This window comes from Sminthopsis crassicaudata, chromosome 3 (assembly GCF_048593235.1).
Source record: "Sminthopsis crassicaudata isolate SCR6 chromosome 3, ASM4859323v1, whole genome shotgun sequence".
NCBI lineage: Eukaryota > Metazoa > Chordata > Mammalia > Dasyuromorphia > Dasyuridae > Sminthopsis > Sminthopsis crassicaudata.
In genome coordinates, this window is record NC_133619.1 from 346,287,129 (window position 1) to 346,359,217 (window position 72,089).

At 35.2% G+C, this 72,089-nt stretch overlaps 1 long non-coding RNA gene across 1 annotated transcript; it reads right to left on the bottom strand.

Annotated features, from left to right (window-relative positions):
* Window positions 1-7,983: 7,983 nt before the first annotated feature.
* On the bottom strand, window positions 7,984-33,590 carry LOC141559552 (uncharacterized). The gene is made up of 2 exons (XR_012487479.1): window positions 33,551-33,590; window positions 7,984-8,179 (listed from the first exon to the last, which is right to left on the bottom strand). It is a non-coding gene; the product is annotated as an uncharacterized LOC141559552 (long non-coding RNA).
* Window positions 33,591-72,089: the final 38,499 nt, after the last annotated feature.

The window sequence follows — 72,089 nt, forward strand, 5'->3', positions numbered from 1 at the left end:
CCACTGCGCTGTTAACTCAAGCCTTGATTGACACCACCTCTGATTGGATGGCAGGATGCTAAATTCCTCTCAATGCCTTCCTTTATAGAGAGCAGAAACTCAATTCAACTCATTCTATTTTGGATCTGCTGCCCTGTTTGATTTCAACTTCACAGAATAAAAGGCCCCTGCCTCAAGTATCCCGTAGTGTCCCCCTACCCACTCTTTCCTGCCTTCTTTTTGCATGTCATCTTCCCCCTTTAGATTGTAAGCTTCTTTCTTTTTACTAATTGTATTCCTATAGCTTCACACAATGCCTGGCACATAGTAGGCATTTTAAACATATTTCTTAGATTAAATTTAATTAGAAATAATAAAGTCAGATTTTGATACCAGGTTTTCCGACTTCAAATCCAGAGCTCTTTCAATTGGTCCACAAGGCCTTGCTGTATTTATACCTCTCTATGTCACATAAACCCTGAATGTTAACTACTTTCTTAAGAGCTAAGTCTTGATAAAAAGAGTAGAAAGAACAGGAATGTACTAGTCATGTAAGCAGTAAGGGTGGGGGGGGTCACTTATTGAGGAGGGAACTACTAAAGGAAACAAATGGGAAGCTAGGGACAACTGAGACAAATGCGAATAAAATTACAGTTTTGCTTATATTTCTATTTCTATGTGCTAGAAACAAGTGGTATGTTCTTACAGGATACTACACAGAACTCAGTTCCTTCTCTTTAAGAAGTTTCTATTTTAAAGAAAAGATGGATGCTATATACTAAGAAAAACACTGAACAATCTAGAATTGCAAGAAAAGCCAGCAGTAAGAGTAAACTATTCAAAACATGGAAATGCTTGGAGTTATGGGAGAATCACAAAATCTTAGAGTCAAAAAAGGGCATAGAGATCCAACATAGAGATTCCAACAGGAATTCCCTTAAAACAATGCCAGAAAGCAATTTTTCAGCTTTCAGTTGAAAGTCTTTGACAATGGGGAATGCATTGCCTGGCAAACCAATTCATCATAAGGGACCTTCATCTTTGTACTTTCATAACTTCCTCAACACTGTATAGGGTGACTTCCTAATTTTTTCTTGAAATATATACTTGAAAAATATAATTGTGTAAGATGACATAATACAGACAATAAATGTAAAGATGCCTCAGCAAAGAGAGAGAGATCATTCATCAAGAAGGTCTTCAAGAAAAAAAAAAAAGATGAGATTTCACCTGGATCTTGAAGATGAATAATTTTCCCCATTAAGTATAATTTTGTTTTTTTCTTTGTACGCTGAGTATTTAAATGGGAACATAATAAGTTCTTACTGAGTGATTATTGATTGATTGATGGCAATTTGACTCAGTGTAACAGGCAAAGAAAATTTCATAAACAAAGACATGTAGGTGGGAATCAATATGGCAAGTAGTGGGAGATACAGAAAAGAGACCAATTTGATTCGAGAGGAAAAATAAGATGTGGGATTAGTAGAAGATAAGATTGATCAGGAGAAGTAAAACAATTATATAGCAATTTTTTTAATGTTATGCTTTTGAGTTTCTATTCTTAGTAGTGGTAGCAGGGAAGCATGGGAAGGTTCTTGAGTTGGCAGCTGAAATAATTGAATTGAGGTTAAATGTCAGTTACTGGATGAAATGAGACCTAAATATGAATTCTTCAAATTTTTATGACTCTTTCATAAATTTGCAAACTTTTAAAAAATTTTAACAATATTTTATTCTTCCCAATTACACATAAAATAAATTTTATAATCCTTTTTTTTTAAACTTCTGAGTTCCAAATTCCATTTTTTTGACCCATTTCCCCCTCCCCTTATTGAGACTGGTAGGCAATCTGATATTGGCTATACATATGTCCAATCATATAAAACATTTATGTTAGTAATTTTGTGCTAGAAGACTTGGAAGGAAGGAAAGAAGGAAGGAAGGAAGGAAGGAAGGAAGGAAGGAAGGAAGGAAGGAAGGAAGGAAGGAAGGAAGGAAGGAAGGAAGGAAGAGATTGAAAAAGAGATGGGGAAGAGAGAAGAAGAGAAGAGAAAAGGGAGAAAGAGAGAGAGAGAGAGAGAGAGAGAGGAGAGAGAGAGAGAGAGAGAGAGAGAGAGAGAGAGAGAGAGAGAGAGAGAGAGAGAAGATTTGATAGAAAAATAGTATTTTTCAGTCTGTATTAAGAAAATATTATTTCAGCAGAACCAGGAGATTATTATATACTCCACAACAATACTGTATAGGATGTATTCTGATGAAGTGGATATCTTTGACAAAGAGAAGATCTAATTCAGTTCCAGTTGATCAATGATGGACAGAATCAGCTACACTCAGAGAAGGAACACTGGGAAATGAGTGTAATCTGTTTGCGTTTTTGTTTTTCTTCCCAGATTATTTTTACCTTCTGAATCCAATTCTTCCTGTGCAACAAAAGAACTGTACAGTTCTGCACACATAGATTTAACATGTTTAATATGTTTGAGACTATCTGCCATCTAGGGGAGGGGGTGGAGGGAGGAAAGGGGAAAGTTGGAACAGAAGTGAGTGCAAGGGACAATGTTGTAAAAACTACCCATGCATATGTTCTGTCAATAAAAAGCTATAATTTAAAAAAAAAGAAAATATAATTTCTTTCTCTGAAGGTAGATAACATTTTTTTGAGCCTTTTGGTATTGTCTTGGATCATTGTATTGCTAAGAATAGCCAAGTAATTCATAGTTTTTTATAATACCATGTTATCATCACTGAGTACAATATTGTTCTAGTTAAGCTCACTTTGTATGAGTTTATGTGTGTCTTTCCAGGTTTTTCTGAAATCATCCTTGTCACTTTTTATTTCATTACAATCATACCACAACTTATTCAACCAGTCCCCAGTTGCTCGGCATCCCCTAAATTTTCAATTCTTAACTACCACAAAAAATGTTGCTCTAAATATTTTTGTACAAATAGATCCTTTTCCATTTTTTGATCTTTTTGGCACACACACCTAATTGTATCATTGCTGGATAAAAGGTATGCAGAATTTGATAGCATTGTTCCAAATTGTTCTCCAGAATGGTTGGATTTGTTCATAACTCCACCAACAATGTAGTAATGTTCCACAAACTTTATTATTTTAGATTTCTCAGTTACATTGTCTAATAGCTGGTTTGAAAACTTTGCAAAATAGATTATTCTGAGCCATATTTGGAATGACTGGGGAAAGATCTGATGCCTTTGCAGCATAATACAACTATACTCCCATTTTTTTCTGATGCAAAGGTTGTGATAAATCTGTTATTTTATAAAGCTCAGGCTAAAGAAACTCTGTCTCTAGAGGCCTGGACACAAATCGCCACATCTGAAGAGTCCCTATTCAAATCAGCAGATACTTATTAATGTGCCTACCAGTCTGCATGTCACTTCAGCTAGAGGGCTGGCCTTACAGTCAGAAAAATCAAATCTAGCCTCTGAGTTATATTAGGTGACCTTAGGTAAGCTATAAAACTTTCCTGTTTCCCTGTATATTTATATAATATAAATATAATATATAATAATAGTAGGTTATTCTCCAAGATTTAAATAAATATATAGATATATCTATAGATATGGAGAGATAATTAGCATCTATCTGTATGATTAGATTACAGATCCATATTTCTTTGCTCACTCCCTGTCCTCAAAAAAATATAAAGCATATGCTAGGTATTAGAGATTCAAAAATTATTTCTTGCACTCCAAGAATGTTAATTCTACTGAGAAGAGGCAACATTTTCACAAATAACACAATTTGATAAGAGACAAAAAGTTGTCAGAGAATTTATACCAAATGATACTGGAGTTGAGATAAGGATTCCAAGAGGCAAAGATGACAAGGTGACATCCTTGCAGTGGTAATAGTGATGATGGCAGTGTAACCAGGCTTTGTCCATACCCAGATTACCCAAGATAAGAGTGATTGTTTCCAAGGGAAGACATTTTACATTTCCCTGCTAGGTGGATGGGAGTAGCTTCTTCTAAACAGTTATACAGCTAGATAGAGTAGGTTGCATCTTTAAACACTACCAGACTGCATAGTTTCACTGGCATCTTGGTATCATCTGCAGTGATGGTGGTGAAAATCCAGTTCACTCTTTGGACTGATCTGACAACAAGGGGAAGGACTACTTTCCGTCCCCTTCCCCATTTAGACCCTGTAGTCTTGGGTTACTAAACTAGACCTTTATAGACAGTTCAACAGAGAAGCTCTGAGAAGTCAAAGGACCTGAAATCAGGTCCAAGGAGATGGGACTGTGACATATAGAAAATGAATTAGACTGTGAACCTAATCCTCTCCATTCTTTTCAGAAACCTGAGGAAAGCAGAATGTCCAAATGTTTTCTTTATCTCTCCTTTCATGACCTGTGGCTAATTTTGGTCATAAAGGGCAGAAGTCACATTATATATAAATAACAGTGTCAAACAAAGAACAATCTTCTCATCTGAATTCATGGCCATTGATGAATCTGAAGGTTGCTGTTATAAGGAAGCAGGTGGCTTATGGTCCCCAAGGAAGTAGCACCAGTTATTCTAAATAGATCAAGATCCAACACTGTGACTTATCTAAATAAAGTGTGGAAGACACGAGGGGCAGCCTTGGTCAGTTTTAAATATAGTATGTTTGTGTATGCAGCCTGCTCTGTAATATTAACTTTTCCTTGGCTCAGAGGGCTCAAATGAGATTTCAATAGGGACAGTTTTTCCATTTTTCATTTTGCTTCTCAGATTTTGACATTTGCCCATGGACCCAGATAAACAATTGCTATTTTTAGTAATAAAGTACCTGGAACTAGCAGTAGTGAAATGTGTTTCTAGGAGTATACAGCACTTCTCTCCCAAGCTCAACAAACACAGCAGAGTGGGGTAGCTAAGGTGCTGGATCTAGGTCAGAAAAAACCTGGGTTCAAGCCTGTTTCTGTAATTAAATAGATGTGAGACAACGAATAAGTCACTCAATCTCTACTAAGGATTTCTATCAAAAGAGGGAATTTTCATATCAGATCAATATCAGGTCCTGGAGTATTAATACATCAATGCCTTCTGTATTATTAATAACTAAGATGTGAAGGCAAACTGGGCGTGGACTTGCTGCCAATGTTAAACATCTTGCCACTTGTTACTTTTGACTATTAAAGACAAATATCAGATGATGAGTAGTAATTGGTTCAGAAATTCCTTGTGGGCAATGGGTCATTCACAAACTATAATAATGTCATTGTAGAATAACCCTAGCTATATGCTCTATTTTGTTTGTTGGCAACAACCCTATGATCAACAAAACAAAAACAAAACAGAAAAAGCTATTCAAATTTGGTCTAGAGAACAGACGAACTACTAGAAGACTTTATTCTTTTATAGAATTTCTGTTGTTTTTTTTTATTCATTTTTCCAAATTATCCTCTCCCTCCCTCCACTCCCTCCCCCCGATGGCAGGTAATCCCATACATTTTACATGTGTTACAATATAACCTAGATACAATATATGTGTGTAAATACCTTTTTCTTGTTGCACATTAAGTATTAGCTTCCGAAGGTATAAGTAATCTGGGTAGATAGACAGTAGTGCTAACAATTTACATTCGCTTCCCAGTGTTCCTTCTCTGGGTGTAGTTATTTCTGTCCTTCATTGATCAACTGGAAGTGAGTTGGATCTTCTTGAATTTCTGGGTTTTTGATTTTCAAATCTTTCTTCTTATTTAATTCTATGGTAGATCTGAAATTTCATTGGTTAGGGCCTTCCATAGGTATAAACTTCTAGTCATCCTTGCCTTGTCATTTTGTGAGATTTTTTTTTGCCTGTGGCCTTCTGTGATACCTTCATAAAAGATTTGCTCTACATGTTGGAAGGCTTTTTCTGAAACCTTAAATATTGCATAGGTACTAGTATCATATCTGGGCAATCCCTAAATTATCACTTGTATTATAAGAAGGGAATTAGCATTGTAATATAATAATATACCTAATATGTGCCAAGTACTATCCTAAGCACTCTACAAATATTATCTCATTTGTAGATCAAAGCATTTTTGAGAACTATAAAATGCTATGCAATTTATATTATTATTATTTTGGGATGATCCCAGGCTTAACCCTTCTTTTCATCTCTGTTTGTATTAATGATCTGAATCATACAGATTAAAATATATCCTTTTTACTTTTAAACTTGTTGGTTCATGTGTCTTTCTAAATAGAAATGGAAGCTGCTTGAGAATAGGGCTCTATCTATATAAAGTCCTGAGCTGTAAATATAGCACAAGTCTGGGTTCTTGTCAGATATTTAATAAATGTTTGGTGAATATATGAAAAAGGCAGGATTAATTTAATAATGATAACTCAATAAACTTTATTAAGCACCTACTATATACTAGATGCTGAATTAAGTGCTTGGGAATACAAATTAAAAAAAAGACAGTCCCGTTACTCAAGAAGTTTATAATCTAATAACCACAGCAGCAACAGTAGTAGTAGCAGTAACCATACGATTTAACATTTATAAAGTTCTTGAAGGCTTACAAATATATCACATAAATATTTTCTCATTTATCCTTACACAAATCCTCAGAGATGGCTATTATCATTCCTATTTTATAGAGAAGAAAGTGAGAGAAACAGAGCTTAAATGACTTGTCCCCAGGTTCCCACATATAGGAGGTATCTGAAGTCAGATTCTAAACTCAGGTGTTCTAGGTCCCAGCTCCAGATCTTTATTCCTGTAGTTATCCCTTTATGAATGAATATGTGGACTTGGATTTGAGAGATTTTTGGCAATTGATGCAAAATCCTGCCTTTTCAGATAAAACTTTAGTAGCTGTTGAGAGAATACAGGAAGATAAGAGTTAATGGTATTGTCTAGAATCCCCAGTTATCTTAAGGCATTCAGTGTGCTCCCTGCTCCCTCCAAGCAATCCTTTCCTGAAACATAACTTAGAAGTTAAAAACTCACCCTGAAGACATGTTATATTAGAGTCTGTCCTTCCATTTTTCATAACTGCTCTCTTCACTTGCCCATCATGGATGGCATGATCATGGGAACGTTGAGATGCCATCTTTCACCCATAATGTGACCTCCCTTACGCAGAGTCCAGTGCATAACTGGAGCTCTAGTTAGCTGTTCTCCACTTTTCTCCATAGACTTTCTAAAGTCATCATCACACATCAGTCACTCTCCAATTGCACTACTTGTGAACTCTCCAAGGTCTTAATGCTTTCTTTCCAGGAATGCTGGCTTTCAGTCTATATTAGCACAAGCATGATTCTTAATTCAGCTTCTAATCATGTCAAAGCAGACTTGAAGTCAGGAATAGCTGAGTGCATAATCTTGCTTCAGACATTTTCTAGCTGTACAGTCCTGGATAAGTCATTGAAATTCTCGATTTCTTTATTTGTAAAATGGGAATCATAATAGTACCTAACTCACAGGGACTAAGGTGAGGATCAAGTGAGATAGTATATGTAAAGGGATTTGTAAACCTTAATGCAGCAGAGAAATATTAACCATTATTATTATTATTAGCCATTCACTGAAAAGAATACCACAGTGAAGCTTTGTCTCAACACTCTTAATAGGACTATTAATTTCTGGGGCACAGGCATTTTTATAACACCTTCACCCCCATTTCTAAGCAAGCCTGCCCTCAGACTTCATCTTCCCAATGAGAGATTCATATAGGGGTTTGTATAGTCTCCTTTTGTGACTGATTAGTCAATGGAGTAGGAAGATCACTAGAGCAGAAAAGCAGAACTCTTTGTTCTTTCTTCCTCAACTTAGGAGCCAAGAATTTGGCACCTCCAAAGCCCGTAGAAGGTGCCTTCTCGGCCCCCACTCCCTCTCAGGGAGAATCAATCTACCCCCTTTAACTCCTTCAGGAAGTGCAGCTGCTTCCTTTTTTCTTGAATGTGTTCCACAGATCATTCCTCATAGCTTCTCTCTCAGCAGGAGAAATTGCTACAGTTTCATGGGCATAAATATTTAACGTGGACTTAGCAGCTGAATGAGCTCTTTTATTGTGCCTCGGGTCCCTCCAAGAGACTGAGGAATCATTTGGTTCACTCTTTCATTTGTTACTTTGATAGACCTGTGATCTCAGCGTTGTGGGTAATCCCTCCATGGCCAGAGCAAAATCGCAAAATGTTACAGGAGGAATGCATCCCAGAGGCCACATAGTCTCCCCGGTACCTGAAAAAGACATCCCACAATGAACAAAGTCATCCATTCTCTGCTCGAAGGTTTCCAGTGAGGGAGAACTCACTGTCTCCCCAACCAGCCCCTTCCACTTTGAGACAGCTTCAATTCTAGAAAGTTTTTCCACATGGGAAGCCCAAATTTGTCCTTTTACCTAGTGATCTTGGTTCTCCACTCTGGGAGTCAGATAGAACAAGTCTTCTGAGTGACTGTCCTTCAAATACTTGAGCACAGCTATCATGTCTCATCTAATTCTTTCCTCCAACCTAAATATCCTAAGTTCCTTTGGTCACTTCATATGGTACACATATGAGATCCTTCACCATGCTAATGACCTTATTCCATGCTATTCAATTTATCAAAGTCCTTGTGGCAACCAGAAGTAAATATAATATCTCAGATGGGATCTGGTGAAAGCAGAGGATAGTAGGATGATCACGCATCTTTCTTAGAAAGTATTTCTTATTTTCTTGCCTACCATATATAGATACATAGTGAATTTGTAATCCCATAAAATCTCTAGGGTTTTTTTTGTTCATTTGAAAAGTGATCTAAAAACACCTCCTCCATCTTGTACTTGTGAAGATGGTTTTTTTTTTTTTAACAGAATTTTAAGACCCTATAAAATTTCATCTGATTACATTTGATCTACAGAAAAAAGTTAACCATCATCCTTTTTAGTCCTAATGTTAGATTTTCTCCTAACTTTGTATCATCTACATGTTTGATAAGCATGCCATTTATGCTTTTAGTAAGTCAGCTGAGAGTAGGCAGCACTGGAGTCTCTGGAGACCCCCTTCTATGTGGATGTGTCTTTAATGATGACCCTTTGGCCATTTCAGAATATGCTTAACTCTACAGCACTCTTCCTCATATCTCTTAAACTTCAAGAATAGCATGGGACATTTTATCAAATGCTTTGCCAAAAATCTAGAAAAACTATAAACCTTTTCTCATTTAGCCTACTAACTCTGATTCGGCTAAAGTGTATATCATATTCTGGACATTAAGTATTTTTCATCCATTTGGTTAATCATGTAAATAGTTAGATGGTCTTTTTTTCACTAGTCATGGATCTGATTAAGGAATTCCTGTAGTATCATCTATGAAGCAGCTGATCTATAGTATCTGACCATTACATATAAAATCTATTTTCTATTTGAGCTTTGCCCAGAATGTTCTCCATGAAGGTGATGAATGTCTTTGGCAAGCATATATCTTCCTGCCTCTCTTGCTATTGATAATCAGAGAATCCTTTAATAAAACGATCTCTATTGTTGCATCTAAGAAAGATTCCTTGTATCGACAACTTCTTTGAACAAGTCAAGTTAGAGATGTAACTATAAACTGTAAACACTAGATTTTTTTCTCATTTGTATCTTTTAATTTTACTTTGATTATCATCTTTATACTAACTCATTGGAATATACTACCTCTAATTCTAAACTCCCATTCCTAACTCCCATTTTATTAACTAGTCACTTGCTCTCTGGTAAGATACAGTTCAATTTTTTTCTTTTTTTTGTGATATTGTCTAGTGTTTATGGTATTTTGAGGAGAATTGAGAGAATTAGGAAAGGAGGTAGTTTCATTTTTCACATGCTGATAATAATAATAATGCTAAATATTCTTCTTTAATAAAACAGTCTTGATTTATAGATATAATGCTTATTTCTAACCTTTAATTCTTTCACCTCTATTTGCCAACTATATTTTTCATTCTCTTCTCCTGTGTCCATTTTTGCTCATTATATTATATTTTCATATGACTTGATTTATAGAATCTTTCCAAATTCTTTGTAGAATTTCTCTTTTTCTTCAACTTCAGCATCTGATATTAGTATATGAGTTTCAATCAACTTCAGAATATTTTGGGTTTTTTTTTTTTGTTTGGTTTTTTTGTTTGCTTTGTTTTGCTTATACTTACTTTGAATACTATAAGATTAGTCAAGTATTCCTTGAAACTATTTTTCTCTTTTAAGGCACAAGCCCCAGATTTTAATCAATCAATAAGAATTATTAAATGCATACTATGTGCCAGGCATTGTTCTGGGCATGGGAGATATAAAACTGAAGAATGAAATAATCACTATTCCCAAGGAACTTGCATTCTAAATCCTCTCAATCCACCTCACAGCAACCTCTTGTCTGCTTTCATTTGTAGAAAAAGTTCTATGTTGTATATAGTTCTTTTCCTCTTGGAGAATGCCATGTTTTCATCATCATAATAAGTCTCACATTTCTTGTAATAAATATCAGATGAATTCTTTTAGATGCCTCTCTGTCCCTGCCACCATCACTGAAGACACGAGAAAAGAGGCTTACTCATCTCAAATTAAAATAGAATGAAGGACATTTTGTATTTTCCTTTGTTTTATGGAGGCATCTCAGTGGTGTAGTAGAGTATCAGGTAGAGATTAAGGAAGATCTAAATTCAAATTATACCTCTATTAGCTTTGTGCTCCTGAGCAAATTAATGAATTTCTTACCTTCAATTGTTTCATTGGTAAAATGAGAATAATATGATGACATCTACCTTACAGGCCTGTGGTAGGGATAAAGTTCTATATATGTATACATACAGACATGGGCAGTTCAGCATATATATAAAGAGAGAGAGACAGAGAGTCAGAGAGAGAGACAGAGACAGAGAGACAGAGAGAGAGACAGAGACAGAAAGAGACAGAGACAGAGACAGAGAGAGAGAGACAGAGACAGAGAGAGAGAGAGAGAGAGAGAGAGAGAGAGAGAGAGACAGAGACAGAGAGAGACCGAGAGAGAGAGAGAGAGAGAGAGACAGAGACAGAGAGAGACCGAGAGAGAGACAGAGACAGAGAGAGACAGAGACAGAGAGAGACAGAGACCGAGAGAGAGAGAGACAGAGAGAGACCGAGAGAGAGACAGAGACAGAGAGAGAGAGACAGAGAGAGAGAGAGACAGAGAGAGACCGAGAGAGAGAGAGACAGAGAGAGACCGAGAGAGAGAGACAGAGAAAGACAGAGAGAGAGAGACAGAGAGAGACCGAGAGAGAGAGAGAGACAGAGAGAGAAAGAGAGACAGAGAGAGACCGAGAGAGAGAGACAGAGAGAGAGAGACAGAGAGAGACAGAGAGAGAGAGAGAGAGAGAGAGAGAGAGAGAGAGAGAGACAGAGAGAGAGAGACAGAGAGAGAGAGACAGAGAGAGACAGAGAGACAGAGAGAGACCGAGAGAGACAGAGACAGAGTGAGAGAGAGAGAGAGAGACAGAGAGAGACAGAGAGAGACAGAGAGAGAGAGACAGAGAGAGAGAGAGAGAGAGACCGAGAGACAGAGACAGAGAGAGACAGAGTGAGAGAAACAGAGACAGAGAGAGTGTGTGTGCTGGGCCTACAGTCAAGAAGAACTCACTTAAGACCTGACTTTGGACACTTACATTTTGTGAGACCATTATCAAGTCACTTGACCTTGTTAAGGGAAGTAAATATGAATTAAGCCTGAAAAGGTCGGATGGAGTCAGTTTAATCATATGTTGATAACTAGAAGGAAGATTTGTAGATCACCTCATTCAACCCCTTATGGACTTCACAAGACTTGTAAAAACTAGGTAAGCCTTGGGGTAGGTGGGGGAAAGGGTGGGCTTGTATTTCTTCACATTAAACATGAGTCACTTAGGTGACCTTTGAATAAGGGAAGATAGACAGAAATAAAGGAAACGTGCATGATATCTTACCAGAGTAGGAAATTATGTGCAGAAAACTCCTAGAAAGGACTGCTGACTCAGTGGAGGGGAGGGGAAAGATGGAGAGAGTCACAGAGATTATTTTAAGGCACAGGCCCCAGAATACCAGATAATTTTGTGCTTGGCACCAACCTGCTGGGCAGCCTGGGTAACAACTCCAGAACAACCACTATCAGAATAAACAATACAAAGTCACCTCCTCTCTCATGCATCTTCCAGATGGCTTCCCTTCAGCATACCTGTTAAAAATAATCTCCTTCCAAGAAAAGCAGTTAACATGCTCCACTAATTGCCTTTTTGGAGTCAAATAAAACCATCCCATTTGCATCAATGAGCTGCATGAAAATCAGCAGCCAACACCTGTTGCATTGGACCTGTGTGGTCCCCTCGTACGCATAAACTATTCCTTGCAAAATTAGTGTTATTCTTTAGAGAGGCAACTATTATATTTGGTTGTTGCATTTTATTTTTTCATGTTTAACAACACGAACCATCAAGAGAGCCAGTCAGGTCTACTGGAAAGATGTGGACACGGCATCACACAGCTCTGTCTCGGAAACCTAGCTGTGGTACCCTGAGCAATTCAGAACCTGGGTTTCTTATCTGTAAAATTAGGATGATAAGAGGGCATGTAGTAGAAAGAAAACAGGACTTAAAATTGGAAGAGCTCAGTTTGTGCTGTAGCTTTGCTAGTAATGATGACTTGGTCAAATCATGTCCTATTTCTGGGCCTCATCTATAAAATGGGAAGGTAGGACTCAATGATATTTAAGAAACCATCCAGTTCTGGCACTCATGAGTTCTCTTAGTACTGGCACTAACTGCTAAGATCATAGCTGATTATTAGGATCTTAACTGAAAAAGTTTTAAGATCCTTTCTAGAGAGAGTTGTTCCTTAAAAGAGTCCTCTTAAAAATAGCAATACTTTCAAAACTCAAAGGAAAGGAGCTAGAATAATGTAATTAATAGATATTTTGGAATTTTCTCAAAATTATACCATATAGATGCTTGCCTATTTTGCCTGTGGATACAGTCTGAACTACCTCATTATGCCTAATGTCCAGTAGCTCTCTCCATATTTTTAAGAGTTCTCATGGAAGAGATGTTAGATTTATTCTCTATATCATTAAGTGGAAGAACTAGACCAAAGTATAAAACTCACAGGGAAATAATATTAAGCATTAATATTTACTAATATTTTGAATTAATTTTTATAAAGCTTTTTATTTTCAAAACACACATATAATCTTCAACATCAATCCTTCAAAATCTTGTGTTCCAAATTTTTTCCCTCATTTTCCCCCACCCTCTCCCCTAGATGGCAATCAATTCACTATATGTTAAATCCTATGCAATTTTTCTCTTTATATTTCCACAAGTATCATGCCGCACAAGAAAAATCAGAACAAAAAGGAAAAAAAAAGAGAAAATATGAAAAACAAGCAAATAACACAAAAAGCTAAAATACCATGTTGTGACCCACACTCAGTTTTCACAATCCTCTCTCTGGGTGCAGATGGCTCTCTCTATCATAAGATCATTGGAAGTGGCTTGAATCACCTCACTATTGAAAAGAGCCACATCCGTCAGAATTGATCATCATATAATCTTATTGTTGCAATGTACAATGTTCTCTTTGTTCTACTCATTTCACTCAGCATCAGTTCATGTAAGTCTCTCAGCCTCTCTGAAATCATCCTGCTGGTCATTTCTTACAGAACAATAATATTTATATACCACAACTTATTCAGCCATTCTCCAACTGATGAGTATCCACTCAGTTTCTACTTCCTTGTTATTATAAAAAGGGCTGCTACAGACATTTTTCCCCTTTTTAATGATCTCTTAGGCACAAAGACCCAGTAGTAACACTGCTGGATCAAAGATATACACAGTTTGATGGCCCTTTGGACATAGTTCCAGATTGCTCTCCAGAATGGTTGGATCAGTTCACAACTCCAACAACAATGTATCAGTGTCCCAGTTTTCCCACATCCCTTCCAGCATTCTTCATTATCTTTTCCTGTCATCTTAGCCAATCTGACAGGTATGTAGTGGTATCTCAGAGTTGTCTTAATTTGCATTTCTCTGATTAATAATAGTTTAGAGCATTTTTTCATGACTAGAAATGGTTTTAATTTCTTCATCTGAAAATTGTCTTTTTCCTTTGACTATTTGTCAGTTAGAGAACGGCTTGTATTCTTATAAATTTGAATCAATTCTCTCTATAAAAACTAATTTTTATTGTAAAAAAAATCAAAAGTTTAAGTTTAAAAAGTTTATAACTAAAATTATCCTAACTGTGGTAGAACTGCCCTCTTCACACTAGATGGCACAGTAGTCAGAGTACTGTACTTAGAATCATCAAGACCTGTATGCCTTAGTTTTCACATCTGTAAAATGGTGATATTAACAGCTCCTACCTCCCAGGATTGTTCTAAGGATAAAAATAAGACACATTTGTGAAGTGTTTTTCAAAGCTTAAATCACTATATAGTAACAGCCAGCTATTAATATTATCATTTGTTTTGGGAAGTAGTCAAAAATAATTTGACTAACTCTGCTTCCCTATGTATTAGATTGAGAACTACTGGTTAAAGGAGTCTTTAGACCTGTAGGAAATATGGGCTGTAGATAGGGAGGAAAAAGAGCTGTGAAAGGAAATAACAACAAATGTCATCTCTGAGGAGCTAAGGAGAACTGTACATGTAAACATGAGACACCAATGAGATGTGGTGATTGATTATTTATGGGGAAACTTCCACAACCATGAGTTGCAGGAGGAACAATGTAGGGGAAATGAAAGATCAGTGTAGAGATGGGAAAGAGGGAGAAGGCAGATAGGGGAATGTTGGATTAGGAGAACAAATTTAGGTGGTTTACCACTAGAATCTTGTTCAGAAGAGTAATTACAGGCTCTTGGAAAGAGAGTTGCTCATTAGTGGGTATTATAATTTTCTATAGGCTCTGACACAAATATTATTTGTTTACTCATTCATATTTTGAGCCTTTGGGGTGCTTATAGGAAAGTTTTTGATTACATTCTGACCATATCTCTGTGCCTCTGGACCCTCACTTCAGACTCATGAATATGTTTATAGAGACACCTTGGAGCAACAAGACTAGTGGAGAGGCAGAACATGGATGTGTTGCTCCACCCCCATCCCCAATATATCTCTTGCTTCATCACTGATTTTTGAGATTTGCTTTTCTAAGAATCACCTAAGTTTTCCTCTCTGGTACAGCATGAATCATTGAGCCAGTCAAAGATTTGTAAGCTATCAGGCCTATGAGCATTTTTGTCTCTGTTACCAAGGAATACATTGCTAAGGAAGCAGGCAATTATCCTTCAAAGGCAATAGGCAATGTTTGACCATTTCTTTGAGCGGAGCTGGAAAGGAATTAGTCATGAGAAAAACAAGTTACCCATTAGAGCATTTTATTTGCTTCTCATAAAATTTCTTTAATTTCTCCAGCCAACCTAAGACTGCAACTTACTCCTGTAGTAGGCAAATTTCAAATTATTAATTAAGATAAAATTAGTAATGATATTTTATCAGTAGTTATTTGGCCTGGGTTATTATGTATAGGTTACCTTAGAAATTAAAGGTTCAGGGGAGGATACCAGATAGTATGAACCTGATTCATTTCCTTTCCTTATGTCAAATTATTTATCTCCCAGCTGTCTGGATGCTTCTCTTCTACACTTTGCCCCAAACTGAAGGTGTTGCACAGCAAAAAGGTAAAGCTGGTGAAAGGTAGGAGGGGAACATTTCTCTTACTCTAGGATGGGAATCTGATTAAGGCAACAAACTCTTACAATTACGAAACTCAAACAATTAAGGTAAACATAGGTATGACAATGAATAAAGGAAGCAAATGACAGAAATTGAATCAGATATTTTTTAAGTTTCCTTCTAGATAGAAAATTCTATAACTTCTGATTCTCTAGCATCATTGTCCCTTCTTGGTCCTGGCTCTTCAGACCAGACTTATCCAACAGTCTCTTACTCAGGAACACCTTGGAAAACAAGGCTGGTGTAGAAGAAGGAGACATGATTAAGTCTCTCTCCTGTCCTTTGCCTCATGGTTTCCACTGTGGAAACATTTGTAATTTATCTGTGGAGATAAGACAAATATTTAGGAAATAGCTACAGAAAAATAAGTTTGAGGAAGTTATATGAGGATTCTGATTAGGGTTGCAAGTTTGAATTAACATCAAGAGCTGAGATTGTCTAGATTGTATGGGACTTGAATAGACAAGAAGGAGGTATACTTGTTTTGATGGAGAGGAGAATGACGTAAGTTTCTGAGCAGGAGCATGACATGAACAGAGGCTTTTTTGTGGTCATTTGGCACGATAGATGCAGGCTTAGAATATTAGAGGTAGACGCAACCTTAGAGATAATTTAGTCCAGATCCTTTTTTTAAAAAGTAGGTTAGCAAATCAAGGCACTGCAAAGTACTTTTGCCAAAAGTTATGTGTCCCTCAGAGCCTGTTACCTTATATGTGATCTCCTAAGCTTGCTGCAGATTCAAAGCACAATTTGGGTCGATATTTATTATTAACTACTATTCACATATATCTTCCAATATTTTTATTAGGGCCCAAACCAGAGGAAAAATTAACTTAAATCAATTACATTTAATTAAACAGAATAGCCATTGTTATTTGTCCTTTGTTTTCTAAGACATAAGGAATGAATGGCATTAAGGAATGATGTTTTGACTTGTTCATGAATTGGATTTAAGTGAAGAAATAATTGCACAGAGTCATCAGCTTCACTCTCTCTTCCACAGTTATGGAAGTCTATGGCAAGACAAAAATCAAAACTACTGGCCTGGGATGCAATGAATTACTTTGGCATCTTTGATGTTTGATCAAGCTCCAAGCACTTCACAGCATCTGTTTCAGCTGCCTTCATGACTTCCCCAACAAATTATTCTCATCTACTCATTCCACTAGGGTCTTTCCATGATAGGGGTAGACATCCTCCTAATTCACTGACAGGTTTGAGCCTTGCCAGTTACTCAAAATCTAGTTCATCCCATCTATGGAGATAGTTTTATTGAATAAGATATGGCTGCTGTGTCTGCCCCAGTTCCTTGGAGTTGAGAGGTGAGAGTTGGGTAACAGGTGAATACTAAGCGTGGATGAGCAGCCCTAAAAAGGGCTCAAGAAAAAGTCTTTCTAGTATCTAAATACATAGACAGTACATTGTCCCAAAGCTTCAGAAAACACAGGAAGGAAGCGAACATAAACAGCCAGTTAAAGACATGCTCACAGAGCTACATCTCAGCTGAAGCAGTTCTCTGCCTCTGAAAAATTTACTGTCCTTAAAGAGTTTCTGACATCATCTACTGGATTTTTTTCCCCCAGTGACCTGGCCTCTGCTGGTCCTCTCTGAAATTTCTATTGCCAATTATTAGTTCTTTACTGAATTGCAGTTGCCAAAAATGCTGCTTAATACTTATTTTATGTGAACAACTAATTCTCAGCCCATTCTCCTCCAGCATATTTTAGCTCTTTTGTGATTTAGACTTGCAGCTGCTGCACCCAGGCAGCACATCAAAAAATTAGTCAGATGAAACTGTTTTTTGAACTCCTTTTGATTCCTCTAGCAGCAGACATAGTCTAGTCTTTGAGTTGGCATGGTATATTTTTTAGTGAGAGTCAAGAAGGTAGCATGCAATAGGCAACTTTTGTTCTCTGCTTCTAGGGATTTTAAAAATGCTTTTTTTTCTCCACATATACAATTATTAATGCAAAAGTGGGCTTATAATCAAGGATCTTAATCTTCATATCAACTATAGGAACATTCATGAAGTCTCACATTCCAGGGAGAAAAATAGAGATTATTCAAAATTAATAGCAATAGTATAGTATCTTTTCATTTCAGCAATACCTTTAGAGATAGTAAATCAAGCCTTTGCCTTTTGCTCTGGGTTTTAGGTTTGGTAAAGAGAGAGAGAGAGAGAGAGAGAGAGAGAGAGAGAGAGAGAGAGAGAGAGAGAGAGAGAGAGAGAGAGAGAGAGAAAGAGAGAGAGAGAGAGACAGGGAGAGAGAGAGAGAGAGAGAGAGAGAGAGAGAGAGAGGAGAGAGAGAGAGAGAGAGAGAGAGAGAGAGAGAGAGAGAGAAAGAGAGATTTCTTCATTCAGAAATCAGGTAATTATGATCATACCTTATAGGTAAGGCAGAAACAGTCAAATATTGCTCAAGAACATCAGAATGAAAAAAGAGACATTTCCTATCAACCTAAGTGGGGGTCATGCATTCAGGGTCACATGACACAGTAAATAGATAGTTTGAGGTTATATCTGATATGCCGGAGTCACAGCATTCCAGTCCTCATGTCAGAGAAATCCATTATCTGGTCTGAATCAATACTTATCTACCTTGTGTGCAACATTCCTTTTCTTTAATGTGGAGTGCCTGTAAGACAAAGGAGCATTTAAAAGTCGTCTTTTTGTAGGGAAATTTTAGGGGAGAGAGAGATGCCAGTGATGATCTGTGTGACATATATTTGTTTGTCAAAGGAAAGACACTTACGGACACTGATACTTCTCAGGACTTGTCACCAAAATGACTGAAATAGTTTCAGGGAAAAATATATGTCGGGTTTTAAATGTCTAAGTAGAATGAAGACAGAAAGTAGGACATGGTTGCCTGACTATATATGATTCACTTTTCTTTGGTGCTAAAAAGTTTCGTATTTTTGGATTGGAGATTAGAAAATTCTCTGCAAATATTTGTGTCAAACATTGGAAAAATGGGGGGCATCAAAAAATCAGTCTAAGACATCTTTCTTGTCAAAACTCTGACTTAATTTCTGAGGAAATGAAATCTATGTGGAAAAAGAAAAAAAGAAACTTAGAACCACCTATGTGACAAAATGGTACCTAATATCAAAATGGGGATCATGCAACTGCTATTGTAGTACCAACAAGGCCAGGCTTTTACTCCCAAGCCTATTGTCTTTCTATTATACAATGCTGCCTCTTCATGTGAAGAAATGCAAGGATGAGGGGAATATTGATGTCCAATTTAATCATATCCATAAATGTTCATTCATATTATCATTGTTTCTAAATCATCATGAGCTAGAGATGCGTAGCAAGTTAAGAAATATCACTATACTATAGAACAAAGATTGGGAACGATATCAAGGGAATCTCTGAAAATCATTTAAATAGAAAGAAAAGGCAGAGATGAAGCCCTCACTTTCTGCCTCTGATTTTCCAGCTAGTGCTTATCATTTAGAACAATGATGGTTCTCCTATTATATTATGAATATTAAGCATACATTTTTTATCTCCCATTCAAGGCCAACCATCATTTGACTAAGTTTCACCTATCTAGTTAGCTTCATCTCCTTCTTATAGTCAAAAATTCTTTTGTCAAGATAATGATAATCTTTTTTATTTTTTCTCCACCATTGCTAGACTGTCTCCCGAGGACTTTATATTCATTCCTGCTTCATCATCTTTGTCATTTTCTTTATTAGTTCACATGTTACCCATCATTAATGTCCAGCTCAAATTCTAACTCCTTGGAGAAACTTTTCCCACATCTCCAGACCACAGTGCTTTCTCTCTTCTATGAATTTCTAAAGTTTTTAGAATTTATTCCCTCTCATTTGACACCATTAGGAACACAGGATTCAGAGATAAAATATTAAAGATACACAATCCAAAATAGGTGAGAAACTGAGGTCCAGAGAAGGGACATTAATGACTACCAAGCAGCAAAACTGGGATTTGAACCTATGTATTCTCATTCTAAATTCAATGTTGTTTTTTCTCTACACTATGCTTATTATGTGTAAGTTTTATGTCAGAAGTTCTCTACTGATATCCAAGATTTGGGTACACTTTGGGAGATTTCTCCCATTTCTAGCTTATTCCTTTCACCTAGATGCAATAGAAACTTCAATATCTGACACCTCCCTAAGGACTATTTCTAGAGACAGCCACTGGCATTTCCCTTATATGTGCAAAGGCTCACTAGGGTATTTTACTTATAAGTTAATAGAAACAGATATGACTGCTATCTAACCCCAGGGAAAGTGACAGTAACTCACAATGTTCATCCCTTCCCTCAGAGACCTGTGCCTATATGTCTCCTAAGTGTTGCTGCTCTACCTACCAAGAGTTAGGGGGAGGTTCTATCTAGGAGTAGTTACAGATTCCTCTTTTATACTGAGGTTTTTCTTTACAGTGCTTATTTCTACTTTCATCTACCATTACCCTCATCAGGGACCAGAGGTTGCTGTTCTCTCATGCTAGCCACCATAGCTTAGTTACGGTTTATTTTGGCCCCATCTATTATTTTACAACTCCTAGAAAGTGATCATTTTATTGCTGTCCCCATTGAGCATCTACAATTCTATTACACTTTTCTCCAACAGATGGCACTTGTTCACTTTTCCAGGGGACCAGAGCTTTTTACTTGTTTTTAACAACTGGTTCATATGGGAAAAGCTTTGTTAGAAGCTAGTTAAAAATAAGAAAACAAAGCAACACATCCCAAATACTCTTTAGCTTTCTTTTGCACAAAAGCCTTCACTTTGCTTTAGGCCTTACACATTAGAATTTGCTGAGATGCTCTAGGTACCCCACTGGTTATAAGGAACACGTTAAAATGGAATAACAAAAAATAATTATATAAGATGATTTCAAAGCTTATATATATATGTAAATAAATCACTGCTGGCTGATGGAAAGATAAAGAGTAGTAACTTTTCTTACTATGTAACTGAGATGGAATGAAGGAATTGGTCATAGGAAATAGGTTGAGGAACTGTGAAGTTAAGTTTTTTATAGAACATCAAATTGTAAGTTAAAATCCCTAGTATGAGGATAGGAGTGGTGATGTAGAGACAAATTATGTTTCAGGCTCTATTTTCCTTGAAGAAGGAAGAGGATATCCCAAAGAGTCAATAGATACCATTATCTGAACTGGGTGATAGATGTGAATAGCTTGAATCTCAGAGGAGGAGAGATTGCTGAGTAATGGTAGTAGAGGTAGTCAGGAAGTGGTAAAAAGGAATAAAGAATATTCTCTTACGTAAATCAGAAGGTATGGGGGGGGGAATATAGCCAGTATGATGGAGATGCTAGCTTGGAATCAGGTAAACTCATTTTCATGAATTCAAATCTTACCTCAGAAACTTACTAGCTATGTGACTCAGGGCAAGTCACTTAACCATTTAACCCTATTTGACTCAGTTCCTCATCTGTAAAATGAACTGGAGAATGAAATGGCAAACCACTCCAATATCTCTGCCAAAAAAAACCCCAAAATGGGGTCAAGAGATTCCAACTCTCTGGGATCCCATTTGGGATTTTCTTGGCAAAGATATTGCATTGGTTTGGTATTTCTTTCTTCAGTTCTTTTTACAGATGAAGAACTGAGACAAAAGGGCTTAAGTGACTTGCCCAGAGTCACACAGCTAGTAAGTGTCTAAGGCCAGATTTGAACTCAGGAAGATCTGTTTTTGTGATTTCAAGCTATATAAAGAAGCCCCTTCTCACTTCAAGTCCAATATTCTTTCTGTGGCTTAGTATGAAGACATGATACATACAAATAATTAAATTACAGTTATAAAAAGGGCAAGTAATCCATTCATTTTTATTTATAGTCAAAGAATTGCTATATAAAGAAGTGCATATATATATATATGTACCTCTCTTTCCCATCACTGACTTCTATGAATTATCATATAACTCTAAAATAAATCCGATAACAAGTATGCTGTTCTATGCATTGTCTGAATAATGCCCATATGAATCTACTAAAGAGCCCTATCCTGCTTCAAAATCTTTCCTATGAGCCTTTCTCATGCCTGAAATTCTGTCATGCAGGATTCAATTCTTTTGTATTGTTTCCAGTAGTCCTTTGTAAAATTAAAATACCCTTAGAGCAATAACCCATTAATATTTCAGCAGAGATTTGTTCAAAATTGTTTTCTTAGTTCTGAAATCTTTCTACAGTTTTCAGAGGATATGTTATTGCTTAAGGAGATTGGGACTAGTTGAGACAACACAGTAAGATTCTTGGAGAAGGGGGTGGGGTGGGCAACAATTGGGCACTCCATATAAGAGCAAAGAAGACACAACAATATTACTGTTACTTCGGGCAAATTACTGTATCCTCAGTATCTTAGTGATTTTATCTTTGAAATAACATGCTTGTACTAGATACTGTAGAAAGTTCCTTTAAGTTTTGATATTTTTGTGACGTTATGATTCTACTGGGGGAAGAAGGGACAAAGAAAGGGAAGTTAGAGATGATGAAAATAATTGTTTTTCTGAGGATGAGTCCTATTTGGTATTGTGTAAATGCCTGATTCTTATGTCAAGTCCAAAATACTTTACTTGAAAATCTATTACAAATAAAGAGTAGTATCATAAACAGATTAGGAGAGCAAGGAAGAAAGTCCCTTTCCGATCTGTGGAGAGGGTCAGGTGAGAATTCATGACCAAAGATATAGATATAATTGAAAGTAAAATAAACATTTTTGTATTGTATAACATTTTTTAAATGGCAAGATTTGGCAACTATTTGGGGAAAGGGGGGTGATAGAGAAGAATGAACTGGATGATCAGAAAAATGGCACTAATATTAATGAAAAAAAAAAAAGTTGGGAAGAGATATCAGGAGCCAAGATGGAGGATTAAGCAGCAAATTGCTGTAACTCTCTCATATTCACATCCAATCAATCACAAAATAACACCCTCAAACAAATCTCAGAGCAACAGAACCAGCAAAAGGATGGGGTGAAACAATCTTTTAGTCTCCAAAACTTGGAATATTGGTAAGAAATCTGTCTCAGGTAAAATGGGAATTCTGTCTAGGCCAGGAAGCACCCCAGCAAACCATGAGTAATTTCTACCTCAGCAAACCAGCAGGACATCCTGAGCCCCAGTGCAGTGGAATAGGCGAATGTCATCATTAGGACTCCCCCTGTGACTCAGCATTTCCAAAGGAGGGAGCAGACTCCAGGTCCAAGAACAGTATGGGCAAATAGGCAACCCCCCAGTGGCCAAACCCCCACATACTTCAGCATAGCTCTGGACAAACAGGTACATGCTAACCCAGGCAGTCACCAGTGTAGGTTCCCTCTATGTGCTTCATCATAACCTTGGCCAATCAGGCAATCTCCAGAGACCTGACTGGCACATGCTTCAGTGAAGCCCCAGTGGGATGCAGAAATATCCTACTGGTCTCAGCATACATATGCAGAAGTGAGCATTAGGACCCAGGTTCAGGACCTCGTAAGCAGCCAGCCAGACCTCTAAAGCCTCCAGAAGTGCCAGCTATCTCCCACCCACCTTCACAGTGCAGCACCTGACATAGATTTCAGAGCAACATCAGTGCAACACCAAGTCCACAGTCAGGACTTACAGTCCCTGGTACAAGAAACCTGAGAGTGCTCCCCTCCATCCTGAGAGCAGAGCTCAAATTTAAAAGAAAAGAAAAAGGTCAAAAGAGATGAATAAAAAAGATCAACAAAAAAGAATCTGACCATAGAAAGTTATTATGGTGACAGGGAAATCAAGACACAAACTCAGAAGAGGAGAACAGTATCAAAATACCTGTGAGCAAAACCCCAAAGAAAAATGGGAAGTGATCTCAAGCCCAGAAAAAACTCATGAAAGAACTAAAAAAGGAACTTAAAATCATATAATAAAGGTAGAAGAAAAATTGGGTAAAGGAATGAGAGTGCTACAAGAGAATTACAGGGAAAAAGTCAACAAAAAAACCAACTGCTTAAAAAGTAGAACTGGTCAAATGGAAAAGGAGATACAAAAATCCACTGAAGAAAACAACTTCTTAAAAAGTAAAATTGGTAGCACCAGCCCTGAAGTCAGGAGCTCAAATCGGGCCTCAGATAATACTTCTTAGCTGTGTGACCCTGGGTTTCACTTAACCCTAATTGTCTCAGAAAAAAAAAAAAAAGTAAAATTGGCAAATTGGAAAAGGAAATAAAAAAGATGAAGAAAATAATTTAAAAGTTAGAATTGGGTAAATGGAAACTATTGACTCTATGAGACATCAAGAAGCAATCAAACAAATTCAAAACAATGGGGAAAAAATGTCAAATACCATATGGGAAAAACAATTTACTTGGAAAATAGATCCAGGATAGACAATGTAAAAATCACTGGACTACTTGAAAACCATAATCAAAAAAAGGACCTGGACAACATCTTTCAAGAAATTATTAAGGAAAAACTACTGTGATATCATGGAACTTAGGGACAAAATAGGCATCAAAAATACATTATTCACATCTAAAAGAGATCCAAAATAAAAACTCTAAGGAACATTATAGCTACATTACTGGACTATCAGGTTAAGGGAAAAATATTACAAATGGACGGAAAGAAACAATTCAAATATTCAATATTCAAATATTCAATATTTAAATATTAGGGAGCCCCAATACAGGACTTAACAGTTACAATATTAAAGAACTGGAGCTATGCAATGTGATATTCCAGAAATCAAAGGAGCTAGGACCGTAATAAAAAAAAATTACCTACATGGTGAAATTAAGCAAAATACTTCAAGGAAAAAAATGTTAATTCAGTGTAATAGAAGGAGAAGAGTGAGTAGAACAAAAAAATGGTTTTCAATATCAAGACCCAAAAGAAGATGGAAAAAAGGAAAAGAAGAAAGAAAACATAAAGGATTCAATGGAGCTGAACTGTTAGTATGCCTACATAGGGAGATACTTGTAATTCTTAAATATTATACACTAATAGCATATCTAGAAGGAATATATATATATATATATATATATATATATATATATATATATATATATATATATATATATATATATATATATATATATATATATATATACATGAGTATGGGTATTTGATGAATTTGAGACAATAATGTAAAAATAATTAAAGGCTGAGAAAGAGAAATACACTGAGTACAAAAGGAAGGGAGAAGTAGAATGGGGTAAATTTCACATAAAGAGAAGTATAAAATTCATTATAGTGGAGGGAAAGATGGGAGAGTAACTGATGGGCATTGTGTGAACCTTATTCACATCAGTATTGGTTCAAAGAAAGAATAATATACACACCTGGTTGAAAATAGAGTTCTATCTTATCTGACAGAACAATAGGATGGGAGAAGATTAAGTAAAAGGAAGAGGTGGAAGAAAGAAACAAAAATTAATGAGGAGGAAGAAGATGAAAGAAGAGAAAGAACAAACAGAAGGAAAAATAGGATGGAGGGAAATACACAATAATCACAACTATGAATGTAAATATGAACTCTCTTCCCAAATGGAAGCAGACAGCAGAATAGATTAAAAAACAGAATTCCATAATATGTGTTTAATGAGAAATACACTAGAAGCAGAGAGACAACAAAGTAAAGGTATGGGGATGAGGCAGAATCTATTATGCTTTGACTGAAGAAAAACAAATAAAAAGGGTAGCAATCCTAATCTCAGACAAAGCAAAAGGAAAAAATAAATCTCATGAAAAGAGATAAGGAAGGAAATTATATCTTACTAAAAGATATCATAGTAATATCAATATCAAATATAACAATAAATAATGTAATATATGTAAATACAATACATGAAGTAATATAAATACTGAACATAAATGCATCAAGTGACATAATATCCAAAGAAGAAGTTAAGGTACCAGTTTATGACCAAACAAAAGATAAAGAGCATGCAATAAGAAATAATGAACAGGCAGATTTCAGAAAAACCTGAAAAGACTTGTATGAATTGATGCAAAGTAAAAATGAACAGAACCAAGAAAACATTATACCCAGTATCACCAATATTTGTGTGATGATCAACTATGAATGACTCAGCTCTTCTCTCCAACGAAATACAGACCACATCTAGATAAAGATAAAATTATATTGCTTTATATTATTTCTCCATATTAGAAGAATAATAGCGGGATGTATAGAATGCTAGGCTTGGTTCAAAACCACCTCTGACATTTCCTAGTTTTAAGATCCTCGCTGAGTCACTTAACCTCTATGTATCTCAGACAACTCCCAACGACGGATTTGTAATGCCATGGAAAGGACAAATCTGAAGCTACTAGAGAATCCCTGTTTTTGAGAATTCCCTAGATTAATAAAATCACAGTTTCCCTCCAGAACAATATTCTTTCACTACTCTTACTTTTATGCTTCACCATGTCATGAAGAAGTCACTGAGTTTTCAAAAGTCATACCAGTAAGCCTTGGAAGGTCCCAAAAAGTTGGAAAGGTTTCAAGTTCAAGGAAGGCTTCAGTTCCATATGTCTGTTATTTCATGAAAAGCCTGGACAATTTCAGGGAGGTTTATACCCAAAAGTTGGCTGTAAAATGATATGAGTTGTTGTTTTTCCAGATGGAAGTTTGATGGATTTGCATTCCATATTGATGGAAGGAGTATCCACACTGATGAAATAACAGGTTGTTGAAATACTAAGAATAGCAGACATTAATATTGCCCTTTAAGATTTGTAAACCACTTTACATACATTATCTCATTTGATCATATTATTTTTATCCTTGTAGTAAGTGATATATTATTAGGATTATTGTCAATCAAAATAATGATGCTACTACTGACAAGAGGCTCAGAGAGCTAGAGCTGGAAAAGATTTATCAGAGGTTATTCAGTCCAATCCCTTAATTTTACAGAAGAAGAAACTGAGATGTAGTAAGTAACATTAAGTGATTTGCCTAAAATCATATGACAGGCCTAGGTCCTTTAACTCTGTAGCAAGTGTGCTATCCACTAGATGATGGTAACTTCTATTATTCCAGGAATATTTAAGAAGCTAGAACCAAGTTTGGTGATCTATCCAAAAGAACTACTCATTTAAGTATCTGTTCACTAGGAAATTGGAGATACTTGATTTAAAGCAAAAGCTCTAAATTTTTTGTTGAGGGCTGTTTTAATGGTTAATCCAGGGATGGTTTTTTTCTGGTTTGTTTTCCTTATAATCAAGAAATACAGGATTAGGAAGAGTCCCTAGTGACACCTAAGAAGGCTTAGCTGACTTTTTTCTTAAACCTACTGGAGCATGTAGCTTTCAGGTCTCCAAAGGTAGGCTTGGATTTGGTTGGGTGGTCAACCTGACAGATTGCATATTCTCCTAACTTTGCAGAAATAAAGCAATGGGAACCAAAGGACAAGGGTTGGAATTAGAGCCCAATCTGGAATTATGGAATTTGTTCAGTACCTTTAATTCAGGCAGGGTCCTTAAGCCCAAGGGGTTAAAAATAGTGTTGCATAGTAGGAAAAATAATGGAATTAAAATTCAAAGATTTGAGAATTAGTATTGGTGGGGACACTGTGTCCTAGGGCTACTCATTAGGTGTTAGCTTTTTCAAAGGTAAAATAAAATGATAACACTTTGATGGTAATATATATTTGCACTAAGAAAAAGAGTAATGCTAACTCATATTTATGTTAGTGTCTTCAGATTGATTCACAAAAGGTTTTTCTCTATCTCAAAAGGTCATTTTGAAGAAGAAAAGATAAAATATATGTAAATGTGTTTTATAAAAACAAAGCATCAGTTAAATAGGAACTGTTATTATCATTTTACTAGCTGGTAAGGTCTTTAAAGGCAAGAATTGTGTTTTATCTTTTTAGCTCCAAAGCCTAGGCACTTTGTAAATTAAGAAAATAATCAAATATATTTCTGTTGCATTGAATTAACAGTGTGAAGGAGGCTAAGGTTATTAATATCCTGCCAGTAGTCCTTTTCTACCTCATCCTAATTCTTGCTCCAAGATGAAAAATTATATTAATTAAGTCTGAAAAGAGTCAATTTCTTTTTGGTCTACAGGGAAACTGGCAACCTTTTGTTCCCAAGCTCTGGTGGCCTAGATGCTGAAATCAGATTGCTTTTCCACCCCCTGGCTCCCAGACTTAATTATACATATCCCATCACTGAGTCTTGGATTTGCCTGCCATTTAGGTATCCCACACTGATGATTGGGAGGATTTGGGAAAATCTGGGATCCTGGGTTGAGTAGATGGCTGAGGGGAGGACGAACAGTTAGGAATGGGGAGATGCTCGAGGAAAGCTGACAGGACAGAATTCCTCTTGCTCAGGAGGCTGTGAAAACCAAATTGTCCTTTGTGACTCAGGAGGTATCAAGGTACAGTGGAAAAAATATCTGGATATGACTCAAAGGGTTATAGACTTAGAACTGAAAGGGTCCTGTCACTTGTTTTCAGTCATACCTGACTCTTTATGACCCCATTTGGGTGTTTTGTTTTGTTTTGATAAAGATACTGGAATAATTTGCCATTTCCTTCTTCAGCTCATTTTACAGATGAGAAAACTGAGGTACTTAACTGAGGGTTAAGGGACTTGCTCAGCATCACACATATAGTAAGGGTCTGAGGCCAGATTTGGATTCCTTCGAGATTTTTCAAAGTTATTAAGTCCAACCATTATTTTACACATGAGATAACTTGAAGTTGAGAGAGAGTGACTTGTACAGCTTTATTCAGTTAGTGAGAATTTGAGGCAGAAGTTGCACTCAGGTCTTCTTGACTCCAAGGTCAATGCTCTATCTACTCTGACACTTAGCTTCTTTGACTCCAGAAAATTTGTATTCTAGTATTGGATCTACTGATAATTAGATATGTGTTACTTCTCTTCTCTTTATGTCCCTCTCCTCATCTCTCAAAAGGGGTAATAGGGAAGGTGTTGGGTGATCTAGTGACAAGAGTGCTGATGTTCTTAAAGCTGCTTCATAAAGGGTAAGAGAAATTTGAGACTTTTTTCTAACAGTGAATTAACATTCTGTCCTTCCTAACATTGAACCCCAAATGACTTTCCTCAGGCACTTGGGGGCCTTTTTTGTCCAAAAGGAGAAAGGGAATGCATTAGTGCACAAGATCATCTCTAGAGACTGGTCCTGGGCAGACCCCTCATTTGCCCTCCCCTCCCCGCATCAACTTTACACTACTGTATTCAGATGCAGTGAAAATTGGATCTGGGATGAAAAGACTTAAGTTTGAATAACTACTGGCTTGGTTCTTTACTATTTCTATGATCTTAGGCAGTCACTTAACCTTCCTCATTTGTCACCTGAGAGGATCTGACTGGAGTGATGATCTCTCCAAGGGTTTTTTCCCCCAATTTTTCCCCAATTCAAAATCAATTCAAAAGAATTAGGTTAAGATGAACATCAAGGGCAGCCCTAAAGGATGGGAGAGGTAGAATGCAAGGACCATGGAAAGAGGAGCCACAAAATGCAATCTTAAGGGACATATATGAAAAGGAGTAGAGAATTCACATGAATGATTGAGGAAAGATAGTCTAAGTGGTGTGTCTCTGTGTGTGTCTTTGTGTGTGTGTAACCCTTAAACTATATGTTTCTGGCTTTTTTTTTAAGCAGCAACCAATATAGCCACCTTTCTTCTCCTACAACTGCCTTTCTGAGTCACTCTCCATTGGCAACTCACCAGAACATTAATTAGTCTGAAATGATTGTCTATTTTCAACCCAAGGGACAGGTCTGCTTTGGGGCAGAGTAGAGCCCAATTAGAACACTTCTAGCCAAAAAATTTCCCCTGAAAGTAAAAGGGGGAGGGAAGAGAATAGAAAGTATAACTAAGAGCAGAAAAGAGGAAGTGTTCAGAAAGGCAAGAATCAGATGAATTTAGAATTTCCATTTGAAAATTAACTGATGTTGCTAGGGTAAGAAATGTACTCAACTAACTGATCAATTCAGTAAAAAAATCTTAATAAAACTACAAATTACCAAACTTATTTTCTTGAATTCAGAAACCATTTCAGTATTTATATGAAATTCATCTTTTAAAGTGACAAAAGCCTTGGCCTATGAACACAGGAAGTGAAGGATGAGTAAGGTACCATTTGCTGGCAGACTTTTTTCTCCAATATTCCCCAAGTCCCTTCAGTTGGCTTCAAAGTTGAACTGGAAGCAGACATCCTACCCAGAGCTAGGGGAAGATTACTTGGGTAACGTTCAGATAAGGAAACTGTCTTTTAGGGACCCTTTCCGAAGGGGAAAACTAAAACCAAGTAGGTAGTTAAAGGGGAAAAAAAGGAAGCTATCATAAATGGGGATTTGTCTACTTGGGACATTTTGGAGCAACTACTGGAACATTAGCTCTGAGGAAGTACAAAAGGCTCTAGACTAGTATTTTATTTTTCTTGTTTATCATGGACACAAAGGGCAGTCCTGTGAAGTGTGTGGCCCTCTTTTAAGGAAAATAAAACTTTTTAAATGCATAAAATAAAATATATAGGATTACAAAGGAAAACAATCATATTGAAGAACAGTTACTAGATAGATAGATAGATAGATAGATAGATAGATAGATAGATAGATAGATGAGAAACAGGGAGAGAGAGAGAGAGAGAGAGAGAGAGAGAGAGAGAGAGGAGAGAGAGAGAGAGAGAGAGAGGGAGGGAGGGAGGGAGGGAGGGAGGGAGGGAGGGAGGGAGGGAGGGAGGGAGGGAGGAAGGAAGGAAGGAAGGAAGGAAGGAAGGAAGGAAGGAAGGAAGAAAGAAAGAAAGAAAGAAAGAAAGAAAGAAAGAAGAAGAAAGAAAGAAAGAAAGAGAGAGAGAGAGAGAGAGAGAGGAGAGAGAGAAAGAAAGAAAGAAAGAAAGAAAGAAAGAAAGAAAGAAAGAAAGAAAGAAAGAAAGAAAGAAAGAAAGAAAGAAAGAAAGAAAGAAAGAAAGAAAGGAAGGAAGGAAGGAAGGAAGGAAGGAAGGAAGGAAGGAAGGAAGGAAGGAAGGAAGGAAGGAAGGAAGGAAGGAAGGAAGGAAGGAAGGAAGGAAGGAAGGAAGGAAGGAAGGAAGGAAGAAATGATAGATAAATGGAAAGAAAGTTCATATATCTCTGGGTTAGAACCTCTAGCCTAGAAAGATCATATGCTGCAACTGAATTTTAGCAAGAGGGTAGCTCTAGAGATCCTCACAGCTTCTGTTGGTATAGAACCTTTCAGAGAGTCATTTCTGATCCCATGACTCCACTTGCCAGTTAATCTAGTTGTCTCTATTCCAATTATTAGTCCAAATAACCACCATATAAGCATGATTGTTTCTTATCTGTTACTTCCAATTCATATTTTATTAATCCACCATAAAACTTCACTGGCCAGCAGAAATGCTAAGGTGTATATAATTTATTTAGTACTTATGGAAATAGAGAAAACATAAACAAGTAGATTTTATCTTAAAAATTTAAAACATTTGGTCCAGACTTGTTGGGGACTAGATTTAGGGGGAAGGGCACTGGGACAGGAGGCATCATTAGGACAAAGTAGGACTAACACTAGATTTTCATAAGGCTCTAAAGAGCCCTCTATCTAATAATCTCTATTCTGGGATCTTTTCTCTTACCTAAGTTACCTATAGACCTCTTACTATGTTACTTACTGATATTAGCCACTTATCAATTCAATTATCATCTCTACATGATCTACTCACTTAGCCCTAACTTCTCTTCTAACCTCCATAGCTACCTCTTGGACACTATTAACTAGATTCCTATATGCATCTTAAACTGAACATTTTCAAAACTGGAACTCACAAACTCTAGTTCTGTCTCTCAGCCCACACTTTCCTATTATTGTAAAGAATATTGCAATCCTCCCAGTCATCTATGCTCATAGCCAGGGTATCATCTTGAATTCCTCACTTCTTCCCACTCCCACTTCCAATTCCATCAGTTGCCAAATCCTCTCAATTCTACCTTCATAACCTTTGCAAATACTGCCTTCTCACCACTGACCCTGCCATCAGCCTAATGCAGGACCTCTTACCTCTTGCCTGGCCAATTGCAGTAGTCTACTGATGGGTCTCCCTATCTCAAGTCTTTCTTTACTCCAATCCATCCTCCACTCAGCTGTGAAAATAATTTTCAAAAGCCTAGGTCTAGCCATGTCAATGACCATCCAATAAACTCTAGATTCTCTCTATTACTTCCAGGATGAAATGCAAAACTTTCAGTTTGATTTTTAAGGTTTTCATGATTTGGAATGTTCCTATTTTTCTAATCTTCTTATAACTTTTTTCCCTTTATGTATTCTGCAATCCAGTGACATAAGGTTCCTTAATATTGCTCCCAATTCTACATTTTCACTGATTGCTACCCATGCCTCAAATTCTCTCTCTTCTCATCTTCATATCCTGGCTCATTTGGCTTTCATCAGGTCCCAGCTAAAATTCCACCTTCTGAAAAAAAAGCCTTTTCCAATATCCCTTAAAATTAGTGACTGCCTTCTAAGATTGTCTCAATTTTTTTTGTGTGTATGTATGCATATACATACATACATATACACACATATATATGTGTGTGTATATATATACACACACACAGATATATATATATACATATATATATATACTATATATAATCTTATTTGTAGTTCTTTTTATTTTCATAGTACTTTCTCTATGAAGTTCCTTTTTGTCTTTTTATATATTTTCAGAATTTAACATAGTGCCCAGCATGTAGTTTTTTGCTATTCAGTTGTTTTTCAATCAGATCCAATTATTCCTGACCCCATTTAGGATTTTCTTGACAAAGATACTGAAACTGATTCATCATTTCCTTCTTCATGTTATTTTATTTCTTTAAATGTTTTGTTTAGGAAACTAGGACAAACAGGTAAAGGTCCCCTACCCAGGATCACAAAGCTAGTAAGTGTCTAAAAGTAGATTTTAATTCCTGAGGATGACTTTTTTTGACTCCAGATTCAGTACTCTATCCACTGTGCCACCTAGTTGCCCTTCTAGCATATTATAGCCACTTAATAGAAGTCTGTTAACTTGACTACTTTGTATAATTTTATTATTTCTGTAATTGTTTTATCTCTCTGACTGAGACTGAGGCTTGGGTCAAAAAAGCCTTGGTTCCATTTCAGGTTCTTTCTCTTAATACCTATGCTTGATCTTAAGGAAATTACATAAATTATTTGAACCCCAATTTTCTCATGTAGAAGATGAAGGAGTTATTCTAGCCAGGAAGGATGAATGGAAGAGAGAATAGAAAAAATAAAATGAAGAGGAAACTGGAGGGGTACAGTGAAAGCAATGCTGGGGATAGAGTCTGAGGTCCTGCCTTGGGATCTCAGCTTTGCCACTATATCTGTAACCTTTAGTAAGTTAACATAAACTCCCTCAGCCTCAGTCTTTTCCATAAAATTAAAATGATGGACTACATGACTTCTAGGGTCCTTTCCAACTCAAAATCTCATATCTTAAGTTAGGGTAGGAGAGATATAGAGAAGGGAAAAAGGCAGGAATGTCAGAAGGATTTCACCAATTTCACATCTTTATAAATAGCTGTCCTTGCCTGGAATGCATCAGGAGGTCCTTGTCCTTGCAATCAAGGGCTGAACTCTGAGTTCCTCCCCATAATTGATTCTTTTCTCACTTTTATGATAATGAAAAAAGAGAAGTTCCATTTGGAAAAATAAAGATGATACCTTTGGTTTTTGTAGATTCCTCTTTTCTATCCCAACTCACCATCTAAACACTCATTCTCATTTTCATTTTTGCTAAGAGTCTAACAAATATTTCCTTAAGGTGAAAAATAGATTTCTGGTTCTATAGCTAAGATGATAGATTAGAGAAACTACTCAGCTGAGATCTCTTACCATTCTCCAGAAAACTTTAAGTGAAATGTTTCAAGACAAATTCTAGAATGGCAGATCAATAAAAGGTGAGACATTCTTGTAGCCAGGACAACTTAGGAAGTCATAAAGAGAGGTTTGTGACAAGGACGATGGAGGGCTGGCCCAGAGTCCATATGGATGAAATACCAGTGATGAGAGCAGATGATGACAACAAAAACAGAAATGCAGTAGACAGAGCACTGGGCTTAGAATCATGAAGACTCATCTTCCTGGGTTCAAATCTGGCCGCAGACACTAGCTATGTGATCCTGGTCAAGTCATTTAATCCTATTTGCCTCAGTTTCCTGATCTGAAAATGAACTGGAGAAAAAAAAAAAAGAAAAACCATTCCAGTTTCTTTGCCAAGAAAACCACAAATAGGGTCACGAAGGCACTACTAAAATGATTCAGCAACAACAAAGTTGCTCTAAGACTCTGGGACACCTGGTATTCTGTGAGTTGAAAAAATACCTTTACAATGCAAAAATACATAGTTTTAAAAATGTTTTCTCCTCTATTCATCTAGTTGGTAACTGGTGAAAATGTTCTAGAGACAGCCTGGCATAATAAAAAGAATGCTGAAGTGGGAATCATGAAAATGATAATAAACAATGAGGAAACAAAACTATTAACCTTTGCTGATGATATAATAGTATACTTAGAGAACTCTAGAGAATCAACTAAAAACTAATTAAAACAATTAACAACTTCAGCAAAGTTGTAGGATATAAAATAAACCAAAAAAAAATCCTTACTATTTATTTATACTACCAGCAAACCCAACAAGAAGAAATAGAAAGAAAAATTCAAATAAAAAAAAAACTGTACACAATATAATATACTTTAGAATCTACTTCCCAAGATAAGCACAGGGATTATATGAACAAAAGTAAAAAATGCTTTATACAAGTAGATATTTAAACAATTGATGAAATATAATTAATTATGGATAGGCCAAGCCAATATAATAAAAACAACAATTCTATCTAAGTTAATCTACATAGTCCCATATCAATCAAACTACTAAAAATTATTTTATACAGCTAGAAAAAAATAATAAAATTCATCTAGAAGAACAAAAGGTCAAGAATATCAAGGGAATCAATTAAAAAGTGTGAAAAAAGGTAGCCTAGTATTTCCACATTTCACACTTTTATTACAACACACTAATTATCAAAGTAATCTGGTACTAGTTAAAAAATAGAAATGGAATAGATTATATATACAATACACAGTCTTAAATAATTATAGTATCATTTAGTGTCTGATAAATCCAAAGAACTAAGCTTTTGAGACAAGAACTCAATATTTGACCCAAAAAATATGGGGAGAACTATAAAGCAGTTTGGGAGAAACTAGGCCTAGACAAACATATCACACTGAATACAAATATAAAATCAAAATGGGCAAATTATTTAGATATAGGGGTGATAACATCAATAAATTAGGGGAAGAAGGAAAAATATTTGTAGATAAAAGAAGAATTTATGACCAAACAACAGGCAGAAAAAATACAAGAAGTAAAATCACAATAATTTATAAGGTTTTTTATAAACAAAATTAATGTGATCAAAATTATAAAGAAACCAGGAAACTGGCCAGGGGTAGGGATGGTTTCATAGCAGGTTTCTCTAACAGAGGTTTCATTATTTAACTCTATAGGGAACCAAGCCAAATTTCTAAAGATAAGAGCCATTTTAAAGTTGACAAATGGTCAGTAGATATGACAACCATTTTTCAGAAAAAAAAAAAAAACCCAAAGCTATTAGTAGCTACATGAAAAATGCTTTAAATCACTGTTGATTAGAGAAATGCAAATTAAAATAGCTCTCAGGTATCACTTCAAACCTATCAGATTGTCTAATGTGACAAAAAAATGACAAATATTAGAGGGAATATGAGAAAATTGAGTCACTATTGCACTATTGGTAAAGCTGTGGACTGATTCAACTCTCCTGTAGAATAATTTGGAACTATCTCCAAGTCTATAAAACTGCATATACTCTTTGATCCAATAATACTACTACTGTATCTGCCAACCAAAGGAATGATAGAAAAAGGAAAAGGAGATATTTGCACAAAAATATTTAGATTTCCCATTGTAGTGTCAAAGAATTGGGAATTGAAAAGATGACCATCAAATGAGGAATGGCTGAAAAAATTGTGGCATATGATTTTAATAGAATACTATTGTGCTATAAGAAATGATAAGCAGGATGGCTTCAGAGAAAAAATGGGAAGACTTATATGAACTCACGTAAAATGAAGTGAGCAGAACCAAGAGAACATTGTATATAGTTCCTAAGAACCCAGGATAAAAAAATGTTATCTCCAGAGAGAGAACCAATGGACTCTAAATGCTGATTGAAATATAATGTTTTTACTTTCTTTATCTTGATTTACCTTTTTGTCTGTGTTTTTTCATGACTTCACATGAATAATCTCTATCAAATTTCTTGCCTTCTCAATAAAGAAGGAGAGGTGGAGGAAGGGAGGAAATTTAGAACTCAAAATTTTTAAAAAATGATTCTTTAAAAAATTATATATAACTAAGAAACATTAAATGAAATAAAAATATATTTCAAGAAAGAAGAGCCCTTAAATTCATCCAGCTTTTCATTTATACCGTCTGGAGCTGGGTACTTTGTCTTTATATTTAGCGTACTCTTGAAGCTAATTACATCTCTGAATGGAAGGAGAACATACAGATTAAATAGGAAATGATTAAGTACTTACTCAAGCTGCAGAGAGACTAATTTCCCAGGCAGCCTATATCCAATGAGATAGACTCTCACTAAAGAAGAAACATGTGGCCAATTCCTGTTACCATCTCATGAGGGAAAGTTAGGCAAGGAAATCCTAGGAAAGGTTGTACAGTTTCTGACATTTGTTTTTCATGTTTGCACACTTTATTTTGGTATCCCCTCTCTATCATCCTGCAATTCCCAACCACTGGCACTTCTCTTTCCTCCTTCTTCCCCTAATTCTCTATCCTGGGCAGGCATATAATTCTACAACTTTCTATGTCCATACCCCAATTCTTTTCCCCATAAAAGCTTCATTTAATTTTGGGGGGTGAGAGGAGATAAAATTATTATTAAAAATTATTATTTGCTAAGCTTCTAAAATGTTTCTTTTTCTTTGGCAAGATTTGTATCATATAATTCTCTCCTAAAAATTCCTCGAACCCAAAAAAATTGCATTCAAGACACTAGAAAAAGCATATGGAGAAGAGTGTTTAGCTGAGCTAATGGCAGACAGTCACCCTTTATTAAAATTGGAAGGGATCTTCAAGATCACATAGTCTAGAGGTTCTTAATCTTTTTTGTGTTCTGGAACCATTTGGCTGGCAATCTAGTAAAATCTGTGTATCCTTTCTCAAAATAATGGTTTTTTAAAATGCATAAAATAAAACGCATAGGATTACAATAGAAAGTAGTGATATTGAAGTAGTTATTAGAAAGTTTTATCTAAACAATCAAAACCCCATTTTAAGAGCCTCTGCTCTACTTCAACCCCCTGAGGCTCAGAGAGAAGAAATAATTAAGTTAGGAGACTACTGAAGCAATAAGATAAGACATAAGGATAGAGCAAGAGTGCTTGAAAGAACAAAGAGAAAGAAAAGGTCTAGGGACATTTTTCTTAGAATCTAGTTTGGGAATTAGGAAGTGAGTATGATTAACTTAGAATCAACTTGATAATTATTTGAATCATAATCCTCTGTCCTTTCACCTTCTCTCTGTCTCACTCCTCCTAAGCCTTGCCCCTGATCATTCAAACATCCAGTCCTTCTGTCCCACTTTCTTGCAGCTTTCTCTTTCTCTTTTCACAATCTTCTTGACCCTCTGTCTATTATGTGGTATCTAACACCTTTTTATCCCTAACACCTTGTTCAAAGCCATGACCTGTGATGTTCTCAAACTGGGATCACCCTTATCATCTGCCTTTTTTACTCCTAGGATCATAGGATCATAATTCTATAGAACTATGTTCAAATTTGACCTTAGACAATTTTTAGTAATGTGATATTAGCCAAATCACCTCAGTTTCCTTATCTATAAAATGAGAATAATAATAACACATCCTATGGTTTTTGTGAGAACCCAATGAGATATTTGCAAAACACTCAGCAAAGTGTTTGGCACATATAATAAACACTATCATCATCATCATTAACATCATCATCTGAGAAGGGACTCAAAAAAATCTAGTCCAACCCTATCATTTGCAGTTAAGAAAATTAAGATCCAGAGAAGTTATTACTTACCCTAGATTATAGAGCAGTGGACCTCAAAATTCATACTCAGATCTTGAGATCCAAGTCCCATGAGTGTTCTTCTCACGGTACAGTATTATTTCTCTTATATCAGTTGAGTCTACTATAAATTCAAGTTATTAATCTCAATTGGACTTTCCCTGATACATGGCAAAATTTTTTATTCTTTTTTGATTGATTCCTTATTGTACTCTCATCAGCAACTATGCTATTCTCTTTTCTCCTCAAGCTTCCAAATAATTCCCTCAACTCCCCCTCCCTCAGGAGATGAATATCCATGCCTCCTAATTTGATGAGAAAATTGAAGTCATATGCCAGGGGTTTTCTTTTCTTCTCTACTACTCAGATCAAAATTCAGCTACATAATTTTATCTCTCTTCTCTCTATTTCCTTTCAAAGCAAAATTCTTAAAAATAAAAAGTTGTTTACAGTTATTTAGGGTTTTTTTGGTCACTAATTTATCATCTCCTACTCACTGCTTAGTCTCTTATAATCTAGTTTTCATCCTATCTACTGTGCATTTCAAGGTCTTCAGTGATCTTTTTATTGCTAAATTCGATGATCTTTTCTCATCTTTCATCCTCTCAACCTAGAGGCAAAAGGATAACATATTGGATAGAATTCTAGGCCTGAAGAAAGATTTGAGTTCAAATTCAGCCTCAGAGACTTGCTGGCTATGTGACTTTTAGAAATCATTTAGTTTCTGCCACAATTTTCTCAACTGTAAAATGGAGATAATAATAATGTTTACCTCCCACTTTTGTTGAGAGGACCAAAAGAGACAAAAATATATGTAAATCCAATATAAGCATTTATATTTATATAATTATCTTGCTGCTCAAGAAGAATCAGATTAAAAAGGAAAAAAATTGAGAAAGAAAATAAATTTCAAGCAAACAACAACAAAAAAAGTGAAAATGTTATTTGTGATCCACCCTTAGTTTCCACAGACCTTTATCTGGGTGTAGATGGTTCTCATCAAGAGATAATATTTCTAAAACACTTAGTGCAATGCCTGATATTTGGCAAATGCTTAATAAATGTTTGTTTCCTTCTTTTCTGCATCAGACAGAACACATTTCTCTGTGACATTGAAATTTCTTCTATATATAATTTTCTCCCTAGATTGTTCTGTGCTGCTCTACCAGGATTCTTACCTTACTTGTTTGATCCTTTTCTATCTCCTCTAAAGGAACCCCATTAAGTTATTCTAAACATAGTTACATTGCAGATACCAGGTCTGGGTTCTCTCATTTTCTCTTTTCTGTACTTTTTTTGGTGATCTCACTCATTCTAAAGGGTTCATCCCAGTGATTTCATCATCTCTCTTAAGATTACTCCCAAATTCACATAATGAGCTCTCAACTCTTTCCTAAACTCTAGTCTTATACTAACATAGATAGATATTGTTGTTTTGGGTTAGATGAATCCATTGGAACCTTCCCACAGGGTACACATTATGTCCAGCAGAGAGGGAAGGAACAAGGCACTTGGGTACATGGTCTGAGGTCTTCTCAGTTAAGAGTGATGACTATCAGCCGAGGCGCCATCTCTTTTATAAGCCTTCCCTGACTTTTTCACTTTTTAGTACTCTCTCACACATAAATTTTCCCCTTACTATACCTCTTTGTGTAAAAGTTGTATTCTCCTACCTTAATATAATCCTTGAAGCCAGAGGATGTTTTGTTTTAGTCTTGTATACCAAATACCAACCCTAGTTCTGTGTACATGCTAGGTAATTAATAAATATTTGTTTCATTAAATTGAATTGACTGTCTTTTTATTATTTTGGCATGTTGAATCTGGGTCGTTCACTTGTCTTTGGATCTTAGCATTTCTGGATGGAAAGGATAAAGAGGAGAGATAAATGCAGGTCATAGGGAATTTCAAAAGTCATGTACATAAGAGAAAGAGCAGTTGTGAGGAGAGAATAAAGAAGTAGAGGGAGGAAAATCAAATAAATGTATCTGCAAATCAACCTGGGAATATAGAACCAGGAGAAAAAAAAAAACAGTCTTCTCACATCTCTGTGTAGCTTTGTTTATTCTAAAAGTAAAATCCTATTTCAATAGTCTATTTTATGTTTTGTCCTATTGCCTATAAACAGAGTGTGCTTTAATAGTTTAAAATTGCACTGAGACTTTTGGAACACCTTGTACTTTATATCCAATCTACCTAAAAAATCAAACAAACCAAGATCTTCAAGGAAGCTTAGTCTCAGGAGATTTTCCACTTCTTGCCCATACCAAAGTGCTTTGGACAAGCTTTGGATAAATATCTGATTGTTTTTAGAGGCTTGCTGAACCCAAACTCAAGACTATTTGCTATTCTCCTATTTCTACTGAGAATCCTTTGCATTTAATACTTTAGATTTTACACTCTGGGAATAATATAGATTTTATCATCTCCAGTTACATAAATAAAGAGGAAAATCTATAACTGCCCTTTGGACATATTTACCAACAAATATGTAATTCAATATAAGGACACATAGGTCGACTCCTTTAAAACTAACCTACTAAACCTCAGTGGTGTCTAGGTTCAAACAAATTGAACTGTATTTATACTGGAATACATCTTCCTCTCCAGCACAGGCCACTTTCTGCTCTGCTGTCTCTGTCTCCAGCCTTATTTTACGTATGTATGTCCTATTTGACAGTGACATTGTTATTGGTCATAGGTCATGTATAGAATATCCCAAAAGTCTTAGTGCAGAATATATTTTAAACTTTAATTATTATTTGAAAACTGTACTCTGAACTCTTCATTAAGACAACAGGGATACCCTGTACTATAATTGTAGTATTCTTAGATTTAGGAGGGTGAAGATGGTATCAATAAGGCATACAGGGAATATTGATAAGCTATAAACTGGCCCTTAGCAAAACTGTGTAGTAAGAAAAACTTGCCCTTATATACTTCTCAACTCTTGTATTATAGCCCTGTGTATTTTCCTAGTATTCTGCTTCCTTTTTTCCCTTAGCTAGATGGTACAGTACAGACAGCAAAAGCCCGAAATCAGTAAGACCTGGATTTAAATCTGGCTTAGTAGCTGTGTGACTCTGAGCAAGTCACTTCACCCTGTTTGCCTTAGTTTTCTCATTTATAAAATGAGCTGAAGAAGGAAAAGCCAAACTACTCCAGCATTTTTGCCAAGAAAACGCCAAATGAAATCACAAGTAGTTAGACATGGATGAGCAACAACAGAATCAATGTTTCCATTTTCCAAATGAGGAAATTGAGGATCTAAAAGAACAATAATTTGTCCAAAGTTACAAAGGCAGAAAACAGCAGATATATAATTCAGATTCATGTCCTCTTTCTCTGAATCTAGCACATTTTCCTTTATACTAAATTAACTGATCATTTTATCATTAGCTGATAAGACAGCCAGTATTTGTTTTTATTTTTTATTTTTATTTTTATTTTTTTTTGCTTTTAATTACGTTTGTGAATATGTAGGTGGGGATAATTAGGGTTAAATGGCTTCCCCAGGGTCACATAGCTAAGAAGTGTTAAGTGTCTGATGTCAGATTTGAACTCAGTTGCTTTGACTTCAGATACATAGCTCTATCCAGTGAGCAATCTTGTTGCCCCTTTAATTAAGTTTTTAAAAGAAGTATCAAGCATTTTTCTCTTTCCTGCCTTTCCCCAATAGGGGAAATAAAATAGAAAAACAAAACCCTTTAGCAAATGTGTCTTATCAAACAAAACAATTTCTTGCAATATTCACATTTTTAAAGTATGTGTTTCATTTGGCATTTGGGGTCCATCATCTTTCCTGCCTGGAAGTGATTAACATTCTTCATCATCAGTCCACTGGAATCATGGTTGGGCCTAATGCTGATCAGAGTTAAGTGTTTCATGGCTGTTATTATTACAATGATATTATTATAGTCTAAAATACTTGTGGTTTTGCTTATCTCATTCTCCACCTGTCTCCCAGGTTCCTTTTTTCACCATTTCTTATAACACATAGTAATGTAGAATAACAATATCAATTAATCAACCAATATTATTCTAATTAATTAGATAAGATTAGTTAATTAATAATTAAGTGGGATGGTAATTCCACTACCTTCATATTCCATAACTTGTTAAGCCATTCCTCAGTTGATGGGCACTCTCTCAATTGCATTTTTTTTTCCATCATGACAAAAGCTATCCATATTTTGATGTAAAGGATCTTTCTTTAGTATCTCTGGAAGTATATGCTGTTATGGTATCACTATCTAGAGGAAGTGTGATATAATGCCAAGAGAAATAGCCTTGAAGTCTAGAGATCTGGGTTCCAATTCTGCCCTTGCCAATTATAAATTCTATGACTGAATAAAAATGCATGTCATTTTCTTAAAATGTAATTGGAAAGACTTGGATTGTTTGCTCTCCAAAAGACTCCCAAGGCCATTTTCTTTTTAAAAGGAACCTCAACTGAAAAAAACCAAACAAACAAAATAACTGGCTTGCTTCCTCTTTCCCACTTCACATAAACTAAACACACACAGGTGGTGAAATAGTGTACAAATGAAAGTGGGCAAACCATTCCTGACAAATGGCCACTGATTAGCCTAGACATTTTAAAAAACAAACAAAGCCCTGGGTTCTCTAATTCTTTTCATATAGCTATTTGGGAAGAATATCAAGTAAATTAATTCATTTAGTCCTCTTTAACATTGGTTGGAAGAGAAGGAAGAATAATCCAATGGTTCCTGCGAAATGTTCCCATGTACTCCATGGCATCTGGGGCCTTTGTTCTCAGGTGCTGACCTGTTTTGTGACCTGAAAAACTTTATGAAAAATCCCTCTTTACTTTGAGCAAGAACTCCTGCAAACACTGAATCTATGAAAGGTTTTTTAAGTCACCTTTAAGGCTTAATCAGCTCAAAGCCTGAGTTTCTTCTCCCAACTGGTGAGTGAATGCAACTGACTGTCTTTGCTGTGTGTGGAAGGACTGAGATTTGAAATAGTATCATGAATGATTGAAAAGCTTCAGCCCAGGGGGTTCTGGGCATGCTCTTCTGAGGTGGATTTGTGTCTTACTGAAGTGTATTACTCTCTAGCTGTATTTTCCCTCTAACCATGGGATCCTGGTTTGGTGCAAGCTGAGGAAGAAGACAAAAAGAGCCCAGATGGATTCTTTATAGATTTTACAAAGTTAAACTTTGGGAGAGGGAAGGAAAAGGCCAAGATAGTGAAGAAAAGTATTCTTATTTCCAAGAATGCTCACGTGCTCTTAGAGTTCTTTTCTCTCTTCTTTTTTTTCTCCTTGTTGATCATTTTTACCATTCTTTCTTAATCCTCTCCTACTATACTTAGTTCTTTCCATTCCAAAATCAATTTATGTTCCTTCTATTCCATCTATTAATCAAATAACAGGTCTTTTTAATTGTCTACTACCAAGTTTTATGCCAGAACATAGAAATTTAAAAAAATGACCTGATTCTTACCCTCAAGGAGCATGTACATTTTATTAGGAGGATACACAATATATTTCAAGAAAAGAAGTAAATATATGATTTATATGAAATAAATATAAAATAAACTATACCTTAAACTCAGAGCTAAGGATTTCCAGGGCAAAGGTGAGGATGTAAAATATTCCAGGTAAAAGGCATGCATATGGGAGATGTAATGCCATGTGCGGAGAGGAAGCATGGTGTTCAAGAGTGAAGAAGAGTTAGTTCTATTTTATTGTGCCCCAGTTAGACAATATCTGAAGAATTAGCTCTGAAGATCTGCTTTTAGATCTCATCTTTGATCTTTTCTATCTAGGTGACTTTGGGTAAATTACATTACTTCTTTGGGTCTTAGTTTCTTCATTTTAAATGTAGAAATTAGACTAGGTGATCTCTTGGACTCTTCTAGTTCTAAATCTGTTATTTCATTATTCTATGAAATGTCTATCCTTATTCCATGATAGCATTATTTTGGGGTGGGGAGAGCTCGATTTTTGGATTTATGAGGAAGTTTGGCCCAGATAGCCTTTAGAAATGCAACTCAAATATGTGGTTTTCTAATGATCCAAAAGGTCCGATTGAAAAGACCAATAATAGAAAACAGGGCCTTCAAGTCAATTCAGGCTTCAAATCCTTGTCAAAATCAATCTGAGTCAAGAAATTTTTGTCTCATAGAGAAAGTGATTTTGTTTTTATTTTGTTTGTTTGCTCGTTTTTGCTAATTTACCATAAAGGAAATGATAATTTAGGATGTATTTGGAAGATTTGATCTAATATAACATTTATCTTACATGACAAAAGTCCAATCCAAAAGAATCTTATTTCCTCAAAATTTTCCTCAGATATCTAGCCTTTTAAATATTTAATCTTTTTTGACTAATCTATTTCCAAGTTCTCCAAATCCTTCAGTAGAGGCCAGTGCTGACCATGGTAAAAAATCGGGTAAAAAAATAAAGCAAGAATGTAAGTGAAAACCTTGCGGTTTTGAATGCCTTATATATTTTCAGATCTTTTTCTGACATCCTATCTACCACCAGAACTTCTTTGCTTTGACTTTCTGCTTTTTATTTTCCTTGCCGAGATATACTCATTTGAATTATACTTCTATACTTCACTTTTTTTTTTCAAATTTACAAAAATCTACTTAGAATTTGTGTTATGTATCCAAACTATGTTATTGGACTCTCAGTCTAATTCAGGTAGAGTTGGATTGACTGATTATTTTGATTCATTTCCAGGTCTAGTCTAAGATTTGATTCCTCTTAGAATGACCTGAAGAAAAAAAAATGAACATACTGTCTTAAATTGCTTCAGTAATCCAAGAGCTTATAATTTCATTAATATGGGGAGTCTTCCTTCTAATGAATTAAAAACCCTTCTATGACTTAAAACATAGTTTTGGGGATTGCTATGGTCACAAAACCTTATTATTCTGGAGCCATACTGATGATGAGCCCTTGTAAATTTAGCCAAGCCTGTAATAGTCTTAAGACAGTCTCACAACTGTCACAGCTTTCACAAATCCACAATGACCTCCATGGCCAATTGTGAAATGGGTTAAGAATTTTTAAAATGAATGGATGAGGTCTAGTTTCTATAGATGGCCATTTACATTCCTTTAGGTTAACAGTGAGTTGCTGATAGCTAGTTTGGGAGTATGAATATTAATCTACCTTCTATCAGAAAACAAGAACTGTGTCTTACCTAAACTTTTTCCCCCAAAACTGACTAACTTGCATATAGTAATATCGGTTTATTTGTTAATTTGCTAATATCTGTTTCATTGAATTGAATGTTGTTTACCAGCATGTCTAATCAATGGCTACATCTCTGATTAGCTAACTTTCAGTCAGTTAGGTTCCAGGAGGAACTGACTCACATTGGAAAAACCTTATTATTGTTCATGTTTAATGATGAAATTGGACCAACTGTGATGGAAGTTAATGGAATGGAGAGTTATAGAAATTATAGGCCATATCACTTAAACTTTCTGGACATCAATTTCCTCAACTTTTAAGTGAAGGAGATTGAATTAGATGACATCTAAAGTCTCTTGAGCTCTAAATCTATGGTCCTATAATCATGACCACATTTCCTGAATTACCTCTAAAAGGTTGATTTTATGACATAATATCCATCAAATAGAATGTCAAATTAGGAGTAGTTTAGTAGCAAAAATAAATCTCTTAGGTTAAATTGTACAAATGCTTAGACTTATAAGAATAAATAGCCTGATTCCCTCCAGTCTTCAGTTGTCTTTTTTCTCTAAAACCCTGAAGCCTTATCATTTGTATCACTGTTCTGGTGCTTGTCCATATTTGTCTACTGACCTGTCTCAATACATGTCAATATATAGAATACCAAATAAGAATTCTGAATAAAATTCAACCATATGTTTACTACACTACTACACATGTACATATATTTATATCCATCCCTCTATGTATATAAAATATTAGATATAATATTTGTAATGAGCTAAGCATAGTGGTTGCCATATAGTAGACACTTAATAAGTACTTGTTCCCTCCTTCTGCTTTAAAATATAGAGTCTGGCTCAGGAGGATTAAGAATTAAACTTGAAATTCAGAATATAAATAATGATATCTTGACTGGGGGGTACTTATTTTTTGATGTTTGCTACATTTTGTGAATTGTGGAGTTTTTTATCCAAACTCCCAATGAACCCTATTCTTAGAGTGGGGTCTTGGATTCTGAATTATAGAAAAATTTACCAGAGCAAGCCCAATAAATTTTTCAGAGTTTGTCAGTGCTTCTTGATCTCAGGAATTTATCTAGAGTGATGGCACAAGTAATACCATGAGATTTCTTCTATGGATATGAAGTAAGATATATTCTTCATAAAATTGCCTTAGGGGATACTTGCAATGTTCATGTTTTTAGGTTTTTATCCTATATTAAGGTCCTTGACTTATTATATATATATATTTTTTTTACTTAAGTCAATTTTATTAAATATGTAAGCTTTGTGCATTGATTGTCTTTCATATCTTTGTTAGGGCTGCTGTCTTACAGTTGAGTTACTCAGCTTACAGTTGAGTGATTCACTTAGAAAGCATTTGCTGCTAAATAGCAGGGGAAAGTAGACAGCAGAGCCTGATCAAAGCAAACCTTGATTTAAGTCCTTAAATTAAATTAGTCACTTATTTTATACCTATTCTGCATCTGTGCCATATCCCTAGTTCTATCCCTTCCTCTTTAAAAATCTTCTGCCTCTCCTTTTTTAACATTAAAAATTATATTTGTTATTTATTTTCCTCTTTTGGCATGCATGGGCTCAGGGTCTCTATAAGTCTCTGGTATCACACAGGTTTGTTCTGATGCTAGAGATTTTCTTAGGGGTCATTTTTTATTTTTTCTTTCCTCTACACCCAAAGTTATTCTAAAAAGAGAAATCTTCAAGATAGTTTCAGGAGAACTTTTGCCTATGTTTCCTCAAACTTAAGGTTCAGAAACTTCACCAGGTGATCTTTGGATGTTCTAAATGCAGTCTTTTTTACAACCATGAATTTTCTACATTCGCAACTCTTTCCATGAAAAAAGAGAATTTATGTTAATGTCATTTAGTTTAAAATAACTGTTCATGTTGCTCAAATTGTTCTCCTAAAAGAAAATGGCCTTCAAGAAGGGAAAGCTTGTACTCTCTATTCAAAGGCTGGGGCCTTACACACAATAATATGTGCTACAGCTCATTGTCCACAGAGGGCTAAATGATAAACAAGGCTCTATGTCACTATCTAGGGATAATGGCACAGATGCAGGAATATTTCTTTATTCTAAACCCCAAACATAAACTTTCCCTTAATTTGTGTCTCACCATAAAACTTTATCCTGGTAGATAACCCAAGAAAGGAAGTCTGTTTGCATGTTGTCAGTCTTGCCAGCTATTTCTTTCAATTTCCCCAGAGCTAGAAGTGGGGAAAACCATACTTCATGAATATTTTATATATTTTTAAAACATGTTTAATCAACTCCAGTGAATTAAATAGAGTTACAGTGAACAGATGAGGTATTAGATTTGGGAGAGTAGAGACAAGCATCCAAATTAAGAAAACATCATGAGAGTTTTAGAGACTTAGTCTAATGACCCTTGATCTAGAAAATAATGGATGCAAGAGAAAACTACAAGAATTGGTTTATATATATATATATATATATATATATATATATATATATATATATATATATATATATATATATATATATATGTATGTATGTATGTATGTATCAGTGGAAAGTCTAGGAGGAAAGAGACACAAGGGAATGAGGGAAGAGGGCCATCTACAGGCAGTCTTCATTTGACAATGCCCGAGTTCCAGTATAATTACCATGAAAAGATATTAAGAAAAATTGGGGGAGGGGATAGATGATAAGTAAGGAGAACCATTAAGAATAGGAAGCAATTAGGGACAGGCAATCTGCCATCATTTTCTCCTATGCAGGAATAACTAACATCATGCCCTTTAGAGACATGATGCCCTTTAGAGACAAGATGATCAAAGGCATGATTATTGGGCAAAGAAAATTCCCCATAATCAGCCTAATGCATCTCAAGGTGTCTGGGACCTGAGTGAAAGCTTTAAGAAACTAGAGGAAACTAGCATGTCATTTCTTAGTTTGCTTTTTCAGAGACATTACATACTCATTCAAATGAGATGCTAAATGGTGCAGTCTATCACACTCAGAACCATAGTTGAGGGACAAAAAAGGGAAATCTAGGGTACATTCTTATCCCATATAATTTGAGGACCCAGACTTTAACAACTGCAGCTAAATTAAGGAAGGTTAGGATTGTATTAATTTGTAATGATTAAAGGAAAAGGTGAGAGGATTTGGAATGGGATTCATGTCATAGGGAAATTATGGCACAAGAGCACTGTCTGTTCTCAGCATAAAATATAGAGGATAATGATGGATGAATGTTAGAGCTTACCCAAGCTGATTGTTTCAGAAAGTGTTAAGTGAGGCTTTGTGAACAATAGTTCCCATTGAAAGAAAGTATTCTGCTCTGATTCAAAATCTAAGGGCAGGGTAATTTCCTGGCTTCTTTCTATATCTCTCTTCACAGTATGTGAATTTGGTTGTCAAAAACAAAACTATTAATCAATTAACCAATTGACAAACATTTATTAAGGAACATGTTTAAGCAAAGAAAGGAAAGGGGGAAAGAAAAAAGAAAGGAATAAACATTTATAAAGCCCTTGTTACATGTCAGGCACTTTGCTAAGCACCTTAAATGTTATTTCACTTGGTCCTCACAACAATCCTGTGAAATAGGTACTCTTGTGTTATTGTCCTTATTTGATAGGTAAGAAAACTGAATCAGATAGAGATTAAGTGACTTGCAAGGTACTATGCCATACTCTTAGGATACAAATACAAAAGCAAAAAAAAGTCCCTGCTTTCAAGGAGCGTACTTTTAAAAAGAGAAAACAGCATGTACATATTTAAATGCATGCAGAATATGTGTAAAATAAATACAAGGTAGTTTGAGAAGGGAGAACATTAGCAGCTAGGAGGAATCAGAAAGGACTTCATATGAAAGCTGGCCTTTGAGCTGATCCTTGAAAGAAACTAGGGATTTCACAAAGCGGAAATGTGAACAGAGAGAACATTCCAGGCACACAGGGTAGCAATGAAAGGCAAAAAGATGGGAGAAGGAACACTATTCAAGAAAAGCTATGGAAGCCAGTCCAAGGCTAATGGAGCTTTGGCCCAGTAGGCTGCCATGGGGTTTCCATAGAAGGAATGGCAGTTTTCCTCGCTCAAAGGAGCTGTCCAGCATCTTGCTTAAGGTCCTCTGTCAAGCATGGGATTGTACAACATAGGCAGGTGAACAGAGTTTGAATCCCAGCTCTAGCACGTGTTAGCTATGTGACTATAAGGAATTCACTTTATCACTCTTGAGCCTTAGTTCCTAATATCTGTATAAATGAGGAGGTGTACCTTTTCAGTCCTAGCTCAATGATCCATGTATCCCTCATTTGCAGCTAATTCCTGATATTTATTTGCAACAGAACTAGCCTTCAGCAAAATTATGAGGATGGTAAAGTTTGAGTGTGTGTCCCCAACATCCATATTTTGATTTCCTAAACTTCAGTAGTCCATAAAGTCAGCCTTATGTTAACATCTTACCTCTCAAATAGTACTTTCAGATCTGTGATTCTAGCTTTTTCAATGGAGAAGCCATTTTGTTTTGTAGAAAGAACAATGATCTTTGAACCAGATTGTTGGGGTTCTAATCATCCCTTTGGGACAATCTATGATTTTGGACAAGTCACTTAACCTGAAAATTTGTTTCAAATGAAATTATTTTTTAAAATAATTTATCTCCAAATGCAGTAATGGTAAATCATGAAGTGCTCCACAAATATGAGTTCATGTAGCACTACAAAACCTTCTTTCACATCCATCATTGCCATTCATCGCTTATATATCAGGCAACCTGATGCAGGGAACAGAACACTGGTTTGAGTCTGAGAACCTAGGGCTCTTATATTTATTAATTCCATTATGTTGTCACTTTACATTTCTTTAGTTTCCTAATTTTTAATACAGCAATAATAATGCTCCCTTATCTACTTCACAACATTGTTCAGCAAATGTCAGATTGCTCAAATGACCTGGTCCATCAGTGGTCCTGTCAACTGTATCATCATGCATTAGGACAGGAGCCCCATCTGCAGTGAATTCAAATATAATAATGTGAGTCATTATTGCTGTGAGCATTGCACTGTGCTAGATTGGGAGAGTTAGCAAAGGCAATTAAGACTGTAAAGCCAGGAAGATTTGCATTGTCGCAAAGATCACAATCTTAAGTTAAAGGGGTTGTGGGGGAAGGGGAGGTTGGAGTTTATCATGAAATAAAGCACATTAACCTATTGGGGTGGAAGGAAAAGCATTAGGGAATTTTCAAGAGCATCAGAGCCTTTCTAGCAGCCTCTGAAATCATTCTAACCTAAGAAGGCATCTACTCCACTGAAGCATGAGGCTAGTTTTAAATAAACCTTTATGCCTTCAAAGATGTTTTCACCTTTTACATTTATATTCACATGGTTCTGATAATAGGTCACTCCTAATATAGGTTGCACCCTCTAAAATGTATCACTGAAAAAAAGATATAAATATGATCTAGATCCATGCTTTCACTAGTACAATGAACTCCCAGTGCAAAAATGAACTGTACCAATGAGGATTACAACTATACTGCAACTGGGGGCATTGAGATGTTAAGTCACACAGTCAATATGTATCAGGAAGCTCGGGTATTACTGAACCCAAGACCAGTTTTACTTCCAGCACACCATGATATTTCTCAGATGCAAATATACCTTGAAAAATTACTAATCATAGATAGAATTTGGTTTTCTGTATAGATGGTATTGAGATCAGTATGGTAGATCATCTCGATTGGTCCTCACCTCAGTTTTGTGGGGTAAGCTACATGATCAATATTATTTGCATTTATTTGATTGAGCCCTCAGTGGAAAAGATACATGTCCCCAATCGCAATTTATTAATGACCGTCAAGAATAGAACCCAGATATCTTAAAAGAAGGAAAGGGACCCACATAAACAAAAATGTTTGCAGAAGCCCGTTTCGTAGTGGCAAGAAACTGGAAGTTGAGTGGATGCCCATCAGTTGGAGAATAGCTGAATTATGTTATGGAATATTTTTGTTCATTAAGAAATGATCAGCAGGATAATTTTAGAGAGACCTGGAGAGACTTACATGAACTGATGCTAAGTGAAATGAGTAGAACCAGGAGATCGTTGTACCTGGCAACATCAATATTATACAATAATCAATTCTGATGAACGTGACTCTTTCCAACAATGAGATGATTGATGCCGTTTCCAAGGATCTTGTGACAAAGAGAGTCATTTATACCCAGAGAGAAGACTGTGGAACTGAATGTGGATCACAACATAACATTCTCACTTTTTTTGTTGTTTGCTTGCATTTTGTATTCTTACTCATCTACTTTCCTTTTTAATCTGATTTTTCTTGTGCAGCAAGTGTATAAATATGTTTACACACATTGGATTTAACATATATTTTAACATATACAACATATATTGGATTGCTTGCTATCTAGGAAGGGGGATGGGAGGAAGGAGGGGAAAATTTGAAACACAAGGTTATGCAAGAATCAATGTTGAAAAACTATCTGTGAATATGTTTTGAAAATAAAAAGCTTTAAAAAAAGAATAGCTTTTAGGTCTTTTGACTCCTAAACTAGTGTTCCATACTAATGTAAAATAATTATAGTTCACTTTCATATAGAATTTTAGATTTTGTAAGACATTTTTTATGCTTTTTGATCTTCTCACAACAGTGCTGGGAGATAGATACTATTATTATTCCCATTTTACAGATAAGGAAACTGAAGCCAAGAGTAGTTTCTTGCTACTATTTAATCACTACAAAGTGATTAAGTGTGCTGAAATGGGAGTCAAACTCAGGTGTTCCAAACTCCAAGTTCAATATTCCAAATCCACTGCAACACCTAGAATATTCCTTACCATGCCTTTTTTCCTTATTAATTTTTTTGTTTCTACATTTATTTTAAATAAATTCATTCCCTATCTAGCAATCTAATACTTGCAATAAAGATTCTAAAAGAAATATAATCAGCTTAGCAAAACCAACCAAAAATTCAATTAAGTCTTACAGTATATGTGACATTCCATAACCATAGTTTCTACCTTCTGTAATGAAAGGAGAAAAGTGTATATTTTCATCTCTCTTCTGGGATCTTCTGATTATTATAATTAAAATCTTCTTCTATCTTTTCCTCTCTTCCTTCTTTCTTTCCTTCCTTTCTTCCTTCTTGTCATTATTTTAATTGCTGCACATATTTTTTTTTCCTGGGTTTGCTTATTTAGATCTGTCTCAATTTATATATTTCCCATGTTTCTCAGTCATTTTCATTTTCTTCTTACAATTCTTATTTTTTGTTTTGTTTTTGTTTTTTGTTTTTTTGCTGAGGCAATTGGGATTAAGTGACTTGGCTAGAGTCACACAGCTAGGAAGTGTTAAGTGTCTGAGGCCAGATTTGAACTTAGGTCCTCCTGACTTCAGGGCTGGTGCTCTATCCACTATGCCACCTAGCTGCCCCCTTACAATTCTTCTTAAAGAAAATTAAGACTAAGCAAAGGAAGGAAGGAAAGAAGGAAGGAAGGAAGGAAGGAAGGAAAGAAGGAAGGAAGGAAGGAAGGAAGGAAGGAAGGAAGGAAGGAAGGAAGGAAGGAAGGAAGGAAGGAAGGAAGGAAGGAAGGAAGGAAGGAAGGAAGGAAGGAAGGAAGGAAGGAAGGAAGGAAGGAAGGAAGGAAGGAAGGAAGGAAGGAAGGAAGGAAGGAAGGAAGGAAGGAAGGAAGGAAGGAAGGACAAAAAAATTGAAGTTTCTATTTTAAAAAGTCCATTGAAGAATTAGAGGTGAATAGAATCTCCAGAATCTGGAAGGTAACATCTTCCACCACGATATTAATGACTACTGAGTTTAGCTATATAGCAGTTAAAAAGACATTAAACCTTAATTAGTGTATCATAGGGATTAAACTGCATACCTTAATAGCATGGGCTTAGTGGAAACTCTATAGCCCTTGACACTATTAAAAACACCTACTATTGGATAATCTCTCCTTCATTAGTCTTTCATATTCACTTCTATCGTCATAGATGATGAATTATCTCTACCACTTTTTAAGGCTTTAACTGTGCCCTTATTATTAACATTACTAGAGCAAGGTTGCTAGAAGAAATGTAGACTGCCCATTTCCCATCATACATCTGTAATCTTTTTCTTGCCATTTATTTCTCCCCACATAAGTATACATATATTCAAATTTCTTCAATCTGAAAAAAAAGTATTTAGACTCTTGCTATTCTGTTTACCTTCTTATTCTCTTACCTTTCCTTTATTACTATTTTTCAATTCAGTAAGCATTAAGTGTTTGCTATTTTTAATATATAATTATTGTTTACATCTTATTACATCAATGTATTAATTATGCTATTGACAAGTATTTATTTTTATTCATCAAGTTGCCATGAGTCAGTTGGATGGAATAATGGATAGAACACTACATCTGGAGTTTAGAAGATTTTTGTTCTGGTCTTAGATACCTCCTAGTTGTAAAGTCCTGAGCAAGCCCCTTAATCTATGTTTGCTTCAAATGGAAAATTTGAAATAGATAATAATAGCACTTATCTTTTATGGTTATTATAAAGGTCAAATAAAATATTTGTAAAATACTTAGCACAGAGTCTAGAATGTAGTAGATATTATATAAATGCTTATTTATCTACTTCTACTATTTTCTCCCTCCCTCTCCCCCACATTACATGCAAAATATAGTCGTTTCCCTTAAGGGCAATATACATTGAACTGGGGATGCAAAAATTCAAATAAAGAAGCATAAATGATATACAGAATAATATACAAAGTATTTTAGAGTATTTTAGAGGGAGAAGACTCTAAGCAAACCAGAGGAATAAAGAAAGGCATCATGTAGGTGGTAGCAATTAGTTTATACTTTGTAAAAAGCTGAGGATTCTAAAAGGCCAAGATAAAGAGGGAGAAAAAATTGAAGAAGTAGTCTACACTCAAAGTTTTCATTTCTTTCCCTATTATCTCTTTAACATCTTGCAATTGGGTTGCCATCTTCTAAAGAAACTGCTTGAAGGTCACCAATGTGACGACCTCTCCTACTGCCATCCCTTGACCCCTTTTTGTTGTTATTCTCCTTAACTGCTCTGAAGTATGTGATTTTATTTACTGGTTGAGCTTTCTTCTCTTTAATTCTTCAGTGATACCCTTCTCATGGTTTCATCATACTTTTCTAATCATCCTTTGTCTTTATCTTTCACTAGCTCTTCATCTGCTTTCTGATCCCTTAAAGTGATTTTTCTCCAAACATTTGGCTTTGGCCATTTTCTGTACCTCCCAATTTTAGTAGTCTCATTTAACACTTTATTATTTTTTTAAATTGATTTTGTTTGTTCTTACATCATCATTTTAAAGTAAATTCCTTCTCCTTTTACATAGCAAACGATTGTAACAAAGAATAAAAAAGGAAAGAAAATTATTTTAATTTCATTTACTTTTATAGCTTCAATTATCACTTCTGGGCAGATAAATTCTGATTTTTCTTTTGAGCTACAGATCATTATATAGCATTCCTTTACCTAAGTGAAAAGTATCTCAAAATAAACTATCTAAAACCAAAGTTGCTGTCTGACCCTGATCTTGGCCATTGAATCTTTTCCTTGTCACCTTGCTACTGCTTTTGAAGCAACTAGTCACCGAATTTCAAATGTTTATGACCTTTAGGTTCTCTTTGATTCTGTTCTCATTTCTAATCAGCTATCAAATCCTTTTGACTTTCTATTCATGCTTCCACTACCCTATGATCTATAGTAGGAAGATGTAGTGGGGGAACCTTTAATAAAAAAAAGCAGCAAGGACTGCAGTCACAGGTCATATGAAACAAAGATCTGGGGAATATTAGTGGACGACCAGTTTAAAACAAGTCATAGAGTGACATGACAGCCAAAGAATTAAATTTAACATTAGACTACACTGAAAAATACATAATGTCCAGATTGATGCATTACTCTGTATTCTTCCTAGGCCTGAACACATCTGTAGTATTGGATTTCATTCAATGACCTATATTTTTGGGAGGATGCTGACAAACTGTAGTATTTCCAAAACAGGCAGATCAAAATAGTGATGGAATCAGAGACAATTCAATTACCAAAAAATGGTTGGAAGAATAGGTTTTTTGTTTTTTGTTTTTGTTTTTGTTTTTTAGCAAGGAGAAGACAAACCATGGGTATAACCAAATATTTGGAGGATAGTTAACTAGAAGAGGGATTAAAATCATTTGGACCAGTTACAAAGGGAATATTTAGGAACACCAAACATTGGGTTGTTGTAAAGGAAAACTTCCAAACAATTAGACCTATACAATAGTGATGTGAGGTCACTGTCACTGGAGGTCTTTAAGCAGAGGCTCATTATTTACTTGAGATGCCATTGAAGGAGTCCCTTGTTAGGTATAAGTTAAACAAAATGGTTTCTTTGTTGGTTTTCAAATCTCAGATTTTATTATCCTGTGAATTTAAGGGATATTTATTCTGATTGCTCTTTTATAATTTGTGCTTTCACATCTGTTAGTATTAGCTCCACAACCATATTTTAAATTCTTTGATGTCAGGGACTGGTCTTGTAATTTCCTATATCTTTGATGGTACCTGGAGACATTCAATCAAGGTGCTTATTGGTATTGGAATTGAATTTGAGGAGGCTTGAGCCCCTAGCCTGCTTCCTAGGAATTTGTATGTTTATATGCTTTTAATGATTTTTGAGTATTGATAGTATAAAAACCATGGCCAACAAGTCAATAAATACTTGTTGTTACATTATGCTTATAGAAGCCAAACTCTTAAATTGAAACAGACTATGTCAAGTTTTTTATTGTTATTGTTGTTGAGAGCTTTTATTGTTATTGTTGTTGAGTTGTGTCCAACTCTTTGTGACCACAATGGGATTTTCATGGCAAAAATACTAAAGTGGTTTGCCATTTTCTCCTCCATTCATGTTACATTTAAGGTAACTGAGGCAAACAGAGTTAAGTGACTTGCCAAGGGGCTAGCCCAGCTAATGAGTATCTGAGGTCAGATTTGAACTTATGAAAACAAGCCTTGCCAGCTCAAGGCCTAGCACTCTATTCATTACACTATCTAGCTGCATTGTATCAATTAAGTCAATAAGCATTTGTTATAATAGTCAAGATGACAAAGTGAACCCCCTCCCCCATACACAAATTCCTCTAAACGGATCTAGATGTATTACATAGAATCCTGATGAGGAAATCCAGAAAAAGTCACATTAAGTCATTTGTTCAGCCCAGCTCAATATAAGGAGATATATTGGAATACTGATATCCTTGGCCAGGAGCACACTCCAGTGTGGAACACTCTAGTGCCCAGGAAGAGGTTGTGCATGAGGGCAAGAAAAAGACTCAGACTTAATACTGAGTTTTCTCTGTCACTACTATGGGTACAGGTGCAAGATGGCAGCTTTGTTGCCCATTCCCCAAGTATAGGTTGCAGATTCAGTACCAACTGAGAAGACAATCTGATCAGGGGAGTGGCACTTTTAGGTAAAAAAAGCCTGTACAGTGTAAAGAGAAAAGCCAACAGAAGCAGTGGTGAGCCTAAGATCGCTGGCTCAGAGCAGCATCTTACTTAAAGCATCTAAATCAATCTTCAGCAGAATAACCATGCCAAAGGAGAAAATCTTCAATTCTGACATAATGAATTACACAGATTTGCAGCTGCCTCATAGATATAGTCTACTCTTGAACAGATTCAAACTCAACCCAAGAACTTGCAAAGCTCAGACTAGCAGGATAGCATTAAACTTTAACCTGGTTTTATCACTTTGGAAACCCTGAAGATCTACAGGTCCTTATCCTGTTCATAGGATCCTGGAATAGCTCTCAATGCTCAAAACTTCAAGAACATTGCAAAAGTATCAGCCCAGACTTTTCCTTTCAGAAGCACAGCAGAGCCCAGCCTTAACATTACGCCTAAAGTCGGAAGTAGACTGCAAGTATAGTCAAACAAATAAACAAGCAAAAAAGAATTCCAGCATTAAAAAGGGGTGACAAAGACACTCAAAGCACAAAGAAAAAATAAAATAATTTGAAAACATCCACAAGCAATGCCTCCGGATAAAACACACTATTGGGTTAGATTCTTTAAGTAAGAAATCAGGTTATAATCATTGATCCCAGGCTAAGTTAAAGTTAAAAAAAGATTCAGTCAAAAGAGACATCTACACTAAATGTCAACCATAGAAATATTGTTTCAGACTATTTAAAACAACTAGATAGTATAAGCGTAGAATATTATTATAGCATAAGAAATGATGAGTTGCATATGAAAAAGTGTCCCAAATCACTACTGATCAGAGAAATGCAAATTAAGACAACTCTGAGATACCACTACACACCTGTCAGATTGGCTAAAATGACAGGAACAAATAATGATGAATGTTGGAGGGGATGTGGGAAAACTGGGACACTGATACATTGTTGGTGGAGTTGTGAAAGAATCCAGCCATTCTGGAGAGCAATTTGGAACTATGCTCAAAAAGTTGTCAAACTGTGCATACCCTTTGACCCAGCATTGCTGTTATTGGGCTTATATCCCAAAGAAATACTGAGGAGTGGAAAGGGACCTGTATGTGCCAAAATGTTTGTGGCAGCTCTTTTTTTTTGTAGCTAGAAACTGGAAGTTGAATGGATGTCCATCAATTGGAGAATGGTTGGGTAAATTGTGGTATATGAAGGTTATGGAATATTATTGCTCTGTAAGAAATGACCAGCAGGAGGAATACAGAGAGGCTTGGAGAGACTCAAATCAACTGTTGCTGAGTGAAATGAGCAGAACCAGAAGATCACTATACACTTCAACAACAATACTGTATGAGGATGTATTCTGATGGAAGTGGAAATCTTCAACATAAAGAAGATCCAACTCACTTCCAGTTGATCAATGATGGACAGAAATAACTACACCCAGAGAAGGAACACTGGGAAGTGAATGTAAATTGTTAGCACTACTGTCTATCTACCCAGGTTACTTATACCTTCGGAAGCTAATAATTAATGTGCAACAAGAAAAAGGTATTTACACACATATATTATATCTAGGTTATATTGTAACACATGTAAAATGTATGGGATTGCCTGCCATCAGGGGGAGGGAGTGGAGGGAGGGAGGGGATAATTTGGAAAAATGAATAAATAAATAAATAAATAAATAAATAAAGTGGACTAGTATTAACCACCACAAAAAAAAAAAAAAAAAGAAATGATGAGTTGGTAAATTTAGAAAAATATGGAAACAGAAAGATAATGTTAACCACCTTCAGAGAAACAGAAGACAAAAAAGCATAGCACCTTACATAGATATATACAAATGTATATGTGTATATTCGTATGATTTTAAGTTTCTACATGTATATAGACTGCAATCCTAATATGCATGTATATGCAGATATGTATGCTTGTATATGTGCATATATAGTTTATTTGTTTAGATGTGTGTATAGTGTATGTATAAACATGTGTTTATATATATACATAATATACATATAAGTATATACAAATAAACATAATATTTTACATATTATACATAAATATAAATATATTCATGCTTAATTTAATCTACTTGAGAGAGTTGGAGGTGGAGAGAGAAAGGGTGAAAATGAATGAAGTAAAAAGTGCGCAACATAGAACAAAAGAAAACTGATAAGGGAGCAAACAAAAAATTAACAGTTCTGAATACAATGTATTCCATTATTATTATTCTTTATTGAAATGGAAACTTATTGATACATATTTTGAATCCTCTCATGTTGTTCTGTGTGTAACATTTTTTTTTCTTTTTCTATTTTGTATTTAAATTTTAAATAAATAAATACTTTTTTGGGGAGGGGGGGGGGGGATAATATTCTATTTCTCATAGTAAATGTAACTGACCTGAAAAACAAATCATGGAGAAAAAAAAAATTAAGAACCATTGGACTATCTGAACGTTCTGACCAATTAAGAATCATTGGACTATCTGAATTTTATGACCAATCTAGATAAGAACTGGCCAGATCTCTTAGAACCAGAGGATAAAGAGGAAATAGAAGGATCTACTGGTACCTTCTGAAAGAAACCCTATGATAGAAATACCCAGAAACATCATAGCCTAAATCCAGATCTTCCAGGTCAAAGAAATTACTACAAGTGATCAGAAAGAAAGAATTTAAGTACCAATAAGCTATAGTCATAACAATTTGATTTGATAGTTTGATGATGTGATTTATCAGCTACCACTATAAAGAAGTGGATAAATTGGAATGATATTCTAGAAGTAAAGTTTATGGGATTACAGCTAAGAATTAATTTACCTAGCAAAACTGAGTATAATGCTATGTGGGGAAAGCAGACCTTTACTGAAATCAGGGACTTCTAAACTTTCATAATGCAAAGACAAGAGCTGTAAAGAAACCTTGAATTTCAAATATAAGAGAAACATAGAAAGGCAAACACGAATGAACAATGATAAAAGATTAAACCATGATAAACTTCTTTATATTCAAACATAAGAAGATGATACACATGCCCCTTTTGAACTCTGTCATCATCAAGAGGCAAAGAGGAATCCAACTAAAGAGGATTTAGGAGGTGATGATCTTAGAAAATAATGAAAGCTAGTTCACCTTCATTTGCTTTTTTATTTTTTTCATTTATTCCCTTGAAATTCTTGATCTTTTGTTTTTCTAGATGAATTTTGTTGTTATTTTTTCTAGGTCAGTAAAATAGTTTCTTGGGATTTTGATTGTGATAGCACTAAATAAATAGATTAGTTTACATAGAATTGTCATCTTTATTATATTCACTCGACCTATCCAAGAGCGTGTGATATTTTTACAATTGTTTAGATCTGACTTTATTTGTGTGGAAAGTGTTTTGTAGTTTTGCTTTTATAGTTTCTGACTTTCCCTTGGCAGATAAATTTCCAAATATTTTATACTATCAATAGTTATTTTAAATAGAATTTATCTTTGTATCTGTTGCTGTTAGATTTTGTTAGTGATGCATAAAAATGCTGATGATTTATAAGGATTTAGTATGTATCCTGCAACTTTGCTGAAATTGTGCATTATGTCTAAGAGTTTTTTAGTTGATTCTCTAGGGTTCTCTAAGTATATCTAAGTATATCATCTTAAAAGAGTAATAATTTTGTTTCCTCATACCTACTCTAATTCCTTTAATCACTTTTTCTTCTCATTGTCAAAGCTAACATTTCTAATGCAATCTTGAATAGTAATAGGGATAATAGGCAACCTTGTTTCATCCCTGATCTTATTGGGAATGGTTCCAGTTTATCACCATTACATATGATGTTTGCTGATGGTTCTAAATAGATGCTCCTGACTATTTTAAGAAAAAGTCAATTTATTGCTATATTCTCTAGTGTTTTTAATAGGAATGGATGTTGGATTTTATCAATGCTTTTTCAGCATCTATTGAGATGATTATATGTTTTTTGTTAATTTGGCTATTGATATAATCAATTATGCTAATAGTTTTCCTAATATTGAACCAGTCCTGCATTTCTGGGATAAATCCTACTTGATTATAGTGTATTATCCTGGGGATGATTTTCTGTAATCTCTTTACTAATATTTTATTTAAGATTTTTGCATCAATATTCATCAGGGAGATTAGTCTATAATTTTCTTTCTCTGTTTTCATCCTATTTGGTTTAAGTATCAGTACCATGTCTGTGTAATAAAAGGAATTTCATAGGAGTCCTTCATTCCCTACTTTTTCAAATACTTTATATAGCATTGGAGTTAATTGTTCTTTAAATGTTTGGCAGAATTCACATGTAAATACATCTGGTCCTGGGGATTTTTTCTTAGGGAGTTGATTAACAGCTTGCTCTATTTCTTTTTCTAAAATGGGACTATTTAAGTAATTTGTTTCCTCTTTTGTTAATCTGGGCAATCTATATTTTTGTAGGTATTCCTCCATTTCACATAGATTATCAAATTATTGGTATAAATTTGGGCAAAGTAATTCCTAATTATTGCTCTAATTTCCTCTTCATTGGTGGAAATTATCTGTTTTCATTTTTGAGACTAACAATTTTATTTTCCTCTTTCCTTTTTCTAATGAAATTAACTAAAAGTTTATTTTTTTTTCATAAAACCAACTCAGTTTTATTTATTAATTCAACAGTTTTTTTTAACTTTCATTTTATTAATCTCTCCTTTTATTTTTAGAATTTCATGTTTGCTATTTGATTGGGGATTTTTAATTTGTTCTTTTTCTAGGTTTTTTAGTTGCAAGCCCAATTCGCTGATTATATCTTTCTCTATTTTATGCAAGTAAGCATCTAGAAATATAAAATTTCCTCTTATTCCCACTTTGGCTGCATCCCACAAATTTTGTCATTCTCTTGGATGGAATTATTAATTGTGTCTATAATTTGCTGTTTCACCCATTCATTCTTTAAGATGAGATCATTTAGTTTCCAATTACCTTTTGGTCTATTTTCTCCTGACCTTATATTGCATGTGATTTTTAATGCATCATGAGCTGAAAAAAAATGCATTTGCTATTTCTGCTTGTCTTCATTTGATTTTGAGGGTTTTATGCCTTAACACAATCAATTTTTGTATAAATTCCATGAACCACTGAGAAAAAAGTAAACTCCTTTCTGGCTCCACTTAATTTCCTCTAGATATCTATCATACCTAACTTTTCTACCTTTTTTACCTCCTTAACTTCTTTCTTATTTATTTTGTAGTTCAATTTATCTAGTTCTGAGAGACAGCAAGATTTATACCCCCACTAGTATAGTTTTGCTGTCTATTTCTTCTTGCATCTCTCTTAATTTCTCCTCTAGGAATTTCCATGCTATACCACTTTGGGTATATATGTTTAGTTTTGATATTGCTTCATTATCTATGGTACCTTTTAGTAAAATACAGTTTCCTTCTTTATCTCTTTTAATTAGATCTATCTTTGCTTTTACTAGAGCTGAGATCAGTATTGCTACCCTGCTTTTTTTTTCCTCACCTGAAGCTTTATATATTCTGCTCTAGGCCTTTACCTTCACTTTGTATGTATCACTGTGCTTTAAATGTGTTTCTTGTAAACAACATACTGTAAAATTCTGATTGTTAATCCAGTCTGCTATCTGCTTCCATTTTATGGGGGAGTTCATCCCATTCACATTCATAGTTAAAACAACTAATTCTATATTTCCTGCCATTTTATTTACCCTAGGTTATGCTTTTCTCTTTCCTATCCCCTTTCCCTCTTCCCCAGTATTTTGCTTTTGATTGTTGCACTTCCCTCAAACAGTCCTTCCCCTTTAGGGACTTTAGAGCCCCTCCCCACTTTTATATCTTTCCCTTAATTCTTCTGTTTTCCCTTCTATTGGTCTTTCCCTTTATTTTCCCCCTTTTTCTCCTCTTTCCCTATAAGGTGAGACAAGTTTCTTTGTGATACCAAATATGTCTGATATTCTCTCTTAGAATCAAATCTGGTGAGAGGTTCACTCAATGTTCACCCCCCTCCTTTCTTTCCCTCAATTATAATAGATTTTATTTGCCTCTTTGTGAGATGTAATTTCTCTTATTTTCCTTCCTTTTTCCTCTTCTTCCAGTATGATCTCCTTTCCACCTCTAGTTTCTTTATCATATTATCATAATAAAATGAAATTATGCCCACATTCTCTAAGTATGCCCATAACAGAAATATAGTTCTTTAAGAATTCTTTCCATTTTACCTTTTAATACTTCTCTTGAGTTCTATGTTTGGAGATCAAATTTTTAGTCAGTTCTGGTATTTTCATTAGAAATAGGTGAAATTCATCTATGTCATTGGATGTCCATCTTCGTCCCTGAAAGATAATTCTCATTTTAGATGGATAGCTTATTCTTGGCTGTAATTCCAGTTCCTTTTTTGGAATATCAGATTCTAGGCCCTTTGATCCTTTAAGGCAGAAGCTTAATTGTGGCTCTTCAGTATTTGAATTATTTATTTTTGGCTTCTTGCAATATCATTTCCTTGGTAGGATAGCTCTGAAGTTTAGCCACGATATTCCTTGGGGACTTAATTTTGGGGTCTCTTTTAGGAGGTGATCAATGGATTCTTTCTATGGCTATTTTACCTTCTGATTCTAAAATATCAGGGCATTTTTCTTTTATGATTTCCTGTAAGACTATGTCTAGATTCTTTTTTTCATTATGCTTTCAGGAAGCCCAATAATCCTTAGATTGTCTCTCCTAGATCTATTTTCCAGGTCATTTGTTTTTCCTAGGAGATATTTCATATTTTCTTCTATTTTTTTCATTTTTTTGATCTTTGTTTGACTGATTCTTGAAGTCTTATTGAGTCATTCAGTTCCATTTGTTCAACTTTAGATTTTAGTGTATTATTTTACCTTTTTTTAGCTCCTTTTGCAATTGGCCAATTAAATGTGTTTGTTCATTGCATTCTTTTTCCATTCTTCCATTCCTTCTTGCAATGATGTCATTTTATTTTCCCATTTTTCTTCTAAAGAAAGCCTTGTGAAAGGGGGACCAGCTCATGTCTTTCTTTGGGTCTACTTTTAGAGCTGTTTTGCCCTTAGGAACTTCAAGATTTGAATTCTGTTCTCTCTCTCCATAAAAGCTGACTATGATGAGAATTCTTTTTTTTTTTAAGCTTGAGGTCTATTCAGTACAAAGGAGCAACAGCTGCTTTAATTTGTCATGGGGCAGTTCTGCTATTGATTTCCAGTGTTAGGTAATGACAGGTAGGTCTGACGTTCTTCAGGGGCTCAGTGGTTTACCAATTTGTCTTTTACAAAAGTTAAATATGCCAAACCACCTCATTGCAACTAGGACAGAGTGGCTTAAGAGGCTCACAGAAGATTCCCAGGTACATGGAAGTTACAACACTGACTCTCTGCTCCAGTTTCTTGCCCCAGTCTCCCTATGCTGTGGTCTGGGTTCAGCAGATTGTCCCCTTACCCAATTGAAACAGTCCTCCCAAGGAAATACTAAAGAAGGGAAAGGGACCTGTATGTGCCAAGATGTTTGTGGCAGCCCTTTTTGTAGTGGCTAGAAACTGGAAAATGAATGGATGCCCATCAATTGGAGAATGGTTGGGTAAATTATAGTATATGAATGTTATGGAATATTATTGTTCTGTAAGAAATGACCAACAGGATGAATACAGAGAGGCTTGGAGAGACTTACATCAACTGATGCTGAGTGAAATAAGCAGAATTAGGAGATCATTATACACTTCAACAACAATACTATATGAGGATATATTCTGTTGGAAGTGGATATCTTCAACATAGAGAAGAGCTAATCCAATTCCAATTGATCAATGATGGACAGAATCATCTACACCCAGAGAAGGAACACTGGGAAATGAGTGTAAACTGTTAGCATTTTTTTTGGTTTTTTCCCCAGGTTATTTTTACCTTTTGAATACAATGCTTCTTTTGCAACAATAACAACAACAACAACAACAACAAAATTCAGTTCTGCACATATATATTGTACCTAGGATATACTATTACATATTTAATATATATGGGAATGCCTGCCATCTAGGGGAGGGGGTGGAGGGAAGGAGGGGAAAAATTCGGAACAGAAGGGAGTACAAGGGATAATGTTGTAAAAAAAATTACCTATGCATATGTACTCTCAAAAAATGTTTTAATTTTATAATTTTATAAATAAATAAATAGAAAAAAAAACAGTCCTGTTCTGAAATTCTTCCCAGGTATCTTCTTCTAGAAATATGTTGTACTCCAAATATTTGTGGATTCTTTGACTTCAAACTCAGTTTAAAGGTTTAATCTGCTGTTGGTTGAAAGTTACAGGAGGTTACAGAGAGTCATGTCTGCTTTCCACCATCTTGGTTCTATCCCCAGAAATCCAAGAATGAGAATTTTTGAAGAATGGGAAGGAATTTAAATTGAAGATTGGATAAACAAGTTACTCTGTACGAATGTAATAGGCTACTATTGTGCTAAAATCTTTCCAAAGTAAAGAAGAGAACCAGCTATTCACAGGACAAATTTAGAAGCACTTCCTACTCATTTCCTAATAGAGAGATGAAGAACTCAGAATGCATTTGATAGTTATTTGTGTGCCTACACACATATTTTGTAATTTTATATTTTATACTTATGTACATACATATATACTTTACACTTTTATATTTTGGCTTCTCATCTTAAAATGTCTGTGTTCTACATCTAATGAACTGCTTTTTGTTTCTGACAACACAATAGGTTCATTGCCCTAGTACCTATCATTGATAATGCTGTTTTCCACCAAGAATGTCTTCTTCCTTCCACTAATTGAAATACTGTTTAACTACCAAACCATAACTTCAATTTTACTTCCTTCATGAGATCTTCCTTGTTCATAAGGTTAAAAGCTGAAGAGGACCTTAAGAAAGCATGTAGTCCAACTCCTTCTATAGGTGAATAAATTGACATAAAAATGGTGAAATGATTGGTCAATGTCACTGAGGAAGTAAATGGCAGAAGTCCAACAAAAAGATCTTCAATATTTCCTCAAATTCTAATATTATAAGACTATGATTCTGTGATGGGTATTAAGGATAATGATAACATAACTATATTGGTATGAGACTATATTATTTTCCCAGTATTTCTGTAAAATAGCTGATACAGTGGATAGAACACTGGATCTGAAGTCAGGAATACTCATCTTCATGAATTCAAATCCAACCTCAGACAATTCCTAGTTGTGTGACTCTGGGCAAATCATCTTAGTTTATCTGCCCCATTTTCATCTGTAAAATAAGCTGGAAAAGAAAATGCTAAATCACTTTAGTATCTTTCCCAAAACAAACAAAAAAAATTGGGATAACAAAGAGTTGATTGAAACAACTTAATAATGTTGAATATGATCACAGGTCAAAAATATTTAAATTGAAAATTTAGAGGTCCTCTACAATAAAGTAATCAAAATTTTCCTCTATCATTCAAAATTTTTCTCATTTCCCCTTTATTTTCTACATATATTTGTTTCTGTTATTTAGACTTCTTCCCACCAGATTATTTATTCCACCTTTTCACAATGATAATAGGTGTTTGTAATGCTGACCCAAGGCACTGAAAATTTTTGAAGCCCTTTCTGAATTATCAAAGATAAATTATCTTTAGCATAATTGTAGTGTTTAATGTGGTATATTCATTCATCACACATTATTGATTATTGTGTAGAATATTTGAATATCATGAAAAGACAAATGATTAAAACAAAGTCTTTGACTCTTTAACTTGGAACCCATACTTCAGTGCTTCTAGTTGTGTTCTAATCCAGACCTAACTTTATCTCTGCACTTCAGACTCCAGACATGTTCTTTGGCTTTCCTCCATGTCTCAAATGCTTTCCCTCCTCATCTCTACCTCTGAGCTTTCTTCAAGTCCCAACTAAAATTGTCTCTTTTATTGGAAGCTTTCCTTAAATTTCCTTAACTCCAATGGCTTCCCCTCTGTTGATTATTTGCAATTTATCCTGTTTATAATTGTTTACACATAGTCTCTACCATTAGAAATGTGAGTTTCTTGAGATCAAAGACTCTCTTCTGACTTTTTTTTATCCCTAGTACTTAGCACACTGCCTAACACATACTAAGTCCTTAATCAATGTTTATTGACTAATATGCCTTATTCTATACAAAGTATCAGTAGATGTCTATGTGTTAGGATTATAAGGTGAGAACTCTGGTTGTCTGGACAGTGACAAGGTGAGAACTCAGGTTGTCTGGACAATTACAAGGTGAGAACTCAGGTTGACTTGACAGTTCTCTGGCTCAGACCTTTGGTTTGGGCCTTTAAAGGGAGTTTACACCTTAGGAATTCTAAGAGGAACAAGTTCATTGGTAGAAGTATTTTCCGGTGCCCCATTGAGTTCTCACATGCCTATTCTCTGGGAGGATAAAAGAAGGGCAGCATTGGGTCTGAGAGAATCTACTCTGATATAGAGTTGTGACGCCAGGCAGGCTGAAAGGAGACCAGTCTGATTTGGGGAAGGACAAGAGCTGGAGGAGATTCAGAGCTCCCAAGAAAGCTGTGCACAGAGGAAAAGATTTTACAGATCTCCTCCCAGAGAAGGATTATAATTGAGCAGACGACCAGACCCTCACAATTCAAGAACTTTACAACTATGTAGTAAATTTTAAGAGGTTCCAAAAAGGTCTAAATACAATCTCATAATATCCCTTTCAGATTGTTTTAGTAAAACAAATCGACCATTAGACTATTAGAAATTCATTAATCTAAATTAATGCATCATATTCAAGCATCTTCATTTAAAATATGAATGATTCCAAGGGGACTTTTATCAATCAGTTACATTATAAAGTCAAAAGTTACTTTGGGCCTTCATAGATGACTAAGAAAGCACTGAGAAAGTAGAAGTTTTGATGGAAGGAGAAATATAAATTTGGATTCTTCCTAAGGAGGGCACATGAGGGCACTGGGTATCCTTAAGAAATTGAGAGGTTCTAGAATGAAAGAGAATGTTAAAGTAATGGAGGTGGGAATGAATGAAAATAAATGAAGATAAATACTCTCTCCAACATTTTGCCACAATTTTTAAAACTGATAATCCATATATAATAATATATTTGGTGATTTCATATCAAAACCAGCCTAATAAAAAATCAAAATGTTAAAGTCAGTTTTAAATATTCCCTCCCTATTCTTCCCCACTCTTTAATACATGCCACGTTAGTTATATGTATAGTGACTATTTTTTCTTCTCCATCCTCATCCCTATCAAAAAAATACAACTATCCCAAAACCTTAGCTTCTTTACCTAGAATTGTAAAGACAATCATTTAACTATTTAAAGTATCACAATATGCTGGGATTCGATTCCTCAGGGACTTAAATCACACTCAATTGGTGCCCTATTATTTTATCTATGTCTAAGACTAGAATACACAGTTAATCTAAGTGCTCCATTTCTCAATCATAATTTATTGGCTCAATTCTTTTGTATTACACAGACCTGCAGCTATCCCTTTTGCATCAATTGAGAGAACTAGCTTTTAGGAAGGTAAAAAAAAATCCCTTTGTTCCTGACCTCAGATTAGTTTTTATTCCTCTGCTTATGACTTCCAGATGACACTTATAATCTCTGCTCCGGTTATTACATTGAAGTCTATTGTGCAAAGAGACTGTGCAGGACACCATTTGATTTATCTTTATTTCCTTGGGTATTATAAAAGATGAACAGCATTTTTGAGACAAAATTGTGAAGTTGGTCAAGTTTGTCTTCAATTCCTTTCCCTCTGACTTCTCTATTATCCTCCTCCCCCTGTCCTTCTTACTCAATCCAATTCTTCCATACTGACCTTATCTAAATTTCAACTCTTGAATCTCAAGATGCAAAATTAGCATTCCTTTCCCTAATCAACCACACAACTTTCAGTACTACCCACCAACTAACTCTCTCTTTAGAATTAGAAATTTGACAAACTCATTTGCTTGAAGGTATTAATAATGAATGATAATTTACAGAGACATTAGCCTTAAAAAACAAAGATGACTCCATATTAAACCAAAAGAACAATGATTAAATTTTAGTTGTCATAGGGAGAAACTTTTTTCTAATACAGTAGACAAATAGACTTTCCCCTAACAGACTCTTTCCCCTAGGTCAAAGAGTTGAGCTTTTTCTCAGGACTGTGGAGTTTAGAAGTTGAAGCTAGATACAAAAAAGGCTAAATTATTTTTTCAACATAAGTAGTACAACATTAGTAATCCAAATATCTCTATAGATTCATGGTGATGTAGTGGGAAAACAGCATAGTTTGGAACTAGAGCATTTTAGTTTATACACCAATTCTGCTGCTTACTTACCTGTGCAACTTTAGACAAATCATTTACGCTTCAATTTCTTCATGTAGCTACTTAAACCTAGTGACTAAAATAAGGAATTTGGACTAAATGGCCTCTTTTCATGCACATATTCCAACATAAAAAAGTGAAGAAGCTGATGACCTAGAATGTGAAGACAAAAGGTAAGAGGTAAGTAGAGTACCTTTCCTGAAGAGGAGATGGCATAAACAAAGATAACAAATTAAGTAAGTGCTGCCAAGGTACAGGATGTGTGGAGGAGAGCCTAATAAGTTAAAAATATACAACCACTTTGGAATCAGCTTGTGAATAGCCTTGAATGATACACAAAATAGTCTGGGCTTTATCTTCTAGGCAATAAAGAGCCACTGAATTGTTTTTAAAATATGAATTTTAATAACTTTTTTGTAATTTCAATAATATAAAATTTAATAACTTTTTGGTAATTTTAACAGTATGAATTTTAATAAAATTTTTATAATTTTAATAACTGACCCTAAGGTGATATTTGATAAATGTGCTACATGAAGTACAAACATTGAATGATATAATAGTTTAGGGATAGGACAAATCATTTTCAACTAGGTTGATTAGGGAAAGACTTCTTGGAAGAGGTGGCTCTGGAGTTAGATCTTGAATAAAAAATAGGATGAACTGGGGATGAAGGAAAAAGTAGATAAAGGAAAGGATTAAGGCATACAGAAATTCACATGGCATTCCCTGGGGACAGGGAGAAAACTATTCTAACTAGAGCAGAGAGCTCATGTAGAAGAAAAATTAGAAAAACTACCTTGGTACTAGATTGTAGAGGACCTTAAATGGCAAATCAAGGCTTTTAGACTTGATTCAGTGTGCTCTCTCCACACCTGCTTCTCAAATTTTTTTTACCTTTTTTCAAGGTTCAGATCAGGTGCTAAGTCTTATCTGTAACCTTCTCTTGTGGTAAATGTTCTTTTGAGGGAGGTGATGTGTATCCTGAAGCTCTTCAAAGAGCTTTACCCCAGATTACTAAAATTTGAAGTGTGGCACATAGATATGTAATTACAGCCCACAAAACTTCTTACATGGAAAAGAGCAATCATAAGGTCATAAACCTTTCTTCTGTTCTCTATAAAAGTAGAAATAATGGTCTCCTTTGGAGAGGAATGGTCCAAGTCCCAAATGAGACAGCTTTTACCCAGGTCATATATGAGCTAATCTAAATCTTTATATTTAGAGATAGTTATAGCTAACCCCTACAATTAGTCTGCAGTGGTTAAATGTAGTCAATATATAAGGTGCCCAGTTAGAGTGTTCTTCCACAATTTGGGAACAAGGTGAAAAAGAAAGAAGTCCTCCTCAAACTGGAACTTATAAGACTCAATATAAAATATATGAGATGATCTATATGCTAAAGTAACACCCTTAAAGAAATAGATTAATCATTAACTGTAGCATGACTAGAATTATATGTACTAAAAGAATGCTTTTACAATCTTAGGGAGGGACAAAAGTGCCTTCCTGAAAAAAGGGTAGTCATTTAAGATTTATTAAATGTAAAATATAGTAATATGAGAAATTGTATCTGTCAGAAAACTATAGAATATTTAGGGTATCTGGTAAGGAATGATGAGAAAGAAGAGTTTCATAGTTAGACTTTATTAGTGTTTGTCCAGGACTCTCCAGCAATGGAAAAATCTCTGATTCTAAATGATCAACCCTGCCTCTTTAGGCAGTAATGTCCCAAGAGTGCCAAAACTAAATTCATCAAGCTACTTAGGCTTGATGGGAATACCTCCTGAGAACATTCATGTCCTTTTGCTCTGATTTTATACCTATCAAACAATCTTCTAAATTTTTGTGATTTGACCTGAATGGATTTACCTCTAGGGAGGGAGGGCCCTGTGCAAAAAATCAGGACTAGTTTGTGAATCAGGTAGAGGTTTCATGGTAAATTAAAAACTTGGCATTCTGTTTTAAAAATCAGTCTCTTGAGAATATAATTCCTTAAAGCCTGATCATCCCTTGGGTGGACTGATAAAATTGAGTTTCTGAACCTGCAAAGCAGAATAGACCCTGTGTCTACTATGAGTACACCAAAATGCAGACTATCTAAGGCTGTATCTGAGCAACCAAAGCTGCTTGTTTGATGGCTCTCTTTATCTCTCTTCTTCATTATCTCTTTCCCTTCCCTCTTTCCTTTTCTTTCTCTCCCTCTCTGTTGCCCCCACTCTCCCTCTCTCTCTCCTTCTCTCTGTTTCTGGATCTCTCTCTCTCTCTCTCTTCCTTTCCCTCAGTCTCTGTCACTGTCTCTGTCCCTCTCTCTCTCCCCTTCTCTTTGTCTCTATTTCTCTGTCTCTCACTCCCCTTGCCTTCAGCTCCATTTTCCTCCCTCCCCACTCTCTTCCCTCTTTCTTATCCCTCTCTTTTAAAATCCTTCCTTAATAGTTTCTCTATAGATATTCAGCACTATTTCAACCTGTTCCACCAATGGAATTATTACCTAGCCAATGCTAATGACAGTGTCTTGTGGGTTAGAGTAGTAGATTTTCAACATTGGAAGTAAACTTAGAGGTTACCTGGTCCAATTAATAAAGCATCAATCTAACACAAGGAGTTATTTAACCTCTTCTTGAATCCCTCCAGTGGCAGGGAACTCACTATCTCTCTAAGGCAAGACATTCCTCTCTTGAAACATATTTTCTTATCAAGAAATTATTCCATAAATAACCCTTGTGTCAAAGGCTACTTCCTCATATAAAAGACCTGAGGATACTTTAAGGGACTTTTCATGCCTCCACTGTTTTCAAACTTAAATAATCTGGTAACATCAGTATAATTACCAATTCTCTTTATAAGCACCCAAGTTCACATGGTTTGTTTATTTTTTCCCCAAACCTAAGCAGATTTATCTAGTGGCTAAGGGAAATCTAGATTTCTATCAAAATTCTAAAGAAAATAATATACACTGGTGAACACCCTCCCCCATTCACTCAATACTTAGTTTTAGTCATATTATTAACTTGCACAGAGCTTCTATTAGGTGGGAAATATATTATTCCTCCATTATTAATAATGAATAACAGTTAACATTTATAAAACATTTTAAATTTTGAGAAGTTCTTTACATTTATTATCTCATTTGATCCTCACAACAACCTTATTAGATAAGAGATAATTTCTATGATACCGCTGACTGTTTGTGCCATATTATTTCTTTGAAGTTAATGTTTCCTAGTACCTTGTAAATGATAATTGTCCTTTCTCCCAAAGGACCAGCTCTGACTTTCTCAA